The 71,071-nt window shown below is 43.1% G+C and overlaps 5 protein-coding genes across 6 annotated transcripts; 2 read left to right on the top strand and 3 right to left on the bottom strand.

Annotated features, from left to right (window-relative positions):
* Positions 1 to 40,143: 40,143 nt before the first annotated feature.
* Positions 40,144 to 41,427, bottom strand: LOC122030256 (nudix hydrolase 17, mitochondrial-like). The gene is made up of 3 exons (XM_042589437.1): positions 41,129 to 41,427; positions 40,410 to 40,707; positions 40,144 to 40,320 (listed from the first exon to the last, which is right to left on the bottom strand). The coding sequence occupies exons 1-3, from the start codon at positions 41,200 to 41,202 to the stop codon at positions 40,201 to 40,203; spliced, it is 492 nt and encodes a 163-aa protein (XP_042445371.1). The 5' UTR covers positions 41,203 to 41,427; the 3' UTR covers positions 40,144 to 40,200.
* Positions 41,428 to 43,289: 1,862 nt separating this feature from the next.
* LOC122029662 (uncharacterized protein At3g17950-like) lies at positions 43,290 to 44,409 on the top strand. Its single transcript, XM_042588746.1, has 2 exons — positions 43,290 to 43,559; positions 43,626 to 44,409. Exons 1-2 carry the CDS (start codon positions 43,485 to 43,487, stop codon positions 44,106 to 44,108), a joined length of 558 nt encoding a protein of 185 aa, XP_042444680.1. The 5' UTR covers positions 43,290 to 43,484; the 3' UTR covers positions 44,109 to 44,409.
* Positions 44,410 to 50,302: 5,893 nt separating this feature from the next.
* LOC122030404 (HMG-Y-related protein A-like) lies at positions 50,303 to 51,233 on the bottom strand. Its single transcript, XM_042589609.1, has 2 exons — positions 51,078 to 51,233; positions 50,303 to 50,993 (listed from the first exon to the last, which is right to left on the bottom strand). Exons 1-2 carry the CDS (start codon positions 51,120 to 51,122, stop codon positions 50,514 to 50,516), a joined length of 525 nt encoding a protein of 174 aa, XP_042445543.1. The 5' UTR covers positions 51,123 to 51,233; the 3' UTR covers positions 50,303 to 50,513.
* A 129-nt stretch (positions 51,234 to 51,362) lies between these two features.
* Positions 51,363 to 52,418, top strand: LOC122030405 (heavy metal-associated isoprenylated plant protein 25-like). Of its 2 annotated transcripts, none has more exons than XM_042589611.1 (3): positions 51,363 to 51,912; positions 51,996 to 52,077; positions 52,166 to 52,418. In XM_042589611.1, the coding sequence occupies exons 1-3, from the start codon at positions 51,901 to 51,903 to the stop codon at positions 52,360 to 52,362; spliced, it is 291 nt and encodes a 96-aa protein (XP_042445545.1). In that variant the 5' UTR covers positions 51,363 to 51,900; the 3' UTR covers positions 52,363 to 52,418. The 2 variants fall into 2 exon arrangements, with proteins under 2 accessions (XP_042445545.1, XP_042445544.1); XM_042589610.1 differs by having other exon boundaries at positions 51,363 to 51,916.
* Positions 52,419 to 52,447: 29 nt separating this feature from the next.
* LOC122030406 (gibberellin-regulated protein 5-like) lies at positions 52,448 to 53,141 on the bottom strand. Its single transcript, XM_042589612.1, has 3 exons — positions 53,016 to 53,141; positions 52,914 to 52,944; positions 52,448 to 52,809 (listed from the first exon to the last, which is right to left on the bottom strand). Exons 1-3 carry the CDS (start codon positions 53,097 to 53,099, stop codon positions 52,628 to 52,630), a joined length of 297 nt encoding a protein of 98 aa, XP_042445546.1. The 5' UTR covers positions 53,100 to 53,141; the 3' UTR covers positions 52,448 to 52,627.
* Between the last annotated feature and the right edge of the window lie 17,930 nt (positions 53,142 to 71,071).

The raw sequence follows: 71,071 nt of genomic DNA, 5'->3' as shown, positions 1-71,071 counted from the left end.
TTGGGATGGCTAGAGAGGGGGGGTGTGAATAGCCTCCACTAAAAGTCAACCAATTTCCTCACAAAACTTTGTTAGCACAGCGGATATAAACAAGAACAAAAACTGATGCAAGGAAAGAAAACCAACCAACACTAACAAAATGTTGTACGAGGTTCGGGGATAACTTGCCCCTACTCCTCGGTGTGTCCGTAAGGTGGACGATCCCTTGATCTTTCGGTAGATCACACCCCGGACAAATTCCGGCTAAGAATCTCTCCTTCTCGGTGGAGTAACCTCTCCACAAAGATCACAAAAGTAGATTTGAAAGTGAAGCACAATTACTTACAGAGTGTGGCTAAAGGATTGAACAGTTTAACTTACAGCCACGAAGCAGAAAAACAAAGACCGAAGGAATCAGCCAAGAGCTCAACAACACACACAGCCTCTTGCTTGATCGACAGAGAGAGTTTTTCCAGAACCTTAGCAAACCTCTCTTCTTCCTTCTTCTTATTCTTCTTGCTTACCGTAGAGAATCGCTGTCACCTGTATCGGATCACTAGAACCAAACCAGGCGTCGCCAATCACTCTTGCTCCTCACCTGGTTCTCTGAACTCATACCAATACCATCCATGGTCTCCTCTGGTGTCTCTAAGCTCGAACCAATGATCAAGAGTCCAACTGATCGCGGTCAGTGAACGTTGAAGCTCGAATTGCATCATTTGCAGCGAAATACAGCATAAAGGTCACTTGTTCTTATTCTTCTGATGGGGCTTCATTTGAAATTAACCAATGGCATGATACCTGCAACCTGTAACTTAAAGATCTCACAGCAGATAATTCGATCAGGTGAATCAGAAGTGAATCAGTAAAATCAGAGAAGCAGCAGACACAAACGACATGTTGTGGATCAGTCAACAGACCGATCCATAGATCTCTGGACTGATCAGGATTTCTCCTGATCGGTCTGGAAGGAGTCTGATCGATCTGTGGACCGATCAGACTATGGGTGGATCGGTGCACAAACCGATCCCCCCCTCGATTCTGAGCTCCGTCAATTGTTACTGATCGGTCAGTAGACCGATCAGATAGCCCACAGAAGCTTCTGTGTGGTAACTGATCGGTCCACAGACCGATCAGATAACCCACAGAAACTCTCTGTGTGGTTTCTGATCGGTCCATAGACCGATCAGAGACTTCAAGTATCACTGGATCGGTCTGTCGACCGATCCAGTCACACAGAGTATCACTGGATCAGTTTGTTGACCGATCCAAAGTCCCTGAGTTAGTTTTAGAGCTTCCCAGCCCTAAACTCTAACGTCTTCTTGGTCCAGAGAATGAGCTACCGAGCCCTCTCTGACCTAGTCCGGAGAACGAGCTGCCGAGCCCTCTCCGACTTCGTCCGGTCCAGAGAACGAGCTACCGAGCCCTCTCTGACCTAGTCCGGAGAACGAGCTGCCGAGCCCTCTCTGACTTCGTCCGGTCCAGAGAACGAGCTACCGAGCCCTCTCTGACCTAGTCCGGAGAACGAACTGTCGAGCCCTCTCCGACTTCGTCCGGTCCAGAGAACGAGCTACCAAGCCCTCTCTGACCTAGTCCGTAGAACGAACTACCGAGCCCTCTCCGACTTCGTCCGGTCCAGAGAACGAGCTACCGAGCCCTCTCTGACCTAGTCCGGAGAACGAACTGCCGAGCCCTCTCCGACTTCGCGTGCCAAGTATCCGTACTTGGACTTTTCCTCTCCTCATGATCAACCTTGATCAATAATCAGTCTGAGCTTAATTAATATCTGATACAAACTTAAATCAGTGTCAACATCAAAACAACAACCAGGTCAGACTGTATCAACACAAGCTAGCTTGGTCGGCCCCCTTTAGGTGGGTATAGAAGGTGGGTATAGGTGGGTATAGTACTCTATAATTAAGAGGCTACGATAGGGACCGAGAGGAGGAATTGGTTTTGGTCTCCTGATAAAATTAAGCATCCCATGTTCGCCCCGAACACACAACTTAATTTTATCAATAATAATTCATTCCACTAGAGAACTATTATTGAACTACCGCACCAATCCCAAATTACATTTTTTTGGACTCCTTCTTATTATGAGTGTGTTAGTCTCCCTGTGTTTAAGATATCGAATGTCCACTAATTAAGTGAGTTACTGACAACTCATTTAATTAATATCTTAGTCCAAGAGTAGTACCACTCAACCTTATCGTCATGTCGGACTAAGTCCACCTGCAGGGTTTAACATGACAATCCTTATGAGCTCCTCTTGGGGACATTATCAACCTAGTATCTCTAGGACACAGTTTCCTTGTATAATCAACAACACACACTATAAGTGATATCATTTCCCAACTTATCGGGCTTATTGATTCATCGAACTAAATCTCACCCATTGATAAATTAAAGAAATAAATATCAAATATATGTGCTTGTTATTATATTAGGATTAAGAGCACACACTTCCATAATAACTGAGGTCTTTGTTCCTTTATAAAGTCAGTATAAAAGAAACGACCTCAAATGGTCCTACTCAATACATTCTAAGTGTACTAGTGTAATTATACAGTCAAGATAAACTAATACCTAATTACACTACGACCTTCTAATGGCTTGTTCATTTCCATTTTTGTCGTGAGCTACTGTTTATAATTTATAAGGTACTGATAACATCATCTTCTGCATGTGACACCACATACTATGTTATCTACAATATAAATTAATTGAACAAATGTAGATAATTTGACCAAATGTGATTCTTTATTCAAAACAAATGTTTACAAAAGCTTAGGCTTTCAGTATACACTCCAACAATCTTCCACTTATATTAATGACTAAGCTGTCATATCTTCTACCATACATCTGATTCTCATTCCCTTCACATGCCGATCGAAAGCTTTCGCCGGAAGGGCCTTAGTGAAAGGATCTGCCAGGTTATCTGCTGATGCAATCTTGGCGATGACAACTTCTCCTCGCTTCACGATATCTCGTATCAGGTGGTACTTGCGCTCTATATGTTTACTTGCCTTATGAGCTTGTGGTTCCTTCAAATTTGCAACTGCACCACTATTATCACAATAAATTGTGATGATTTTGGGAAACCAGGAATCACATCCAATTCCATTAGAAAGTTTCTGAGTCATACTGCTTCTTTAGCTGCTTCAGAGGCTGCTACATACTCAGCTTCCATGGTCGAGTCCGAAACGCATTTCTGCTTAACACTCCTCCATGAAATGGCTCCACCTCCTAAAGTAAACACATAGCCTGATGTAGACCTACTGTTGTCCCTATCTGATTGGAAATCTGAATCCGTGTAACCCACAGGGATCAAATTATCTGCTTGGTAAACTAGCATATAATCTTTATTCCTTCTCAGGTACTTTAATAAATGCTTTACCGCAATCCAATGTCCTTGACCAGGGTTACTCTGATATCTGCTGACCATGCCCACAGCAAAACAAATATCAGGTCTCGTACATAGCATTGCATACATAAGGCTTCCTACAGCCGAAGCATAAGGAATTGCTTTCATGTCTTCTATCTCCTTTGATGTCTTTGGAGACATCTCTTTAGATAGAGCTATTTCATGCCTAAAAGGTAAGAAACCTTTCTTGGAATCCTGCATGCTAAAACGAGCAAGGATTGTATCTATATATGAAGCTTGGGACAGACACAACATTCTTTTCTTACGATCCCTTATTACTTTGATCCCAAGAATGTGTGCACACTCTCCTAAGTCCTTCATATCAAATTGTTTGGACAATCATACCCTTACGTCTGATAATACCTTGACATTGTTGCCAATTAACAAAATATCATCTACGTATAGTACAAGAAATACCACCACGTTTCTGTTACACTTCTTATATACACAAGACTCATCCGGACTTTGAATAAATCCATATGACTGGATTACTTCATTAAACCGGATGTTCCAAGATCTTGAAGCTTGCTTCAGTCCATAAATGGACGGATTGAGCTTGTACACTAGATACTCTTTGCCTTTTTCAATGAACCCTTCTGGTTGCTTCATATGAATGTTCTCTTCAAGACTTCCATTAAGAAAAGGTGTCTTGACATCCATTTGTCAAATCTCATAATCCATATGAACAGCAATGGATAAGAGTATCCGGATAGACTTAAGCATGACTACCGGTGAAAAGGTTTCTTCATAATCGATTCCCTCTTTCTGAGTGTACCCTTTCGCAACAAGCCTAGCTTTGAAGGTTTCTACCTTCCCGTCTGTCCCTCTTTTCCGTTTGTAGATCCACTTGCATCCAACGGCTTTTACACCATCAGGTGGTTCTACAAGCTCCCAGACCTTATTAGAGTACATAGACTCTATTTCAGAATTCATCGCCTTTTGCCAAGATACTGCATCTATATCTTGGAGTGTTTCGTCATATGTCCGGGGATCAGGTTCATGTTTACCCGGAATCAAGTCTGAAGACTCTCCCAAAAACATGAATCTCTCAGGCTGCCTTACAACCCTCCCACTACGACGAGGCACTGTCTTGTTGGTTGCTACTCGGAAAACCTAGAGGTTCCACTGTACAAAAATTTTGTACAAAGGTCTGAACCTTTTCCTAGCTACCATGTGTTCTTTTAAATTAAATTTTGGATCGCCTGCGGAACTTAACACGTTTGATCCAAAACTTAATCTATTCGTTCTTTTAGGTTTTGACTTGGGTCTCCTGCGGAACTTAACACGTTCGACCCAAATCGCCTTAAGTTATTAATTCCATTAAATATTAATTTCCATAATTGGTTCCCAGTACTGACGTGGCGAGGCACATGGCCTTCTTGGATATGGGAGCAACCACCACCGACTAGACAAAACCTTTTATAGAAAGCTAATATTTAATTCCCTAAAATAACTTTTGGTTAATCGAAAAGAACAATCAAATCACAAGGATAAATAAAACTAAAGAACACAACATCGAAAAATACATTCGAAATACTAGAATCGTAAGCCTCTTGTATTTGGTATTATTTCCATAAATAACTAGTATGATGCGGAAAAGGAAAAACTACTAGTTATACCTTCTAGAAAGACCTCTTGATCTTCTACCGTATTCTTCTTCTAACCTCGGACGTTGTGTGGGCAACGATCTTCCGAGATGAGAAACCACCAACCACCTTCTTCTCCTCCTAGCTAGGTTCGGTCACAAAAAGCTTAACCAAGGATGAAGAACAAAACACCAACCAAGCTCCAAGAGATGCTAGCTTTCTCTCCTTCTTCTTCTTCTTCTTCTCCAAGTAGTATCCGGTCGCCACAAGAGCTCCAAGCCTTTGAGAGTTTCGGCCACCACAAAGAGGGAGAGAGGAAGAGGATGGCCGGCCACTCCAAGGAATAAAAGAGGGAGAGAAATAATAGAGGTTGTGTCTCATGAAAGCACCCTCACCCCTTCTTTTATATTCCTTGGCCTAGGCAAATTAGGAAATTTAATTACAACAAAATTTCCTTAATTCCCTTGACATGATTTAATTGAGAAAAATAAAATAAAATTTCCCCAATTAATCTCTAATGGCCGGCCACATCAAAAGAGATAAATTAGACAAGTTTTAATCAACAATTAAAACTTCCTAATTTGTTTCCGGAAATTTTAAAATTAAAATTTCTCTTTAAAATTCTCTTCATGGTTGATAAAAATAAATTTCTATAATTTTAATTTTATCAACATGTGGATAATTTTAAAGAGAAAATAAAATATCTCACTAATCTACAAAAAAGGAAAGAGATCTAATCTCTTTCTTTAATCTTTTGTAGATCTTTTACAAGAGAGATATTTTAATTTTAATTCTATTTAATAAATTATTTCTTCCACATAATAAAAATTAAAATTAAAATTCTTTTTAATTTAATTTGGTCGGCCCCCACTAACTTGGGTTCAAGCCAGGGCCGGCCACCCTAATTTATACCTAGGCCGGCCCTAGCTTGATTCCCAAGCTAGCTTGGTCGACCCCCTATTGGTGGGTATAGAAGGTGGGTATAGGTGGGTATAGTACTCTATAAATAAGAGGCTACGATAGGGACCGAGAGGAGAAATTGGTTTTGGTCTCCCGATAAAATTAAGCATCCCGTGTTCGCCCCGAACACACAACTTAATTTTATCAATAATAATTTATTCCACTAGAGAACTATTATTGAACTACCGCACCAATCCCAAATTACATTTTTGGGCTCCTTCTTATTATGAGTGTGTTAGTCTCCCTGTGTTTAAGATATCGAATATCCACTAATTAAGTGAGTTACTGACAACTCATTTAATTAATATCTTAGTCCAAGAGTAGTACCACTCAACCTTATTATCATGTCGGACTAAGTCCACCTGCAGGGTTTAACATGACAAACCTTATGAGCTCCTCTTGAGGACATTATCAACCTAGTATCTCTAGGACACAGTTTTCTTCTATAATCAACAACACACACTATAAGTGATATCATTTCCCAACTTATCGGGCTTATTGATTCATCGAACTAAATCTCACCCATTGATAAATTAAAGAAATAAATATCAAATATATGTGCTTGTTATCATATTAGGATTAAGAGCACACACTTCCATAATAACCGAGATCTTTGTTTCTTTATAAAGTCAGTATAAAAGAAACGACCTCAAATGGTGCTACTCAATACACTCTAAGTGTACTAGTGTAATTATACAGTCAAGATAAACTGATACCTAATTACACTACGACCTTCTAATGGTTTGTTCCTTTCCATTTTGGTCGTGAACTACTGTTTATAATTTATAAGGTACTGATAACATCATCTTCTGCATGTAACACCACATACTATGTTATCTACAGTATAAATTAATTGAACAACTACAACTAAATGTAGACAATTTGACCAAATGTGATTCATTATTCATAATGAATGTTTACAAAGCTTAGGCTTTCAGTATACACTCCAACATGTCTGTGGCTGTGTATCATGTGTGGCACGTGTTGCAGTCTCTTGTGGTACTTCATCTTGTACTGTTGGTACTAAAGTAGACGTGTCCTCTCTTAGTTCTTCTAAAACAACTTTACTACTGGGCTTGTGATCCATTATATAGTCTTCTTCTAAAAACTGGGCATTGGTGCTAACAATGACCTTCTGGTCTTTAGGACTATAAAATAAACCTCCTTTTGTTCCTTTGGGATATCTCACAAACACGCGAACTTCTGTACGAGATTCTAACTTATTAGCATCTGGTTTCACCACATGTGCTAGACTACCCCAAATCCGAATATGTCTTAGACTGGGTTTTCGCCCATTCCACAATTCTGTGGAAGTAGAAGAAACTGATTTAGAAGGTACTAAGTTCAGAACGTATACTGCTGTTTCCAGAACATATCCCCAAAATGAATTTGGTAATTCTGAATAACTCATCATCGATCTAACCATCTACATAAGAGTCATATTCCTTCGTTCTGCCACACCATTCTGTTGGGGTGTTCTAGGTGTGTAGACAATTGGGATTGAATCCCGACCTCTGATAAGTAATTCCTAAACTCTCCTAAGAGGTATTCGCCACCACGATCAGACCGTAGTGTCTTGATACTTTTTTCTAGTCGTTTCTCCACATCAGCCTTGTATTCTTTGAACTTATCAAAGCACTCAGACTTGCGGCGCATTAGGTAAATGTATCCGTATCTTGAATAATCATCTATGAAAGAGACAAAATATTCAAAATCACCTCTTGCCTGGACACACATAGGACCACACAAATTAGAACAAACCAATTCTAACACTTCTTTGGCTCTATACCCCTTGGCCTTGAATGACCTCTTGGTTATTTTACCTTCCAAGCAAGATTCACAAGTTGAAAAATTTTCCAACTCTAATGAACCCAAAAGTCCATCAGCTATTAGCCTCTGAATCCTACTTAAGTTAATATGACCAAGCCTTAGATGCCAAAGATATGCTTGGTTCATTTCCGAAGGTTCTTTTCTCTTATTTGAGTTAGAAGATGAGTTATAAATTTCCATGTTTTGCTTTGTGGGAGAAATTGGATTTAAAATATATAAATTGCCAACTAATGTACCAGAACAGATAATCACTTTATTTCTCTTAATAACTACATCGTTACTAAAGGAAACTGAATATCCATCTAAAAATAGTTTAGAAACTGAAATTAAATTCTTTCTAAAACTGGGTACATAAAGACAATTTCTTAAAACCAAATTTCTATTTCTACTAAAAAATAAGTAAACGTCTCCCACTGCAACAGCTGCCACCTTAGTAGCAGCTCCCTCTTTCATAAAGACAGTTGTGAAGTCCTGGTGAGTGAAGCCAGACAGATGGGAAATCCTAGTGAGTGAAGCCAGGCAGTTGTGGAAGTTCTGGTGAGTGAAGTCAGGCAGTTGGGAAATCCTAGTGAGTGAAGCTAGGTGAAAATTCTGGTGAGTGATGCCAGATAGTTGTGAAAGTCCTGGTGAGTGAAGCCAGGCAGATGGGAAATCCTAGTGAGTGAAGCTAGGTGAAAGTCCTAGTGAGTGAAGCCAGGCAGGTGTGAAAGTCTTGGTGAGTGAAGTCAGACAGTTGGGAAATCCTGGTGAGTGAAGCTAGGTGAAAGTCCTGGTGAGTGAAGCAAGGCAGTTGGGAAATCCTAGTGAGTGAAGTTAGGTGAAAGTCCTGGTGAATGAAGTCAGGCAGATGGGAAGTCCTAGTGAGTGAAGCTAGGTAGAAAGGGAAGTCCTGGTGAGTGAAGCCAGGCATAGGAAAATCCAGGTGGATCAAGTTTGATCAGTCACCGGTATTGGTAAGTCCAAGTGGGTCAAGGTTAACCGGACACTTGGCATGAGAAGAAAGTCCAAATGGGTCAAAGGGATTGCCGAGCACTTGGTGAGGGAGTCCTAGCAGGTCAAGGGTGACCAGATGCTAGGCATGATATACCAACAGGTCATGGTTGACCGTATATTGGTTTAAGGGACGTTTGGACTTGATTTGGCAAGTCTCACATGGGCTGGATCGATCAACCGATCAATTGGCTCATGCTCAATCGATCGGTTGATCAATTGGGTGAGTCCCGCAGAAGGAAATCCTCCCAATCGATCAGTGGATCGATTGGGGGAAATCTCCGTTCGCACAGAACGTCTCCCAATCGATCGACCGATCGATTGGGAGCCTCCAATCGATCGGCTGATCGATTGGGAGCTGTGATTTTGCGCGATAAGCCCTGGATCGATCGATCAATCGATCCAGGTGATTTCCAAGAGCACAGAGGTGCTCTGGATCAATCGGTTGATCGATCCAAAGCCTCCCCAATCGATTGGGAGCAATCCAATCAATTGGGATTCGACCGTTGGCGCGAATAAAGTCATTGGCGAGCGATTCCTTCAGCACTTCTTCCTTGGCTTTCTTCCACAGGACCACAGCTTCTTCACAGAGCTCTCACCGCCAGATCTTGAAGATTCTTGGAGGCGTTTACAAGTCAAGAGGCGGATCTACAGCAAGAACAAGAAGATAGGGTTAGGGTTTTCATTCCATATCTTGTAAGATATTTCTTGTATTTGTCTTCCCTTGCTTTCTTCTTGTATTGAGAGTGTTGTAAGGCTTCTCCACCTTCGGTAGTTACCGTAGAGGAGTGATTTCATAGAGGAGGGTGCGTGAGTGTATGGATCCTTGGATTAGTCACCTCTTCTTGAGGTGGATACCAAGTAAATCCCTTGTGTTAGCATTGTAGTTGTTGTTTATTGTATTTTTCGCTGCACATCATCAAAGAAACAAAGAAACAAAGAGCACGACAAGCACGAAGAGCTATTCACCCCCTCTAGCTACATTCGGTCCCAACAAGATCATAATATTACATGGTGTTCCTTTGAGTATTATTTCGGATAGAGACCCTCGGTTCACGACTCGATTCTGGCAGAGTCTGCTGCAGGCCTTAGGCACTCAGCTCTGTTTCAGTATAGCTTTTCATTCGCAAACATATGGACAGTCAGAGCGGACCATTCAGACTCTAGAGGACTTGCTGAGGTCTTGTGTATTGGATTTCAGAGGCAGTTGGGAGGACCATTTGCCATTGGTAGAGTTCGCATACAACAACAACTTTCCTTCGGTTATCTAGATGACACCTTTTGAAACATTGTATGGTAAGCCTTGTCGGACACCCACCCTCTGGGATGAGGTTGGGGAGGCCCAGTTGCTAGGGCCTCATAGAGCTCAGCAGGAGGCAGAGTTGGTCCGTACTATCAGACGGAGGATGTCAGAGGCACAAGATTGCTAGAAGAGTTATGCTGATCGGAGACGGAGAGCCCTGGAGTTCTCTACAAGCGACCATGTATTTCTGCGAGTCTCACCCACGAAAGGGATGAAGAGATTTGGCCTCAGAGGTAAGCTAGCTCCGCGCTACATTGGACCTTTCCAAATCTTGTAGAGGATTGGAGCAGTAGCTTATCGTCTGGCACTACCACCGTCCCTGGTAGGCGTTCACAACGTATTTCACGTGTCTATACTGAGGAGATATACATCCAACCCGGCATATGTGTTATCTGATATACTAGTTCCCCTTCAGCCTGATGTTACCTACGAGGACGTTCCGGTATGGATTATGGACCGGAAAGAGCGTCAGTTGCGAAACAAGACTATCCGGCTGGTTAAAGTAGGATGACGGCATCATTCGGGCGAGGAGGCTACCTGGGAGCTCGAGGATACGATCTGAGCTCAATACCCCCACCTTTTCACTTGAGGTATGTGGGTTAATTTACCGTTCAACATTATATTCTTTATCTGTTGTTAATACTTGCTGATGGTAGATAACAAAAATTTGATGACCAAATTTTATTAGTGAGGGAGAATGTAAAATACCGAAAATGGACGAATCACCATAAGGGAATTTTTTTAGAATTTTTAGAAATTTTTTCAAAATTTTTCGGAGACCGTATGTCTTCGGTTACAGGGATAAAAATCGAGCCCCGAGAAAGCCTGTTTAAGGCTACCCCATTTAAGCGAGAAAAAGTTTATTTTTTTCTTTTTCTTTTATTCTTTCCTTTGTTTCTTCCCCCGCGTGCCCGAGCCCTCACCCGACGCCTCTTCGTGCCGAGCCTCCTCTCACACCCGATCCTTGCCCTAACCGCACGCGACGGTTTCTTGCTACCCAACGTACAAAACACTTCGGCAAGGGTCTCGTTCTTTCTTCTCGCCACTGCCCGGAGCTTCATCCTCTCCCTAGATTCTGATCGCGCTGTCTCCTCCTTGCGCCGATCGACATCCGCTCTGCGCTACCCCTCGCCGGAGCAGTGGTGTTGCCGGTCTTCTCTGAGCCCTAGCCATCTTCTCGACCACGCTTTATCCACCCGACAACGGCGCCACCCGCAGATGCCTCGGTCCCTCTTCTCTAGCACCGACAGATGGCCGCCTCCTCTATGCCCTACCTTGAATCTGTCATCGCCGCTGCAAGAACTACGTCGACCCTCGCTGGAGCGACTGAGTCCCATCCGCTGTGCCCTAGCACTGATGCGGACCACCAGGTCCGACCCAGCGCCGCCGTTGCCTGTGCCCTGGCTTCGAGATTCGTCTCCTCTTCTCAGTAGTGGTGTTCCGGGAAGGTGACAACACGGTGAGTTAGGTTGTTTATTTGATCTGTGATCTCCACTGCTTGATCTCTACTTGATCCAGTTGATTCCAATCTTGATCCTAACAGTATACTGGAATCCAACAGAGAGGTTACGTTTCTGTGGCGCTGGAATTGTGATCGTGAAGTAGGATTTGCTATAGGTGTTCTTGAATTGCAGCAGCAAACAACCCTTCATCCAACATCACCTTGTTTTCGCAGCGGCTGTGAATTGAGGTAAGGTGTAGGGGAATTTGATACAAATTAGTTAAGTGTGAATTAGGTTTATGCTTATGTGTTGATTAGGATTTTGCCCTAATTTAGGGTTAGAGATTTTATTTAGCTATTTATTAGAATTGTAGCTAAATAAAAATGTGTGTGTATATATATATATATATATATATGGTGACAGGGGACTTTAACGCGAGATGAGTATCTCGACGTTGGGTTTGGACTGGATTGAACCTTTCTATTAGAGGTAGGTACCTTGACTTATCTATTTTGATATGTCATTTGATATGCATAGTAATTTTTAACAAGTAGTAATAATTATGTTTCTTATCTGCATCGGTTTGTCACTACCGGATACCTGTTATATGCTTGTTTTTGCTTACTTGTTATGCATTCCATGTTAGTACTCACCTGATTTTATATGCTTATAGAGGTAGTGACATAACCCTATCATTTTATGTTCAGGACCTAGGTTTTTATACCTTATTTGACCTGTGTACCTAGACCATTGATTTGATTCATTTATCCTTTGGTACACATTATGTAGAGATGGATAGGATCAGGATATTTCCATACTTAGTGTCATGCATCATCTCGTATGATTGCATACTATGCAATTGTTGATTCCATTATTGTTGAGCACATCGCCAGTTACATGGATCTGCACACACAACCACTCATGGGTTAGTGGTTTCTATCAGGCAGGGTGTGTTACAATAGGTTACTTTGTCAAGGGCTCCGTTGGTCCACTCATGGGTAGTGTGATGCAGCGTTGTAGCAGGACAGAGATCCCTCATCTGGACTGGCTCAGGGAGATGAGAGCATTGAGCTCGCCCACTTATAATTTGGGGTAAGGAGGATGTGTACTCTGATAACATCCCTGTTAGGATCCTTTGTACGGCTAGAGAGGGGGGTGTGAATAGCCGACCCCAAACTTTCGCGTTTCTTCCTACGATTAGGTTAGTTGCAGCGGAAATACAAAGAAGAAACTAAGGATAAGAAAGCAAACCTCAAACGCAAGGATGTAACGAGGTTCGGAGATTAGGGCTCCTACTCCTCGGCGTGTCCGTAAGGTGGACGAGTCCAGTCAATCCGTCGGTGGATGAGTCCCCGGAGAACCGGCTAATACAATATACTCCTTGTGGGTGGAGAAACCTCGCCACAAACGTTTGCAACAGCAAACAAAGAGTACAAGAACAAAGAGTAAGCAAGAAATACAATAAGAATACACAAGCACTCTACCAATCTTGCTTTCTCGTCGACTGGAGTCCGGATGAAGCAGCAGCTTCAAAAACTCTAACAGCAGCAGCTGTTCCAGTCGGGGAAGCTCACGCGAAGCTTTGGACGAGCTCAACAAAACTCAAGCACAGCAGCACTTAGCAACAGGAAGGAGGAAGAAGAAGAAGTTCAACAGTAGCTTCTCAACCTCTTTTATAACCTGCGAAGAAGACAGAAGAAACTAGCCGTTGCGTCGCAATGGCTAGAACCCTGATCGGTCTATGGACCGATCAGGGAAGAAGCCTTAGCTTCTGTTCCGTCCCTGATCGGTCCACAGACAGATCAGGGAACTTCCTGATCGGTCTGGGGACCGATCAGGGAAGAAGCTTTGCTTCTGTTCCGTCCCTGATCGGTCCATGGACCGATCAGGGAACCTCCTGATCGGTCCATAGACCGATCAGGGAACTTCCTGATCGGTCTGGGGACCGATCAGGCTTTGTGCTGATCGGTCCCCTGACCGATCAGCCCCTCTCGCGCCTCGCTCCTGTTCGGCTTCTGATCGACTCCTGATCGGTCACCAGACCGATCAGTTATCACACAGTATGCTACTGATGTGTTACTGATCGGTCACCAGACCGATCAGAATATTCGCGGTATCACTGGATCGATCACCAGATCGATCCAGCTCATGGTTTTCGCCCAAACCAAGTTCAAACCAACATCCGGTCAATCTTGACCTGTTGGTACATCATGCTTAGCATCCGGTCAGTCCCTTGACCTGCTAAGACTCTCCACCAAGTGTCCGGTCAATCCCTTTGACCCACTTGGACTTTCCTCTTCGTGCCAAGTATCTGATCACTCCCTTGATCTACTTGGACTTCCCAACACCAGATGTCCGATCACCCTTGATCCATCTGGATTTTCCCTTGCCTGGCTTCACTCACCAGGACTTTCACCTAGCTTCACTCACTAGGGTTTTCACCTGGCTTCACTCACCAGGATTTCCCGACTGCCTGGCTTCACTCACCAGGACTTCCAAACTGCCTGGCTTCACTCACCAGGACTTTCCCGAATGCCTGGCTTCACTCACCAGGACTTCCACTTTCACCTAGCTTCACTCACTAGGATTTTCACCTGGCTTCACTCACCAGGATTTCCCGACTGCCTGGCTTCACTCACCAGGACTTCTCCGACTGCCTGGCTTCACTCACCAGGACTTTCCCGACTGCCTGGCTTCACTCACCAGGACTTCTCCGACTGCCTGGCTTCACTCACCAGGACTTTCCACACTGCCTAACATCCCAGTTAGGACTTTCCCACTGCCTGGCTTCACTCACCAGGACTTTCCCTCGTGCCAAGCTCCCTGCTTGGACTTCTCCGTGCCAAGTCTCCATACTTGGACTTTTCCAGTGCCAAGTCTCCATACTTGGACTTTTCCCGTGCCAAGTCTCCATACTTGGACTTTTCGCATGCCAAGCTCCCTGCTTGGACCTTTCCAGTGCCAAGTCTCCATACTTGGACTTTTCAGGTCAACCAGGTCAACCTTGACCTACGGTTACACCAATAATCTCCCAAACATCTATTCTTGTCCCATATCAAGAATAGAACTCCCTCACGAGTGTCAAACATCAACATGCAACTCAACTAGGTCAACCTTGACCTAAAGTTGCATCAACAATCTTCCCAAGTCAAACATCAAAATACAACTCGAGTCAAGTCAACTTGAGTCGGGTCAACCAGGTCAACCTTGACCTAAGGTTGCACCAACAATCTCCCCCTTTTTGATGTTTGACAAAATCATAATCAAGTTAGGTTAACCCGATAACCTAACTTAGGTTTTCCAACCATCTTCCAATGTCCAATGTTCTTTCCTTGAACATTCTCTGGACATTCTCCCCTTAGGTTAACCCGATAACCTAACTTGGATTCTCTAATAATTCTCCCCCTTTTTGACACACATCAAAAAGTATTCCAATGTTCTTCCTCGAACATTCCTTGACAATCTTCCCCTAGCTTAGGTTAACCCGATAACCTAACTTGGGTTCTCCAATAACTCTCCAATGAGCACTCTCCCCTTTTTGACACACATCAAAAAGAAAAAGGAGAGTATCAAGGTCAAGAGTTTCTTCCTAATGAAAGTCCCATACCTTTCATTGAAACTCTTAATTTCCCCCTTGATACTAAACTCAACAATCAACTTAGTGATAATCCCATATCACTAATCCTTAAAAATCTTAAGGAGTAAAAACTCCCCCTAAAAGCCAACTCCCCCTTGACCATTGCACCAACAATGTCTTTGGGAGTTCCAAACCTTTAGAAATCTACAAAAACCCAACTTCCAGCTGAAATTTCAGACCAACAGCTGAAATCAGAAACTGGCACGCTCTGATCGGTCCCCAGACCGATCAGAAACCCCATGGATCGGTCCCCAGACCGATCAGGCCTTCACCAGATCGCACCCGTGCTACTGGAACCTACTGGATCGGTCTGCAGACCGATCCATGCTTCACTGGATCGGTCCGCAGACCGATCAGGACTTACCTGGATCGGTCCCCAGACCGATCCAGACTCTGATAGGCAGATTTCTGAAATTTCCTTCCCGAAATTCAGAAACTCCTAGAAAATTCCAGAAAATTCGAAAAAATGTGAAATTCTGAGGATACATTCCTCATAACATATACTACCATGGAAAAATAGTTTTCTATGAAAGTAGTTTCCATTTTTCAATCTTGATACAAAGTTCAAAAACTTTGAAAAAGTTCAAGTTTAACTCAACTTTGTATCACAATGTTCAATGATGAATGCTATCACTAGGAAAGCTTCATCAAGGTTTTTCAAATCAATTTTAAAATGCTTTTAAAACCATTTGAATTTAGGACCATAATCTTAGGGCTATATGCACATAACTTGTACACAAGCTTTCCCTATGATCCTCCATATCTTGAATTAGGCTCATCTAGGTACAAGAACTATGCACCTTGATCCTAATTCATGATCCTAATATCTCACACACATCTAAAGTGTATCAAGCACATCCATGTCAATTTTGATGTGAGATATGGGTTTAGGTATCTTAGGCTAAGGTCTCATGCATTTTCTAAACACAAATTTGATCTCAATATCAAAATATGTTTTCATCCTTAAATCAATTCAATTGATTATTAATGCAAGAGATGATGACATGGCATAAAATGGTATCATAAATGAGAACATGTGCCAATGTCATGATGTCATGGCATAAAGTTTGAAACTAAACTAACACATGACATATAAACTAGCCTAAGTATTATCATGACATTTCAAATGATAATAAAATAAATATGATGTCATGGCATGGCATATGGCAACCAATCATGGCAAGTTAGCTCAAATAAAATACCTAAATCCGTATCTAAGTATCCTTAGCCTTAGCTAACTTAAAATCTAACCCTAGATTGCCCATATATCCCTAAGAGAAAACCAAAATCCCAATTATGGTATTTCTCTAGGTTTTCCTCAAATTGTGCCAATTAAAATCATTCTTTTCCATAATGGCACATTTTACTCTTTAAGGAGTAATTAATAATTCTTTTTCATTTCCAAAGGTTATCAAGACCTTGAAAATGCTCCTTGAGTGTCAATTTCCTCAAAGTTGGGTTAACTACCCTTCTAATTGGAGTTGACACTCTCTAACCCATCTATGGGGTAGAGAAGATGCTCCTAGGAACCCAATACCTATTAGAGCTCATTGGGTTCACTAAATATTCACTAGGGATGACTTCCCTAGCAACTCTCCTAATGACCCTCTTAGGCTTTAAAGCCTTGGTCATTTGGGACTCATCAAGATCAACTCTAGGGGTGACTCCTTGTGACCTTGGTGGTGGTCTTCCTAGCCCTAGGTTTTGTTCCATAATTGAATGGAACATTATGATAAGTGGGCTTGACCACTTGGGACTTAGGTTTGTGACCCAAACCCTTTTTGTCCTTGGACATTGGTTTTGACCCTTAAACCCTAGAGATGACTTCTCCAATTTCTTAAGAGCCTTTTCCAAAGTATCAAGTCTTGACCTCAAGACTTGATTCTCCTCCTCTAATACCTCAATTTTTGATTTGTCATTTTTCTTTGAGGCATTCCTAGGCATGTGTCTAGTTGATTTGGGATTCCTACCTAGGTTCTCCTTAACCTTAGATGAGGTAATTCTAGGGTTGGCTTTCCTAGGGTTATCCTTATCTAGGCTCACATGTTTGGCACCTAAGCATGTGTATTGATTTCTAATGTTATCATGCTTATCATTATTGACTAGTGCAATAAAATTTCTAGCATGTATCTTACTAGTATTGCACGAATGAGACTTAAATGATACCTTAGGGTTTGCCTTAGCTCCCCCTATAGAAGTGCTCGGTTTCTTGCCCTTGTGAGGTTGCCTCCCCCTCGGACAATGACTCCGATAATGTCCCCTTCGCTTGCATTGGAAGCACACCACGTGCTCCTTGCCCTTGCGTGTCGGGACTCCGGCTACCTTGACCTTTGGCGCCGGTGGAGTCTTCCTTACCCTCTTTGGACACTTACTCTTGTAGTGCCCAAATTCCCTACACTCAAAGCATATTATATGTAACTTATTTGAAATTGAAATGCTTGAGTTACCTAGGTTTGGGGATGGGTGTGAGCTCTCTTCCTCATCCCTTCCGGAGGTAGATGTCTCTTCTTCTTGCTCGAACTTGAACAAGAGGAACTCTCCTCCTCTTCTTCCTTGGATGTTGAGTAGCCCTCAACTCCCAATTCGCTCCCTCCATGATGTGAGCTACTTGGCTCACTAGGCTCCTCTTCATGGCTTGAAGTGGAGCTCTCCTCATGGTACTTGGCCAAGTTATCCCATAATTCCTTGGCATTGTTGTATTCACCTATCTTACGCAAAATATTAGTAGGTAATGAAAATTCAATTGTTTTAGTTACCTCATTGTTGATCGTGGATTGATGGACTTGTTCCTTTGTCCACTTGTTCTTCTCTAGAGGCTCTCCTTCTTTATCCATTGGAGGAGTAAAACCTTCTTGTACACAAAACCAATTCAACATATTAGTCCTAAGAAAATACATCATCCTTACCTTCCAATATGCGAAGTTGTCGTTGTAGAAGGGTGGAATGGTGATGTCTTCTCCGAATTGATCCATCTCTAGCTTTGCTCCCACGGGTGTTGATCCGTCGAAGAGCGGCCTCGCTCTGATACCACTTGTTAGGATCCTTTGTACGGCTAGAGAGGGGGGTGTGAATAGCCGACCCCAAACTTTCGCGTTTCTTCCTACGATTAGGTTAGTTGCAGCGGAAATACAAAGAAGAAACTAAGGATAAGAAAGCAAACCTCAAACGCAAGGATGTAACGAGGTTCGGAGATTAGGGCTCCTACTCCTCGGCGTGTCCGTAAGGTGGACGAGTCCAGTCAATCCGTCGGTGGATGAGTCCCCGGAGAACCGGCTAATACAATATACTCCTTGTGGGTGGAGAAACCTCGCCACAAACGTTTGCAACAGCAAACAAAGAGTACAAGAACAAAGAGTAAGCAAGAAATACAATAAGAATACACAAGCACTCTACCAATCTTGCTTTCTCGTCGACTGGAGTCCGGATGAAGCAGCAGCTTCAAAAACTCTAACAGCAGCAGCTGTTCCAGTCGGGGAAGCTCACGCGAAGCTTTGGACGAGCTCAACAAAACTCAAGCACAGCAGCACTTAGCAACAGGAAGGAGGAAGAAGAAGAAGTTCAACAGTAGCTTCTCAACCTCTTTTATAACCTGCGAAGAAGACAGAAGAAACTAGCCGTTGCGTCGCAACGGCTAGAACCCTGATCGGTCTGTGGACCGATCAGGGAAGAGGCCTTTGCTTCTGTTCCGTCCCTGATTGGTCCACAGACCGATCAGGGAACTTCCTGATCGGTCTGGGGACCGATCAGGGAAGAAGCTTTGCTTCTGTTCCGTCCCTGATCGGTCCATGGACCGATCAGGGAACCTCCTGATCGGTCCATAGACCGATCAGGGAACTTCCTGATCGGTCTGGGGACCGATCAGGCTTTGTGCTGATCGGTCCCCTGACCGATCAGCCCCTCTCGCGCCTCGCTCCTGTTCGGCTTCTGATCGACTCCTGATCGGTCACCAGACCTATCAGTTATCACACAATATGCTACTATTACTGATCGGTCACCAGACCGATCAGAATATTCGCGGTATCACTGGATCGATCACCAGATCGATCCAGCTCATGGTTTTCGCCCAAACCAAGTTCAAACCAACATCCGGTCAATCTTGACCTGTTGGTACATCATGCTTAGCATCCGGTCAGTCCCTTGACCTGCTAAGACTCTCCACCAAGTGTCCGGTCAATCCCTTTGACCCACTTGGACTTTCCTCTTCGTGCCAAGTATCTGATCACTCCCTTGATCTACTTGGACTTCCCAACACCAGATGTCCGATCACCCTTGATCCATCTGGATTTTCCCTTGCCTGGCTTCACTCACCAGGACTTTCACCTAGCTTCACTCACTAGGGTTTTCACCTGGCTTCACTCACCAGGACTTCCAAACTGCCTGGCTTCACTCACCAGGACTTTCCCGAATGCCTGGCTTCACTCACCAGGACTTCCACTTTCACCTAGCTTCACTCACTAGGATTTTCACCTGGCTTCACTCACCAGGATTTCCCGACTGCCTGGCTTCACTCACCAGGACTTCTCCGACTGCCTGGCTTCACTCACCAGGACTTTCCCTCGTGCCTCGCTCCCAGGACTTTCCCACTGCCTGGCTTCACTCACCAGGACTTTCCACACTGCCTAACATCCCAGTTAGGACTTTCCCACTGCCTGGCTTCACTCACCAGGACTTTCCCTCGTGCCAAGCTCCCTGCTTGGACTTCTCCGTGCCAAGTCTCCATACTTGGACTTTTCCAGTGCCAAGTCTCCATACTTGGACTTTTCCCGTGCCAAGTCTCCATACTTGGACTTTTCGCATGCCAAGCTCCCTGCTTGGACCTTTCCAGTGCCAAGTCTCCATACTTGGACTTTTCAGGTCAACCAGGTCAACCTTGACCTACGGTTACACCAATAATCTCCCAAACATCTATTCTTGTCCCATATCAAGAATAGAACTCCCTCACGAGTGTCAAACATCAACATGCAACTCAACTAGGTCAACCTTGACCTAAAGTTGCATCAACAATCTTCCCAAGTCAAACATCAAAATACAACTCGAGTCAAGTCAACTTGAGTCGGGTCAACCAGGTCAACCTTGACCTAAGGTTGCACCAACAATCCCGTCCACTCGGTCACTCATCAGGAGCAGTGATGTCAGAGTGCACGGTTGTCACAGGCCTACCCACTCGATCTCACCATCGTGTGTGAGACGGCTGACTGACAATAGGGGTGACCAGGACATGTCATTGACATCATACGCATTGATGCATTTATTGCTTGTGTTTGCTGCACTTATATGCTACATATTTGGTGGATGCATATGTTTGACATGCATACAAGATTTCTATATCTCTCGGTCTATTATCCATACACCAGGTCCTGGTTAGTACAGTTTTTCTCCTATATATTTCAGTTTGCATTTATCATTCCTATATCAGGAGACTGTACGCATAATTATTGCTATTGGTTATTTTCTTACTATGCATGTCAGTAGTTACCCGCTGAGAAGTTTGATGGATCGAAAGCGCTAGAGAGGGGGTGAATAGCGCTCGTGGCTATTTTAACGATTTTAAACATAGAATAGAAACGCAGCGGAAAGTAAACTCAAACACACAGAGACGCCGGTGTTTTACTTCGTTCGGAGCCTATGGCGACTCCTACTCGAAGGCCCGCGGTCCTTGACCGCTTTCGGTGGGCAACAACTATATGTCGGAAAGATTACAATTAGAATTACAATTAATGCAATAAGTAAACTAATACCGACAACAAAAGATTGAAGAGTCTGAGCTTCGGGTTGTCGACGTCGAGTAGTAGCACTTCAAGGTCGTCTCGTTGGCAGCACTTCACAAAAGAAAGCTTGGAATTCGTTGTTCTTTGAAGCTGCACCTCAACCCTCCTTTTATATGCGGTTCCGGGCGCCTGGATCCCTTCCGGGCGCCTGGAGTGTGACGTGGCCAACCAACTAGGATGCTCCACGTGGCGAAGTCGCGGCAGGGATAAAGTTTGGTCCCGGGCGCCCAGACCACCTTTTTCCAGCAGGTTTCTCACCTGCAAAACAAGGTTAGTCCGAGCAAAATCCCCTGCAAGACAGTGTTAGAATCTGATAAAACATAGTAAGGAATAACTGACAGTCTTCGGACTGTCCGAGTCTGACTTCGGATTTCCAACCGGAAACCCTAGGTCGACCCGACGCCTACTGTTCCCTCTACGGGGAACGCGTCCTCACCTACTCCCCTCAGGAGAGATTACCTGATGTCAGTCCGATCCTCCAGACCGACTGGACTTTCCGCCTAGGGTTACCACCCCCTAGGACCTAGGGTTACCTCCCCCTAGTGTTTTTCTTCACCTAGGGTTACCACCCCCTAGGACCTAATGTTGCCGCCCCTTAGGGTTTTCCTCCACCTAGGGTTACCGCCCCCTAGGACCTAAGGTTGCCGCCCCTTAGGGTTTTCCCTCACCTAGGGTTACCGCCCCCTAGGACCTAAGGTTACCACCCCTTAGGACTTTCCCTTTGCCTAACCGCAGCTAGGACTTTCCTGAAACACTTATTCAAACATGTTAGATCACACACTAACTTAACTTTGAATCCTTTGTCATTATCAAAACTAAGGTTCGATCGTCGGATGCTTCCCACACCAACAATCTCCCCCTTTTTGATAATGGCAACCGAAATTCAAAGTTAAGTACAAGAAATATGCTGTTAAGTATAATCACAAGACACAGGATAAGCATGACAGCAAGATAAACATAGCTCCCCCTTAATATAAGTTATTCTCTTTGAATTTTTTACTAATAGCCATAGCTCCCCCTTAATACAAGCTCCCTTTAAAATATTTTCTTTGAATTTTTCTTTGAATTTCTCTACTCTCCCCCTTTGCCATATATCAAAAATGAACTAGTTTTGAAAAACTTAACTTTTCAAGACAGAATTTAGTAGAAAACATTTTAACAAGACAGAAAGTTTCTTTGCTCTTTTTAACTTAGTGTATTTTGAGGAGTTTCCAAAAATTTTCACAGAGAAATTTTCAAGACACAATTTTCAACTTCAAAAATTTTCTGGAAAAATATTCAGGTTTAAAGAAAATTTCCAAGGAAAATTTTCAACTTAAAGAAGTTAATTGTAGCTTAACAAAAATTTTAACTTAATGAATTTTCGAAAAAGTTTCAGCTTAAATAATTTTCTAACAAAATTCCAAAAAGAATTTTCAAAATAGAGGACACTTGAAAGTTTTAAATTTGGAGAAGTTTTTTTTTAAAAAGTTGTTTAAGGCATGTTTTTGAAATGAATTTCAAGAATACTTAAGGCAAAGGAGAAGCGATAACCTTAATGTTTAATAGCTTGTCATTTTGTTTTAGTAAGGTATCAGAGCCCTAAAGACCAAGCATGAGTTAAGATTTATTTTGATCAGGTATCAGATCCCTTAAGTACAAGCATGCTTAATCTTAATATTTCCATTTCCTTTAGTTTGAGAGATACTTTTAGCTAAGATAAGGTTATTTTTGTCATTAACAAGTAACTAAGCAAATGTTTGTGATACCACAACACTTTAATTTCTTAGTTTTTTAGAGAGGGAGTTTAGCAAAAAAAATTTGATCAAGACTCAGTTTAGCTAAGAAAAATACTTTTATCAAAGACTCAGCTAAACTTATGAAGATAATAGTTTTGTTAAGTATTTAACCTTAAAAAGACTTAGTTTTAAAAGGACTTATGAAGATAATTGTTTTGATGAAATTTTGAGAATGCTTTGGAAAATACTTAGCATTTTCAGTAAAACTTAGCATGTGAAAATAATTGCTTTGAGAGACACTTAGCTAATTTTTTTTTAAAAAAAAAATACTTAGCTAAATTTGAAAATACTTAGCTATATATTCAGCTTAAAAATGATTGCCTTGAGAAAACTTCTTGCCAAATAGCTAAGTTTAGTGTATAGTCTAACTAAGCTTAGTTAAAGAAGACTTGATTAAGTACTTAACTTAAAGAGGTTTTACATATAGGCTGATCCTGTCCGAACCAGGGGTCAACGAACGCTGGGGATGCGGCGCTCCCTGCTGGATCCTCGAGTGCTCCGGCGAACCTACAACAAAATCGAGCCGGGGGGGGGGGTGTCCTGGCGACGGCCCTCCGACACTCAAGTCAGGTGAGGGAATAGATGAAGAAAGTGGCTGCAGGATGAAGATTAGCGTACCTCCGGTGAAGAAATGGAGACCTTATATAGACCTCTCGAAGGAGCCTGGGCACGTCAATCAAAGCAATCACCTGCTTTCGACCATGCCCAGGTATGGGTCTGTCAGAAGGGCATCCATAAGGCCATACTGCTACTGTATCGACCTCTCCATGATGTGACGGCAAGACCCTCTATCGTGAAATCTTGTGTACGATATAATCATCAGACATGCCTTTGCTGACATCCCATATCCCGAGCCAAACGAATAGGCCGCTCGGCTAACCTTTGTATCCTCGCCCTTATCCTGGCCGAACGGACCACCCGCTCGGCCCTTCGGTTCCAGCCGGGCAAACACCCGCTCGGCCATTCAGTCCTCCCGCCTTGGCGTCGGAAACCCAAGCCTATGGCTAGGTTATCTCTGGCTCCGCTCGGACCTACTCAACTGCTTGACGCGGCCATTACCCGCTTGGTCAGCCCTCCATCCGTCCTCAGGCTGGGACCCTTCAGGAAGTGGGTCCCCCATTCTTACCGCCGGATCACTTGCCTCCCCTTCAAGTCTAGTCGAAGGAGGCAGTGAGTCCGACTGACTGGACTATGTGTCCGAGCGGGCGATCGTCGCCTTACCGTCGCTTATAATATCCCTTGAGCCGTTCGGCCTTTATGCCAAATTAAGCCGCTCGGCTCTTCGTTTTGGATGTCTTGGCGCTCAACGTGGATGTTTGCTTGTCTAAATCTTCTCGAAAATCACGCAAATCCTTTTCATTAAGTCGAAGCATGCGCGGTATGGGCGCATTAATTGCGCCTGGTGACAGAGCGCCATGTGGCTCTTCTCACGTGGCGGTGATGATCCGTACGATGGGACGCCGATTGTTTTGAAATGGACGGTTAGATGATGACCTCGTCTCTCGTGACCTTCATCCGACGGACGAGGCCGACCAGCCTCGTTCGCATAAAGCCTTCGTCTTCGCCCTTACGCCGCATTCTCTGTTTAATTGCGCGTCCTCCGTCGAAGGTGCCCACGGCTGCATCATTCCGGCTGTCCTAGTTCTTGCCTCTTGGTAGTTTTCGGCTTTCTGGTGGTCCTCTCCGTTCATCTTCCCTCAGTAAGCTTCTCCCTTCCTTTCGTTCGGCCTTTCCCTTTCGCGGGGAACTCCTTTCGTCCCCTTGCTTGCGAACTTTATCTGTCCTCCGTTTCCGAGTTTCTTTCGGCTTCCTTCTTTCTTTTTCTTGGTACTTTAGTCATGGCGAGCACTTCCGTACCCGCTGTTGATGTTCATGGTCCCTGGTATATGACCATGGAGAGTAAATTTGACGAGGAGGGCGCTCGGCGTCTTGTTCGGACGTACGGGATCCCGGATGACCATGAAATAGTTGTAGCCGACCCGACCGACCGGCCCCATAACCCGCCGATCGGTACCATTTATTTTTTTCTGGACCAATTCCAGGGCGGCCTTAGATTTCCTACCCATCCATTTATTTTGGAAGTTTGTAATTATTTCCGCATCCCGCTCGTGCCGAATTCCTTTAGGCTACTGAGCGGGATGGTCGTCCTCTTTAGGCTGCACAGTATCCCCCTCGACCCCAAGATATTCCACTACTTCTTCTACCCCAAACAATCCGAGTTGGGCACTTTTATTTTCCAAAGTAGAATAGGCTTCAAAATTTTTGATAATATGCCGACCTCCAACAAGCACTGGAAGGAGTTCTTCTTCTACATACGACTTCCCGAGCGGCCAGCATTCCGAACCAAATGACAGACCGCTGTGCCGACCCAGCCGGAGCTCGGCAAATTTAGAAGCAATCCGGCCTACCTTCATGCGGCGAACTGGCTGTCCAGTCAGTGGTACAAAATCGACCAGTTGCTTCTCAAGGGAGTGTTGTACATTTTGGATTATCTCCCGTTCGGGCCAATCTCCCCTACCGCATGAGTAAGGACTTTTTACTCTCTTCGCCTTTTTTGTCTAACTGATTTTAATTTCTTTCATTGCAGCTGAAGTCATGTGGCGCTCCAAGGCTACCGATCATCTGAAATTGAAGGCCGTGGAAATTGAGGCGGCGACCAAAAAAGAACTCGCCGAGCGGGGTCTGATTCCCAGCCGCCCGACAGCTACAGGAGAGGGGGGGACGCAGTCCGCCCCTCAAACAGAAGTTACCCCAGCCGCTTCAACGGAGGTTGAGGCGGATCCTGACTCCAGCCTTCCGCCGACCCCAGAGGGCAAACCACAGGCGCCGATCGAGATCGCTTCGCCAGATCGCACGCCGTCGCAGATCAGGACCCCAGTGGCCTCGCCCACCGCACAGCCCTCTGGCTCTCCTCCACGGACTCGTCGTTGCTTACGACGGTTGGGCGAAACTTCAACCATAGGGGAGTCCTCGGGCCAGGCGACTGAGGCTGAGGCAGTGCCGGCCGGCCACCCCACCATCAAGACTACCCTTCGATTCCCATCGGAGGAATATTTATTGTCTGCCGATCGGCCATCAAGCCCCGTTCATGAAATAACCTTGACGGGTCCGATCGCCAAACTTTTCGAGGACGCCCAGATTCGGGTGGCCCTCATGACGCCCAAGCAGCTCGGCGATAACCACATGCAGCAGGCCACTCAGGTAGGTTCATTTTTCTTCCTGTGCCATGCTACTATTTGGTTCCTGATTTTATTATTTCCCTTACAGCATTGGGCCGAGCAAATCACCACTAGTCATCGGCTAGCCGAGCTGGAGGATCTCATGGAAAAACTCCAAGTCTCGGGGGGTCCATTGGCCGAGCGGGAGAAACAAGCCCGCGAGGCCGAACAGAAGAAGGCCGCCGATCTGGCTACAGAGGTGGCTCGACTTGAAGGATTGGTGAAGAAACGCGACGCAGACGTGAAGCGTGCCAGTAGCCGGAAGAAGCGGGCGATCGCTGATCTGGACAAGATGAAAGTTGAAGTCCGAGCCCTAGATCAGCAATCTAAGGATCTGGAAGCCCAATTAACTGCCGAACGGGATAGGCGCTCAGCTGAACGCACCAAAGCGGAGGTGGACCAAAAAGTTCTCCAAGATTCACTAATTGCCTCTCGAGCGGCGCTCAGAAAGTACAAGGAGGGAGAGCCGAGTCGCCTAGCAGCAGCGCGCCAAGAATACCTCCGCTCGGAGCGGTTCGGCGCAAAATTTGGTGGCAACGTCTCCTCAACTTTCGCCGAGGCGGTCAAGGTCACCACGGCGTACTGGAAGAAGGGAGGGCACCTTCCTGCTGACCTGAGCATTCCCTCTTCAGATCTGGCGGCTATGATTGACGATATCCCGGACGCCTTTTTTAATTTTGAGGACCCGGAGTGAGGCGAGTTCTTCCAAGTACTTTCTGTATTTCATCCGCTTTGCGGATGTAAAATTTTTGTACGCGCCGTTCGGCATAGTTATGTTCCTTTGCTTGTATTTTTGTTTGCCCTTCATTGCCCCTTTTTTTTTTTTTGTCTGTTTGGTGCTTATCCGTAGAGTCAGTTAAGCTCCACGTGTTCCCCACTAGGCGACCGATCGGGTTAATCAGTTGACTTGTTTTCCTCGAAATCGTTTAGCGCTTGGCTATGCTGTTTGCATTCAGTGAATGCGAAGTATTGGCAAACTGATGGCCGATCGGACTTAATCAATTTAGTACTTGCGAACGCTCGTTATTTGGCGTCCTTAGTTTCGTCCAGTAAGCTCACAGTCGCGGGTTCGACTCTCGATATTTAACGACGGAGCTCATCGGCGCGGATATTTATAGCCGGTCGACGCGGCTCTCGATCTTTAACGACGGAGTTCGTCGGTCTTCCGCTCGGGGATTTATAGACGCCAGCTCGTCTCTACGGTTTAACGTCTGGGCTAGACGGTCTTCCGCTTGGAGAGTTTATAGACGTCGGCTCGTCTCTACGGTTTAACGTCTGGGCTAGACGGTCTTCCGCTCGAAGAGTTTATAGACGCCGGCTCGTCTCTACGGTTTAACGTCTGGGCTAGACGGTCTTCTGCTCGGAGAGTTTATAGACGCCAGCTCGTCTCTACGGTTTAACGTCTAGGCTAGACGGTCCTCCGCTCGGAGAGTTTATAGACGCCTCGTCTCACGGTTTAACGTCTGGGCTGACGGTCTTCCGCTCGGAGAGTTTATAGACGCCTCGTCTCTCGATTTTACGGGCTAGACGGTCTTCCGCTCGGAGAGTTTATAGACGCTGGCGTTTAACATCCGGGCTAGACGGTCTTCCGCTCGGAGAGTTTATAGACGCCGGCTGCTCTACGGTTTAACGTCTGGCTAGACGGTCTTCCGCTCGGAGAGTTTAGACGCCAGCTCGTCTCTACGGTTTAACGTCTGGGCTAGACGGTCTTCCGCCGGAGAGTTTATAGACGCCGGCTCGTCTCTACGGTTTAACGTCTGGGCTAGACGGTCTTCCGCCGGAGAGTTTATAGACGCCGTCTCGGTTTAACGTCTGGGCTAGACGATCTTCCGCTCGGAGAGACGCCGGCTCGTCTCTACGGTTTAACGTCTGGCTAGACGGTCTTCCGCTCGGAGAGTTTATAGGCGCCGTCTCTACGGTTTAACGTCTGGGCTAGACGGTCTTCCGCTCGGAGAGTTTATAGACGCCGGCTCGTCTCTACGGTTTAACGTCTAGGCTAGACGATCTTCCGCTCGGAGAGTTTATAGACGCCGGCTCGTCTCTACGGTTTAACGTCTGGGCTAGACGGTCTTCCGCTCGGAGAGTTTATAGACGCTGGCTCGTCTCTACGGTTTAACGTCTGGGCTAGACGGTCTTCCGCTCGGAGAGTTTATAGACGTCGGCTCGTCTCTACGGTTTAACGCTGGGTTAGACGGTCTTCCGCTCGGAGAGTTTATAGACGCCGGCTCGTCTCTACGGTTTAACGTCTGGGCTAGACGGTCTTCCGCTCGGAGAGTTTATAGACGCCGGCTCGTCTCTACGGTTTAACGTCTGGGCTAGACGGTCTTCCGCTCGGAGAGTTTATAGACACCGGCTCGTCTCTACGGTTTAACGTCTGGGCTAGACGGCCTTCAAGGCTAGTTTTGACACTTCCGTTCGGTGAAGCTTTTTGTCATCCTTTTTATCACTTTTGCTTCCTGCACGTGGCCTTCGGTTTGTGTCGATGCTTGGGTATCGTACGCCCGGCCGAACGGCACGGGGTCTTCAGCATTGAGCATTTTAGCTCGGATAGTTTACCTCCGTCCGAACGGTACGGGGCCTTCGATCCTCGAGCGCTCGGCTCGACCAATTTACCTCCGGCCGAACGGCGCGGGGCCTTCGCTCCTCGAGCGCTCGGCTTGACCAATTTACCTCCGGCAGAACGGCGCGGGGCCTTCGCTCCTCGTTGACGATGCCTTGTATTTGTTCTCTTGATTTTTCATTTCTGCATTTCAAGTATTCAGTCGAAAAAAGTACACAAGATGATTTACATTGGCACACCTTTCACCCCGCCCGGTAAGGCTGGAGGTGATTCGCGCTCCACGGCCTATCTAGCTGTCGACCGTCCTCATCCTCCAAATAATACGCGCCCGAGCGGAGCTTTTCGATGATTTTGAAGGGGCCTGCCCACGGAGCTTCAAGCTTGCCGACGTCGCCGACCGGCTTGACTTTCTTCCAGACAAGATCGCCGACCTGGAATGATCTGGGAATGACGCGCTGGTTGTAGTTTTGCTTCATCCGTTGACGGTACGCCATCAGCCGAACGGATGCCTTGGCCCGCTCCTCGTCAACCAAATCCAGCTCCATGTTCCTCCGCTCGGCGTTGCCTTCATCGTAACATTGGACCCGGACGGACTCGACGCCGACTTCAACCGGAATGACCGCTTCACCTCCGTACACCAGATGAAAAGGTGTGACGCCCGTTCCTTCCTTAGGAGTCGTTCGGATGGCCCATAAAACGCCTGGCACTTCATCCGGCCAACTTCCTCCCAGGTGGTCGAGCCGAGAGCGCAGAATACGGAGAATTTCCCGATTGGCTACTTCGGCTTGACCGTTGCTTTGGGGGTAAGCCACGGACGTGAAGTGTTGCTCGATGTCGTAGCTTTTACACCAATTGCTCGATGTCGTAGCTTTTACACCAATCTTCTAGCACCTTCCCCGTGAATTGCCGCCCATTGTCGGAGACCAATCGGCGAGGGATGCCGAACCGACAGATGATGTGTTGCCAGATGAATTTTTTGACCATCTGCTCGGTGATCCTCGCCGGCGGTTCAGCTTCCACCCACTTGGAAAAATAGTCGACGGCCACTAGCAAAAATTTCCTCTGCCCGGTCGCCATCGGAAATGGACCGACGATATCCATTCCCCATTGATCGAACGGGCATGAAACGGTGGACGCCTTCATTTCTTCGACCGGTCGGTGGGAGACGTTGTGATATTTCTGGCATGAAAGGCATGTAGATACTGTCCGAGCGACGTCTGCTTGCAAAGTTGGCCAAAAATACCCGGCCAGGAGGATCTTCTTGGCTAACGAGCGTCCGCCCGGATGCCCCCCGCATGATCCTTGATGTACTTCTTGGAGAATGTAAGCTGAGTCTTCTGAGCTCACGCATTTCAACAGCGGGCGGGAGAAAGCCTTTTTGTAAAGTTGATTGCCGATGAGTGTGAACCGACCGGCTCTTCTTCTCAGCAACTGGGCTTCATTCCGGTCGGCTGATGTAGCTCCTGAGCGGAGGAACTCTATGATGGGTGCCCTCCAGTCGCTTGGAAATGTGAGGCTTTTCATCCGGTCGACGTGCGCCACCAGCAGTACTTTTTCAATTGGTTGCTGAATGGCGAGCGGCGTTATAGAACTTGCTAGTTTGGCCAACTCATCGGCTGCCTGGTTCTCCGTTCGGGGAATCTTCTGAATAAGAACCTCTCGGAAAGTAGCTTTAAGTTTTTCAAAGGCCTCAACGTAGAGTTTAAGCCGAACGCTGTTGATCTCAAAGGTGCCAGAAAGTTGCTGAGCGGCCAATTGTGAATCCGAATAGAGAGTCACCCGACCGCTCCCACATGCCGTGCCGCCTGCAATCCCGCTATGAGGGCCTCATACTTTGCTTCATTGTTGGTGGCTTTGTAGTCCAGCCGGACGGATAGGTGCATCTTTTCTTCTTGGGGTGAGAGCAGCAATATTCCAATTCCACTTCCGAGCCGAGTGGAAGACCCATCCACATATATTTTCCACATAGCTTCCGGCTCTGGCCTTTACACTTCGGTCACAAAATCAGCCAAGGATTGCACTTTGATCGCCGAGCGGGGCTGGTATTGGATGTCAAATTCACTTAGTTCTGTCGTCCACTTGATGAGCCGTTCGGACGCTTCTGGATTCAACAGTACTCTTCCTAGTGGACTGTTCGTCCGGACAATGATGGTGTGAGCCAAGAAATATGGTCGAAGGCGCCGAGCGGCTAGAACCAGAGCAAAGGCCAACTTCTCGAGCCCAGTGTAACGAGATTCGGCATCTTTTAAAATGTGGCTCAGAAAATACACCGGCTGTTCTTCGCCTCTGGACCTTACAAGTGCCGAGCCCACAGCATGCTCGGTTGAAGACAGATAAATATAAAGTGACTCACCCCCGATCGGCTTGGCTAGTATAGGCAGAGAATTAAGATATGTCTTCAATTCTTCGAATGCTCGGTCGCATTCCTCGTCCCAGTGAAATTTAGTGGCCTTGCGCAAAATTTTGAAGAAAGGGAGGCTCCGGTCGGCAGTTTTGGAGATGAATCGGGACAATGCGGTTATCCGACCGGTCAAACGCTGCACTTCCCTTGCATTTCTTGGAGGCGGCATGTCTTGTAGAGCTTTCACCTTGCTGGGATTAGCTTCAATTCCCCGCTCGGTCACTATATACCCCAAGAAACGCCCTCCTTTTGCTCCGAACAGGCACTTCTGGGGATTTAACTTGACTCCATATTTGCGTAGCATTCGGAAGGTTTCTTCCATGTCCTTGAAGAGATCGGCCGCTCGGGCGGATTTGATAAGAATGTCGTCCACATAAACTTTCAGATTCCGCCCGATCTGCTCCCTGAACACTTTGTTCATCAAGCGTTGATAGGTGGCCCCGGCATTCTTCAATCCGAACGGCATCACATTATAGCAATATGTGCCGTCGGCCGTTATGAAGCTTACTTTTTCTTGATCTTCCCAGGCGAGCGGCACTTGATGATAGCCTTGGTAGGCGTCGAGCATACAAATTAATTCGCAGCCGGCCGTAGAGTCCACCAGCTGATCTATCCGGGGCAGAGGATAAAAGTCCTTGGGGCATGCTTTGTTCAAGTCCCGAAAATCAATGCAGACTCTCCACTTGCCGCCCGGCTTGGAGACTAATACTACGTTAGCCAACCAACTCGGGAACTATACTTCTCGTATATGGCCGGCCTCCAGAAGCTTCTCGACTTCCACCCGGATGATGGAGTTCTGCTCGGCACTGAAATCTCTTTTTCTCTGCTTTATCGGCCGAGCGTCCGGTCGGACGTGCAACTCATGCTGCGCTATGCTTGGCAAAATTTCGGGCAACTCATGTGTCGACCAGACGAATACATCATGATTTCGTCGGAGGCATTGGATCAGCTCCTCCTTCGGCTTCTCCTCCAGATCAGAGGCAACAAAAGTCGTGGCCTCCGATCGGGTCGGGTGAATCTGCACTTCCTCTTTTTCTTCGTAAATTAAAGAGGGTGGCTTTTCAGTGATGGCATTTACCTCGATTCGAGGCGCCTTCCGAGCGGAGTTGGATTCTGCTCGGACCATCTCGATGTAGCATCGCCGAGCTGCTAACTGATCTCCCCGTACTTCTCCCACCTTGCCTTCGACGGGGAACTTCATCTTCTGGTGGAAGGTTGAGACGACCGCTCGGAATTCGCTGAGCGCCGGTCGTCCCAAAATGACGTTGTAGGACGAGGGAGAGTCGACCACCACGAAATTTATTGTCCTGGTCCTCCTGAGCGGCTCCTCTCCCAGCGAGGTAGCCAACTGGATCTGTCCGACCGGCTGAACTTCGTTACCCATAAACCCGTAGAGCGGGGTTGTCATGGGAAGCAGCTCGGCTCGATCAATTTGCAGCTAGTCAAACGCCTTCTTGAATATGATGTTGACCGAACTCCCTGTGTCAATAAATATGCAGTGAATAGTATAATTTGCTACTACCGCTTTAATGAGCAGCGCGTCGTAGTGGGGCACTTCAACTCCTTCTAAGTCCCCGGGCCCGAAAGTGATTTCCGGTCCACTTGCCCGCTCTTGGCTGCAACCGACTGCGTAGATCTGGAGCTGCTGGACGCCCGCCTTTCTGGCTCGGTTGGAGTCTCCTCCGGTCGGCCCACCAGCAATAACGTTAATCTCGCCCCGGGAAGTATTGCTCCTGTTTTCCTCTTCCCGAGTGGACGGTCGGGACCGTTCTCTGGACGCCCGGCGATTCTCCTGTCTTGGAGATCGGTGCCGATCGGGCGTCTGGTGATGTCGCCTCTAGGTGCGGGTCCAGTCGGCTTCATGGGTCCTTTGTCTCCTGTCGATGGGAGGAGACCGTCGTTCGGCATTCCTGGGAACGGGATTAGCCACGAAGGGAAGATTTCGACAATCCCTTGTGTTGTGCTTATCCGTCCGGTGGAAGGAGCAGAACATAGGGGTCCATCTCTTCTTTGGCTTGGGCCGAGCGGCAGCCACCTCTTGTACGTGTGATCTGGCGTGGGGGGATCGGATTGCTTCGGCCCTCGGTCCTCTGGGCGGCTGATGAGCGGCGTGCTGTTTCCGTTCGGCATGAATAGGTGCCCGCTCGGTTGGAGTTTCCTTTTTCCGGGCGGCTTGTGCTTCTTCCACGTTTATGTATTTGTTGGCCCGATGTAGCATGTGATCATAATCTCGGGGCGGCTTTCGGATGAGCGACCGGAAGAAGTCCCCATCCACTAGGCCTTGTGTGAAGGCATTCATCATGGTCTCCGATGTGGCCGTTGGAATATCCATCGCCACTTGGTTGAATCGCTGGATATAAGCTCGGAGCGATTCACGGGCTTCTTGCTTGATAGCGAACAGACTAAGGCTAGTTTTTTGATATCGCCGACTGCTTGCAAAGTGGTGGAGGAAAGCCGTTCGGAAATCTTTGAAGCTGGTGATAGATCTGTCCGGCAGCCTCCGAAACCACCATTGAGCCGATCCCGAGAGAGTGGTAAGAAAAATTCTGCATTTTACTCCATCTGTGTATTGATAGAGCGTAGCTGTGTTATCAAACTTACCCAGATGATCATCCGGGTCTGTTGTTCCATTGTACTTGCCGACCGTCGGAGGCACGTAATGCTTGGGCAGAGGGTCTCGTAGAATAGCCTCCGAAAATTGGCGATTGATCCGCTCGGGAGATGAGTCCGCTCGGGGGGCTTTCCCCTTTCTGTCATCTCGCCTAGGCATCTCGTCTGAAGAAGATCCTCTATCTCTTCGAGCTAGTACGGCTTCAGGGGTGCGAAATAAGGCTCGATGGAATGCGACGGTGGCTGGAGGTGCTTCTGCTCGGCCACCCGACGCAGACATTGCTTGTTGTTCCGGCCGCTCAGCTGCTGCTTTCTGTTTTTGCTCCACAAGTTTGGCGGCCCTTATCTCGACCAGAGCGTCGAGTTCTTCCGTGGAAAGCGTCACCGTGTGTTGTCGTCCAGCCTCGTCCATTGTTCCCGTTCGGATGCAGGAGCGTTCCCACAGACGGCGCCAAATTGATCCTGTCCGAACCAGGGGTCAATGAACGCTGGGGATGCGGCGCTCCCTACTGGATCCTCGAGTGCTCCGGCGAACCTGCAACAAAACCGAGCCAGGGGGGTGTCCCGGCGACGGCCCTTCGACGCTCAAGTCAGGCGAGGGAATAGATGAAGAAAGTGGCTGCAGGATGAAGATTAGCGTACCTCCGGTGAAGAAATGGAGACCTTATATAGACCTCTCGAAGGAGTCTGGGCACGCCAATCAAAGCAATCACCTGCTTTCGACCATGCCCAGGTATGGGTCTGTCAGAAGGGCATCCATAAGGCCATACTGCTACTGTATCGACCTCTCCATGATGTGATGGCAAGACCCTCTATCGTGAAATCTTGTGTACGGTATAATCATCAGGCATGCCTTTGCTGACATCCCATATCCCGAGCCAAACGAATAGGCCGCTCGGCTAACCTTTGTATCCTCGCCCTTATCCTAGCCGAACGGACCACCCGCTCGGCCCTTCGGTTCCAGCCGGGCAGACACCCGCTCGGCCATTCAGTCCTCCCGCCTTGGCGTCGGAAACCCAAGCCTATGGCTAGGTTATCTCTGGCTCCGCTCGGACCTGCTCAACTGCTTGACGCGGCCATTACCCGCTTGGTCAGCCCTCCATCCGTCCTCAGGCTGGGACCCTTCAGGAAGTGGGTCCCCCATTCTTACCGCCGGATCATAGGCTTAGCTTTGAAAACATTCTAGAAGAGTTATAATTTAAGAGTCAGGTCATAAATAAGTTCAATTTTAAAGTTAAGTTAAGAATAACCTGAATTTTGAAGATAAGTAAAAAATAGTTTTTAATTTTGAGGTCAAGTTAAAATTTTATTTTAACGAAAAACTAATTTTAAAACTAATTTAAAATCACTTCTCCTTAATAAATGTCTTAATAAATTTTTGAGTTCAGGAGTCTAAGCATAAGAGGTAAAAAAAAATAATTTTCCTATCTTTCCATCTTACTTATTCTAGATAAACAAGCATGTTTAGCATATGAGTGAGCGTGAGATGGAGTTAACATTTGCAATCATAATTTTGTAATATGATTTGAGAATTAAAGATTTTTAAACCCTTTTAAATTAATTGAATAACATTATGAAATTAATTGAATAATATTTTGAAATGATTTAAAAAATGATTATGAAATGCATTTTCAAAAGATTTTTGAAATGAATTTTCAAAATATTTTTCAAATAATTTTAAATGATTTTTAAAAGAGTTTTTTTTTTAAAAAAATAATTTTTAAAGGATTTTTAAAATTTGGTTTTAAAAGATTTTTAAATGATTTAAAAAGATTTTTCAAGTAATTTTTAAATTAATTTTTAAAAGATTTTTAAATAATTTTGAAAAGATTTTTAATGGAATTTTTTAAATGATTTTCAAAATAATTTTTAAAGGACTTTTAAATGAATTTTTAAAATGATTTTTAAAATAATTTTTAAAAGATTTTTTAAATGAATTTTAAAATGATTTTCAAAATAATTTTTAAAATATTTTTAAAATGAATTTTAAAATTAAGTTTTGAAGTAATTTTGAAATTAATTTGAATTTCAATCAGTTTGTTTTTAATTACTTAGTCATCTCACCCGATCTGAATTTTCAATCAAGGAATCCTATAATTTTTGTGAGATGAATTGAGGTTCAATTTAAGGGTTTGGTTTAACTTTGTGTTAGAATCAGGTTTAGCTTTGGATTCAACAAGTAAGCATTCTTTGGATAAACTTCTGGGCTATGGTGAGTCACAAGGAACTCATTAAAGTAACCATGCCTTCGAGGTTTTTCAAATAGTCCTACCCATTGAACTTAATGCTAAACCTTGGTCTAACTAGTTAGGATCCATTTAAGGGTAGCTTCGGTCAGTTCCACTTGGCCAAATGTACCAGGTCGAAGCCATATCTTCCTAGACATGCGATGCCCAAGCTTCCCTAACTTACTATCATCCAAAAACTTCACCAGTACTGTGTTTCAAGTTAAATCTAACCCTTTTAATCTATCCTTACTTACCCTGTCGGGTAATCTACTCTTGTTTACCCATTTCGGGTAGATTAAGTTCGGTTACCCAGTCGGGTAAATAGATTTCGGAGTTGCCAGCTATTCTGGACCCTCCTTGAATTTTTGAATTAATTTCGAATTTTGAATTTGAATAATAATTGATTTCGGATTTGAATTTTAATAATTAATTTTGAATTTAGAGTTTTGAATTTTAATTTCGAATTTTGAGTTTTGAATTTTAATAATTAATTTTGAATTTAGAGTTTTGAATTTTAATAATTAATTTCAAATTTTGAATTTTGAATTTTAATAATTAATTTCGATTTTGAATTTTAATAATTAATTTTGAATTTGAATTTTGAATTTTAATAGTTAATTTCGAATTTGAATTTGAGTTTTAGATTAAGTTCGAATTTTTAAATTTGAGTTTTAGATTAATTTCAAATTTTTAAATTTGAGTTTTAGATTAATTTCGAATTTTTTAAATTTGAGTTTTAGATTAATTTCGAATTTTTATTGTTTTGGCTCCCCCTGGATCATAGCCTCGATAAGGTCTATTGAGGTAATGTATTTGATCCTTCGGGATCCAATATTGACCAAGTCCAACTTGATTAATCAATTTGGACTTGGGGACCCATGCTTGAATTATGTTTCTATTATTTCTATTAACTAGAGACAGATATGATTTATATTTTGTTTTGGTCTTAAATCCCAGTCCGGATTTGTTGTAAATAGCTCGTTGTTTTCCAAGAATTAGATCCAAATTCTTGGAACCCAAGGTGAACCGTTCCAACGTGTCTTTGAGTTCTTTAATTTGAATTTTCAAATTAGAATTTTCTTCCTCAAGTTGTTGGACTTGAGTCGAATTTCCAATTTGAACTGGCTCAGTTAAAGCACTCAAGCCAGTCACTTCCTTAAGGGTTGTTACCTCCTTTTGGAGCGACTTAACCCGGACATTGGATTTAGCCAACTTCTTTAATAAGTAAGGAATTAAATTTTCTGAATCATCTAAGCTAATACTTGAAATTAGAGCACTTACAGTGGTTTTGGGTCCTTCAGAAACGGATACGGATCCGTGGCTTCCCTCGGACTCGGTGTCTGATTCGCTCTCGGTTTCTGAATCGGGCTCGAACTCGGACTCGGTTTCAGCAACATGTGCTAGTACTGGTAGAGCGAAAAGGCTCGCTTGCTCTTCTTCGTCCGATTCGGATTCATCTGATGACTCGGACCATGTTGCCTTCAGTGCTTTCTTCGTCTTGCTTGTTCCTGCAAATAACGCAACACCTTCCTCGGCCGGACTAGCATTAGTCTGCTCAAATAATTTATTTATTAAAACATGGTTACCTATTTTTGTATCAGGAATACCTTCGTGTAACTCAGTCAGATTCTCCCATAGCTCCTTAGCACTTGAGAATGGGCTGGCGCGATTCAGTTCCTTATTCGTTAAGCCACACTGAAGTGTATACGTTGCTTTTGCGTTTGCTTCTACCTTTTTGATAAGGTTCGCGTCCCAGTTCTCGTACGGTAGTGGCTTGCCGGTGCCGTTAGTTGGCAGTTGAAGCCCGGTTTTGACGATCATCCAGACTTCAAAGTGAGTCTGGAGATACGCCTCCATCCGACCCTTCCAATCTCCAAAATTATCTCCGGAGAAAAGCGGTGGGCGAGCAGTGTTGTAGCCTTCTTGATAGGTCATCTTAGAAAGACAATCTCGCAAAATAAATACAATAAAACTTGTTCCAAGACTTAGCCTTGGATTAGTAGTGCGGGAGAGAAATAAAAATAGTAATTCAGGAATTTTGAGAAAAAATAATAAAATATTATTAAAATAATATTAAACAAATATTACCACAAATTTTTTAAAACGCAATATTTTGTTAATTCCAACCAATGATGAAAAGATGAAAATTAATTTTTCAAAAATAGTTTTGGAGGAAAAAAACGAAAGGCGTAAGGTTTTATTTTTAACCTATACAAACGACAAAGCCACGAAAAATGCTTGAATGGTGGTTGTACCAATTCAAAGCGACCCCGCTCTGATACCAATTGATGGATCGAAAGCGCTAGAGGGGGGTGAATAGCGCTCGTGGCTATTTTAACGATTTTAAACACAGAATAGAAACGCAGCGGAAAGTAAACTCAAACACACAGAGACGCAGGTGTTTCACTTCGTTCGGAGCCTATGGCGACTCCTACTCGAAGGCCCGCGGTCCTTGACCGCTTTCGATGGGCAACAACTATATGTCGGAAAGATTACAATTAGAATTACAATTAATGCAATAAGTAAACTAATACCGACAACAAAAGATTGAAGAGTCTGAGCTTCGGGTTGTCGACGTCGAGTAGTAGCACTTCAAGGTCGTCTCGTTGGCAGCACTTCACAAAAGAAAGCTTGGAATTCGTTGTTCTTTGAAGCTGCACCTCAACTCTCCTTTTATATGCGGTTTCGGGCGCCTGGATCCCTTCCGGGCGCCTGGAGTGTGACGTGGCCAACCAACTAGGATGCTCCACGTGGCGAAGTCGCGGCAGGAATAAAGTTTGGTCCCGGGCGCCCGGACCATCTTTTTCCAGCAGGTTCCTCACCTGCAAAACAAGGTTAGTCCGAGCAAAATCCCCTGCAAGACAGTGTTAGAATCTGATAAAACATAGTAAGGAATAACTGACAGTCTTCGGACTGTCCGAGTCTGACTTCGGATTTCCAACCGGAAACCCTAGGTCGACCCGACGCGTACTGTTCCCTCTACGGGGAACGCGTCCTCACCTACTCCCCTCAAGAGAGATTACCTGATGTCAGTCCGATCCTCCAGACCGACTCGACTTTCCGCCTAGGGTTACCACTCCCTAGGACCTAGGGTTACCTCCCCCTAGGGTTTTTCTTCACCTAGGGTTACCACCCCCTAGGACCTAAGGTTGCCGCCCCTTAGGGTTTTCCTCCACCTAGGGTTACCGCCCCCTAGGACCTAAGGTTGCCGCCCCTTAGGGTTTTCCCTCACCTAGGGTTACCGCCTCCTAGGACCTAAGGTTACCACCCCTTAGGATTTTCCCTTTGTCTAACCGCAACTAGGACTTTCCTGAAACACTTATTCAAACATGTTAGATCACACACTAACTTAACTTTGAATCCTTTGCCATTATCAAAACTAAGGTTCGATCGTCGGATGCTTCCCGCACCAACAAAGTTGACTCACCCCATTGTTATTACTATTTCCAGGTTGAGGCTGCCCGGAGAGTTCCAATCGTTAGTCCCCTTGCAGATCGCGAGGATATTTATTTGGTCTTTTATTTTTTTTTCTTATTATACTATCTAATTAAACTGTGTTTTAGACTTGTTCTGGATTTTGACACTTGGATCTTGTAGGGTCCCTAATTACCATTGGGTTTTATTTGGATATGTTCTGCTACATGCCTGCCTAGACGGCAGAAGAGGTGAGTTGATTTTATTTGTGTCGTTGTGATTTGTGTTTTATAGGTGTAGTTGAATAGGATATAAGTTTTGAAATTTATGGGTGTAGATGAGTAGGATTTTTTAGATGATTTTTTTTATCGTTATATTAGTTTAGTTTGACTATTAAACTGCGTGGATGTTTACTTATTTTTATTGTTATTATTCTGGCCGTGTTGATCAAGGTATCTGAATAGTTGTAGGAAATTTCAGATTATCATCTGTACAAAAAAATACTATCGAAATTTCTTCTGACAGAAATTACCTGGAACATGACAATCATATCAATTGACTTTTTTTTATGTCCACCTCGACTTCAGGCATCCCACCTTGTTCGCTATATCAATGTATTTTAAAAAAAAAATATTGTTTAAAAACATGCGAAAATTGGCCTTTGGACAAGCATCTTTCCATCTATTTTATCTCATTTTTTAACGGGAATTGCCAAATGCTTGTCGCTTCCAAGTTACTTTAATATCAATCAAGCATTTCATTGTGGATGAGTGGTCGTATTTCCTCTTAAATGAAGAAGTATTTCAAATTTCAATTAGAACCTTTTTTCAAAAAGAAAAATGAATGTTATGGTAAGATTTGACATCAAGTTGTCTTATAAACTAGCGTGTTAGTTGATTTATAAATCAAAGATTTTATCGATTATGAATTTCTTCAACACAGATGTTTAGTTAAAATAAATCAATGAAATTAACCAACGAATAACAATTTACACCCCTTCCTTTCTGTCTTCGGCCCAATACATGCTCTGCTACTTTGTACAAAAGATCAACTATCCCAAGCTTATCAATCAGCACGAGAAGACCAGCTCCTCCATCAAATCTGAGCTCGAGAGACGCTCCATCAATCTATCCAATGCCTCCTTCATCCACGACTGCTTGCACTCCGCCATTACTTCTGCTACGTTCACCTGTTCATGTCCATTTTAATTATCAACACCCAGGCAAGCAATAAAGAGATATTTGAACTTCAACTGCAACTTAGAATTCTTCGACTTACCCATTTCCGAGTCCTCAGAGCCTTCTCCGGCCAATAATACAATTCCTCCGTGACATTCAAAGGGAACATGACGGCCTCGTGGATCTTGTCATGGCTTTTGCTCTTGTATCTCCATTCCCCGAGCTTATCCTCGACCTTTCCTTGCACGCCGGCTTCTTCGAACGCCTCGCGACACGCAGCCTGGATCATCGTCTCGTCCAGCTCCCAACCGCCCTTTGGGAACATGATGTCTTCTCTCTTTTGGGAGGTGACGACCAGCACCTCGACCCCATTTTGCTTGAGCTTGTAGGGAATACACCTGAAGGAATAACAAGCAAGATGTGTCAGGGGAAAAGTTGCAGTTTTGTTTTATTTTGTTTTGTTTGTTTGTTGTTGTTCAGAATGTTAATCAGGAAAGGCTTGGGTTAGATGCTAATGTTGTGCTAACCGTGAAAGAGATGTGCCACCAATGAAACGAGTGGGCCATCAATTATTGAGATAAGGATTATCTCGCGAGGAAGGTTATGAATAAGAACAAAGGCACTGATGGATTTGGGGACGGGGGGGTTAGTCGGAGAGATCGATCAAGATGCCATTTTTCAGTGTAGGTTCTAAAGCGAATTAAATTCGTCTCAGATACTGAAACCAGAATTGCTGATTGCATTCAGAGAATTAAGGTAATTTCGGATCAAAATTCTTGTCGAGAGGAAGATGGGAAGGAGATAAGAACGTAAACGCACCCAACGATGAGGCGGCTCCCGCAATTGTTGTAGCGCTGCAGTTGCCTTCCTTGTCGAGAAACCAAAGCTACCATCTTCCTCTTCTTTCTGGCTGATTAATCTAGCAGATGAATCAATTAAGCAATTCTCCCGTACGTGGTTTGAAATTTTGCCCGGGACCCTGGAATGCTAATTAAAGCCCAGAAAAGTTGCACGGGAACTGTCTCGCTCGTCTGGTTGCCGTAGCTGCACCTAAAATAGGAAAGGATAGGAGAGGAGAGGAGATGAATGCTGTGAGGTGGGATTGGGGGCGAAGTATGGATAATTGGCGTATTATATAAAGGAAGATGTGGTGGAGGCCAGCGCGGAATCAAAGAGGACGATGACGCTGATGGAGGAATTTGGATGGCAGGAAGAGGAGAAGGACGCGTTAAGGGCGCCAGACAAAGTGGTTTTGCCGCGGGGCTTGCGATGCTGAGGCAAGTGTGGTGAAGGAGAGCGACACCGCGGGGAGAGCGAAGTGGAGGAACGGCGGCGCGGTGGGGCCGCCGTGCGTGCCCCGCGTGCCTCTCCAAATCCAAATCGACTGCGCACCCACCAACCACTGTCTCAAGCCCCATCATTATACAAATTTTAGGCGCACCGAAATCAAATTTCAAATATATAATAATCGATATCGATTGCAAAATTTTCTTTTTTTGAACGTTTTATTAGAAGTTTTTCACTTCCGTACTTTGTCATTTTTGAAAATTTGTATGCAGCCCCCGTTCAGGTTGAAACCAGCGTTGTTTACAATAGAGAAACCATTCGCATCCGCTATAATTTCTTCGTTATGTAAATTACTTGCAGAAATTGGATGATTACGAAGAACACGCTGCCTGGGCTAACGAAGCGCGTGCGCGTTGACAAAAGACGAGATTGCCAAACTCTGACATTTGGTTGACCAGCTTGGAAAGGATAAATTTTGTTGCTCGACTTCGCTTCGCCCGGTGGCGGCTAAGCGCCGTCAAAGCCACGCAGTCGACGTCGAAGCATAACCACGTGATTAATAAGAGAGGGGAGATGTACGGTCGAGGTCAGCGAAATGCCCAAAGTGAAGCCCAGTCGTCGCGTCGAGCCCGGCTCTTATTTGGGCCGGCCTGTGAAGCTGTGGGTATATTCCGTCGCACTGACCGCACAAGACAAGGGAACATCTCTATTCTCTACCCGCACGCGCTGGTCCACGCCGTCGTATGCCGCCAAAAGGCAGCCAGCTGGGCCTGTTGGGGATCAAGTGCGTACCGTGCTTTGATGCCGCACTTCACTCCTCGTCTCTCCTCTTCTATCAAGCAACTCGGACTGGTACTCTGACACATCATTGCGACCTGCTATCTCGAGAATCAATACTCGCTCCTCCTTTCCTTGGAAGAATTGCTTTAAGTTCACGCGACATCGAGTCGAGCATGTACGATGGTAGCGGAGTCGTCACGGCAGTGACTGACGCAAATCGGTAATTATTAGATAAAAGGCTTGAGAGCAACAACGCAGCACACTGCTCATTTGTAAAGTTTTCCTTTTAATTTTTTTTAATTAACATATTCATTTGATTCAAAATAATATTTCTTGCAACCTATAAGGAATTTTTATATTTCTCAAATTTATTTATGATAAGACATGGTTATAATTTGAATGCTAGACACCTAGGATCCTTTAGAAATTTGTAGGGACTACCTCCCCCTACTTCAAATGATATATAGTTCACGTGCTGTGCTGTGCTACTTCAAATTTCCCGCGTGCGGTCATCGAACTTCAGTCTCGTCGTCTGATCAACTAATTTACCACTGAATTTCATCTGTTCTTTATAACGCTAAAAGGAATTACAGGAACGAACAGCTAGTTATCTAGAGATCGTGGAATCCAGACAAAAAATAATTTCATTTTCTATCGATATTAATGAACTAGACTATTCATGCTGCCCTCCGGAGCCGGTAAGGACGACGACGACTCAATTAAAAGCCAGGCCTCCTATCATGGCTATCGTTGGATTCCACCATGATCGATGTCGTCTCGAGGACCACGGAATTTGTCCTGTCACACAAAAAAACAAGTCCATATTTTTGGCTTGTGCATTTGTGCAAGAGAATATCCCAACTGTGGACTCTTAAAAATTACAGGTAAATTTTCTGTAGAATTTCTTCGTATGGCTTTTGAAAATTGAACACGCATCGGAGATGACGAAGCTAACAACACACTTTCCTTGTGATTATGGGATGAATATTTTGGAGGGTAATTATGTCATTTAGCTTCGACTCTATTCTTCCTTCTCACTTCCGCAACGTAATAAAAGTCCGAGGTTTTCTCCGATCTCCGTGGTCTGTCTATTGGAGTAGGAGGCTATATGGATCGGGACACCGACTTCATCCCTTCCTCTCCTTCTTTCTCGTCCCTTTCCTCCTCCGATCTCGACACCGAGGTAATATTAAGCTTCCTCTTTTTCTATTTCCGGTGATAACCTCTTTGCGGGTGGCAATTTACGCAGTCGACCAGCTCCTTCTTTCCCGACCGGAGCACCACCCTCGGCACGCTGATGGGCGTCTCGTTCGCAGCCACCGTCTCCGCCTCCCGCTCCGCCCGTCTACCGTCTCGCCGCGAGCACGCCAGCGGGGGCGCCGCCGCGCGGCGTCCGAAGCCGAGGGCGGCGGAGCGGCGGCGGCGACGCGGGAGGAAGGGGAGCTGGTGGCGGCTCTGCCGCGACGAGATGTCCGGGCCGACCTCGCTGGGGGAGTTCCTGCAAGTGGAGCGGCGGATGGCGGGCGGAGACGTGGAGGACGGGCACTACGTCTTCGGCGGCGGCGGGGCCTCCGCCGCCGCGGAGCACGTGGCGGTGGGCGGAGGGCCGCTGTTCGCCGACGGCGTGGTGCTGCCTCCGGCTCCTCCGGCCGTGCGGCAGAGGCGGACGGAGTCGATGGGACGGCTGCCGGCGCTGCTCATCCCTGGAATCTGCAGCGGCGGCGAGGGATAAACTTGCGATTTCGCGGCGCGTGGACAAGTTGCAGAACAACAAAAAAAATCTTTTTTTCTAAAAAAGAAATATTTTTAATTATTTCCTTCATTTTTTAACTCTTATTTCGGCCTTTGCTTTACTTGTTTTTCTTCTTTTCTTTAACTGTTTTTTTTTCATGGTGTGGCGTGAGAGACAAGAAAAGAAGCGTTGGGACACGAAGTATGATGTCGGTGGATTGGATCTAGCATTGGCACTGATTTGAAATTATTGTATAAAATAGGAGACAATTGGAATTTTATATGCATTGTTTGCTAGTAAATCACTGTTCCACTATAACAAAATTAGTGCTACATTAACTTTTAAATATTTTAGTAAAACGTTTTATCATTATAAAGTAATCTCTACTGTTTACCCGTGAAAAACTAACGAGGTGTCACAGATACGCATGGCGGATGGGCACTTTCATCCCAAGTTTGAAATGGAACTCTAGTAAAATGTTTGGCTCAATACATGCAACTCGATTACAAACAAATTGAAATTTCTATTTTCAGATCAATAAATGTGGATTGCTCGACTTGAATCAATCACAATAAATTGGGAGAGTGAACTGATGGGCCAAAAGTACCCACTTGGCTTTAGAGCATTTATTTGAGATGAGTTCGACTCAGCTGCTACTCTGCTCTACAGTGACAAAGCAAGTTACATAGCAACCTTCTAGTCTTTTTACTTGCAGAACCATTGGGCATCCGTCAAGTTCCCACCAACCTATGCTGCGTAATGCACACAATCTCATGATCCGGCAAGGCCACAAAAGACCTCGACATGGCACCACTCATGTTATTATAACGTCATCCCAAGAAACACTAGCTCCAGTGTCAAATCAGATTCAACATGGCAGTTCTTTTGCTTACTCTCATCGTTTCTCTCCCGTTCTCAGCTTTCTTTACCACCACCACTGCAACTATAAAAAAACCTGTTGTCTAGGTGTTGGGAGACTCGCTATCGGATGTGGCCTGTGGGCATCGACAACTACCTCACTTTCTCCCTGGCGAAGTCGAACTACCCCTGGTATGGAATCGACTACGATATTGGCATTCCGACAGGGAGATTCACCAATGGAAGAACCATAGGAGACATCATTGGTATGTCTAAACCACTTCTAAATTAATTAAAAATATATATGAAATTAAACTAGTCTTAATTATCTGAATTCCTGTTCATTACTGAATTCAGCTGCCAACCTGGGGATTCCATCTCTTCTGCCATATCTTTCTCTGTCTGAGTATGATGATGACGCGACGAAGGATGTTAACTATGCTTCTGGTGGAGCAGGAATTCTCAATGAAACCGAGCTCTGAACGTGGCATAAATGAGAACCTCCCTCACATAGTGGGAGGGAGGTTTTTCATTTAGAGCATTCATAATAATTAGGGCATCCACAATGATGTTAATACTTTAGGCATTAAGACTGACGTGGACATTTTTTAGGATACTATAGTATTAATGCGTTCAAATCTTTGAACGCATTAATGGTACAAATTCATTAAAAAAAAAATAAAAATATGCATTAACGCTTTCACGTGTTCACAACGTTCCTGATGCTCTTAGGGATATTTCTCTCAAGTATTTGTGAACCCCACTTCCACATCATCTTTCAAATATCTTACTATTCAAATATCTCAACTTTCATAATGAAATATCCCACCAATCAAATATTTATGAGTCCTACCCATCAAATATTCACTCTCAAATATCCTCAATTCCACAATTAAATATCTCATCAACCAAATATTTATAGGGTCCATGACCATATAATTAACTTACATTTAATTTTAAGAAAAATATAATAGAAGATATATAATTTAAGTTCATACAAATACAAATATTTTATAAATTTAAAATTGAAATACAGAGATACAAACCATATTTAATTAAAAAAATACATAACGATAAACTACAATTAATAAAATAAACATGAAGCAGATAAAATAAATCATTGAAATTAGAGAGAGTTGAACAAATCTCTAAAATAATTACCAGAATTTTTATCCATCTCTCTAAATTTTTGGTAGGCAATGATAATGAAAATGATGAAAATAGATGAAAGAAATGATGTATATATAGAGAGAAATTAAACGTTACTCAACGTTTAATTTTTCAAACGTTTTCAAATGTTTATTTTTTCGAACGTTTGATTCCTCGAACATTTAATTTTTCCAATGTACCATTATTTTTAATTTTGTAATGTTCTGAATTTAATTAAATTTAAAAAAAAAAAAAAAACTTGAAGTCACGGCAACCCACATTTTAGGTGGGACCCACCACATTTAGTTTTAAAAAAAACTCAACATAATGGCAAACCACTTTTTAATGGGCCCACAAGAGGAAATCATCTGGCAGAGATATGTGCCCGATGATTTCCATTCAATCCTCAAATATCCCCCACAATGGAAGATATTTGAAAAAATGTGGAACCGCCACATCAGCGGCCCCCCTAGAGCCGGTCCCACGGATATGGAGGGAGGTAAATGCAGGTACACAGGTGGAAAGTGCATAGCGGAGACGTTAACCCCAGGCAGTGACACCCCGGGGATCGACCCCTGGACCTGGTCGGGTGCCCGGCAGGAGTTCGGGGAAACAGACAAGGGACATCTTCTGACAGCTGGCATGCTTTGTGATATGGTTATACTCCAAATCACACGACAGGGGGTTCCGTTGTCCCATCAAGGACATGCTGGGACTGTAGCAGTATGGGTCAGGTAAGCTCACTGACAAGCCCTTACTGGGGTATTGGCTACAGACACGTGTACACCTCGGTGTGTGTGCACTCGCTTCTCCGCTGCCCTATATAAAGGCCCTCATCTTTCGCTGGAGGTACGTATTCTGATATTTCGAGAGCCACTTACCACTGCTTGCTTGCCTGACTTGAGCGTCGGAGGGTCGCCGCCGGGAACCCCTTCCCGGCCCGACTTCTGTGCAGGTTCACCGGAGCTTCGTGCAATCAGTCGAAGATCCACACCAGCAACCGAGGAGCGCCACGTGCCCAGCGTCCGTTGGTTCAGCATTCGGACAGGATCACTCATATTTTCTCTCACCCACAATATCCTCCAAATCTTCAAAATATTTCATATATTCCACAATATTCTCCAAATTTTCCAAATTCCCAAAGTTCTCAAAATTTTTTGCAGACGTGGAATCCAAGTAACGCGCCCCCAACTCCATTTGATATGTATCCATCCCAAGATTGGTCAACAATGGGTAGCTAACTTGGGATCCCTTATCCCAAGAAGGGTAACTATTGATCCATCTATCAGCGGCAAAAAATCTCTAACACCATCATCTATTCCTGCAACTCAGTTGTCACCACACTCATCACAAGAGGAGCGTGAAGTTAAGCTGGAGGAAAATGAATCGAAATGAAGATTTTGGTCTCTCGATGAAGATGCGGTCCTTGCGAAGTCATGGGCAACTATAAGCACTGATGCAATCATTGGTAATGACCATAAGGATCAAGCTTTTTGGAAACATATAGCTGATTACTACAACAAACATCGCCCCACTAGATCTATGACGAGAAGTTATCATTGGTTGAAATCACATTATTATAGGTTTGCACCGATGGTAAATGAATTTTCTACAACTTATAATAATTTTTATATTCATCGGCAAAGCGGTTGAAGTGACGAGAATGTGTTGGAGAATGCATTTAATATATGGAAAGCCAATAACAAAGGCAAGGATTTTAAGTATATTCATGTGTGGAGGGTTCTTAAAGAATATGAGAAATATACTCCACAATCAGTTGCTTATTGCTCTAACAAGAAGGCAAGGACATTCGAATCAGGGGGAAACATTTCAACATCAAATCCAGATACAAGTGTTAATTTAGATGACTCTGAAGTCCGCATTCGTCCTATAGGGCAAAAAGCAGCGAAGAGAAAGGGCAAATATAAAGCCAAAGAGGACGACACAATGGAACATAGCATCGACAAAGAATGACAAGATATTAAAGAATATCAAATCCAAAAAATGGCTTTGCGGGAAGCCGATGTTGGATTGAAAAGAATTTAGATATCTCCACAATAGCATGATATTTTCCACTTTGGACCAAAGCCCTCATGGTTTTGCTCTTGGGCTCTACCCAAAAGGTCTCATTGCCAATGGAGATATCTTTCTCTTATAAACCAATGATCTTTCCCATGTGTTTTCAATGTGGGACTATGTTTGCAACCTTGCAACCCCAACAGCCGAGATATTTCATAAGGATTATGAAATTCATATGAAGGATATCAGTGAGATGACACCAAGACAATTTTATTTACATGAAAAAATAGTGGAAAAAAATTCAACAAAGACATGACTTGGTACAGATGAGTTTATGTTTATTTTTATATATTATTATAATTTATGTCTTTTTATTTAATTCACTGTAATATTTATGTATTTTCCAATTATTAATGTTGTTTCATGTTATCAATTTATAAATTTAAATTTTATAAAAAAATTAATGGTGTATAATGTAAAATATGAAAGAGAAATGTGAATTATATATAATCAAAAGTGTGGGACCCATGAAGAAGTTGTTGAGAGGTTTTTTTATTATGGAAAGAGGTATGAGGTTTTAAACTTTTGATGTGACCCAAACGTGGCAACGAAGGAGCTCACAATGGGTTCTAACCACTGTGGATGCCCTAAACTTTACTGAGATGCAGGTTCACAGGTTGAGAAGCTCCCTGTTGCGAGAGGACAAAGGAAGCAATCACTCTCAAACTTGGAAGGATGGTGATAAGTGTATAATGAAGGGTCCGGTATGATAGAGTCAATATTCAAGGTGACATGACTATTAAAAATCTAAGATATATCAAGACTGAGAAGTTCTCTTGGACTTGACTCTCCCATTTTATAAGCACGACTCTCGATCTATTCCCGATCGATTTCTTAACTGGTTGGGCCCAAGGCTAGGGCATGTCTCCTGGGCACCATCCCATTTACTTTTGGCTGGCTTCTTAGCTAGCGTCGATTAGACTATTGTCAAGAGACCATTGATAGTAAATTACAACAAATTATTAGAAAATAACAATTGTTTATCAGGGAATATCTTGATACTTTACCACATGTATAACGTGAGATCTTTTTACTCAATGGAAATCTACTGTACTTCATCCATCATTCGACATGCGCTGACACCTATTATTTTCTGATACCTTATCATTGCGAAGGTTATGAGAAACAGTATACCCATACACATACGCATCTACTACGGTACTACTATTTATCTTCTTTTTACACTTTTCATTTTGTGCTACTCTTGACTTGAGTGTCGCAAAGCTTGCACCAAAGATTTCTTCCCTGATTCTCATTCTAACACTCCCATATAATTTCTCTGCATGTGCATAAATTCGTGAGTACCATCGGTGACCTTTCCTTCACCCCCATCCCTTTCGTTGTAAGATAAAAAAGCTTACAACGCTCTTGTAGACCCTAGATCTAAGTCTTCTTTTCGTCAATGTCTTTACTCTCATCACCGACTCTCCTATCCAGTTCAGCTTTCGGACATAATCAAGTGGCTTATGAGAAACTAAGCAATGAGGTCATCTTTTTAGTTGGCTTTGGTAAACCACAAAACCAAATTCTTCATAAATGCTATTTCATCAAGATAGATACATAATTATGCATATATATTTTTTTTTTTCAGGAAGCAATGACTATATCAACAACTTTCTTCAACCATTTATTGCCGACGGACACATTTACACTCTCCAGGAATTCGAGGATCTCTCGACAAATACTCTGGAACGCCCGTTAGCGGTAAAGTTGACTCAACTCCAAGACATTGATTGATCACCTTTTGATGTCGTAGTTATGGTCTAAAACTGAAATGAATGTGTTCGATGTTTCAAGAAATTGTATTTTGCTGGGGCAAGGTGAGATCTTCCACGGACTGTCGCCCATGGGCAGCATTCCCTCTCATCCTGCTATTGGACAAAATGCTCCTCGTCCCTGATCGTCCATGTTCGACAAAGTTTGCCTTCCGAAATTTTTGGTTCAAATTCGAGTCGTAGCTTGCAGTTAAGCTCAAGGATGTCTCAGAAGCTACTTCGAGCATTAGTAATAGCATATTTAGAAGCCAATGGAAGCTAGTTTGAATAGTAGAGAAGGTATAAAGAAGTTAAATCTCATGCCAACACGGCCAATCATACAGGAACAAGTTGTAATCATAATTGGAGAGCAGTAATTAGCTTTTAGTGGGTCGTTATCAAAATATCACAATCAACCAAACCCTCTACACGCAGAGATTTCAAACTTAAACAAACCTTATGGCTACATCAGACGACGACTGAAAGTACAACTAACACAAGCAAGCAGTCTACGAGCGGTTGACTTCAAATCCTGTCGAAGTGTCCCGGTTCGCTCCTGCTCCACTCAGACCGCTTCGGCCACGAGCGCGGGCTTCACCTTCGGAGGCCGCCCGCGCCCCCGCTTGACGCCGACCACAGCGGCGCTCGTCCCCGAATCCGCGGCACGGTCGGCCTTCGGAGGCCGGCCACGCGGGCGGGGAAACCCGGAAGCCACCTTGGCGACGGCGTCGGCCAGCGGATCCTTCGGCTTCGGCGGCCGTCCACGAGGACGGGGCGAGGGCACCTCTGCGCCGGCGGCGAGCTCCGGCTTGGGCTTGGGCGGCCGGCCGCGGCCTCGCTTCGCGAGCGTGCTGGAAGCCGGCTTCGTGTAGTTTCCGTCGACGAGCAGGAGCTCCCCGTTCTCCTTCATGCGGTCGAGGTGCGTCGCGAGAAGCGACGAGTGGTCCGGCGGCAGGTCCTTTTGCTTGGACTCGATGTAGTTCGAAATGGCCGCCTTGTCGGCGCCGCCCCCTTCGCCCAGCTCTGCGATCGCTTCCATGATCATCTGCGACAAAACGAGCCATCGATTAAGATTTCGCAGCGATCCATAAACAACCACCATGGAACTGTATATCATTAAGCTACTCACCTCCGGGTATGCCCCGTTACCTTCTTCAGCTGCAGCAGTAGCCATGGCGCCGATTCAATTGAGAGGAGGAGGAGGAGGAGGAGAGACGGATCCGGAAGGGCAATAAAAAAGCAATCGAGATTGAATTGGTAAAGAACAAAAAATAAAATAAAAAATTAGAAGAAAAATAAAGGGCAGTGCACGTGAAGACGCTCGCTGAAGCAACGGCTGCGATGCGAGGACGCGACGCCCATCGAAGCGTCGGTCGTAGCTTAGGCGGTGGGCGCTGCGGATCGATGAGGTGGCCGGTTCCGGCGTTATATCTGGTTTTCGTAGGGATATGCCTTAATTAAGAAAGGCGTCTTTTTCTTCATAATATTAATTTGCACAATATATATTTATTAAAATTTTTAAAAAAAATAATTTATATCCAAAATTTGGATTAGATTTAGCAATGTATCTCGTTAACGCATATTAGATGATCATTTTCTTAATATTATTTGCGCACGTGAAATCCCCTTCGTTTCGACTACAAATGGCCAGAAGAAGAGGAGAAACTGCCGATTGGAGTTGCCCTCCTCTCTTTGGTGGCTTGGCTGATGGTGCAAGGGAATTGAACCGGAAGAAAAGGCAAGGAACAATCATAGCTTCAACTAGAATCAGATTCCGCCACACCAAACTGGAACTTCATAAAGGATGACCCTAAAGAGAGGCTCAGGCAAAAGGGAATTCTTTCCTTAATTATTCCCTCAACTTTAATAAATCATTGTCCCGTCTTTATGGGTTATGGCGACCCTTTCCATAGTTCATCCCAACTCCATACTGTGCGAAACACCCCTCTGCGATGTCACAGAAGGCAGGTTAATTAATTGCTGAATTACTCGATCATCATGGATATTTCTCAGCTCTTGTCATCCTTTTCTCTCCCTAATTTGTCAGTTCTATTGCATGACGATGAGAATGAACATCGACTGCGATGGCTGCTATCGTAAGATCCGTAGAGCTCTTCTTCAAATACAAGGTTAAATATATATCTTAACTTAATATATGATCCCAAATTTAATTTGTTCGTCCTATTCTTGACGGTGATCAACGTAGCTCTGATGCAGATTTGGAGAGCCATTTAATCGAGAAGAAGCAGAGCAGGGTGAGCGTGCGCGGGGTGTTCATCCCGCAGGAAATTGCGATAAGGATAAGACAGAAGACTAATCGGCGAGTCGAGATATTGGAGATCAAGGAAATGGATGTTAGCCATGAGATCAGCAGTAGTACTACTGTAGCCCAGAGGCCCCCTCAAGTTAATTAGCCATTCTCGGTGTATTAATTATTTATAATTAAGAAGATTGTCTATCTTCTGAACTATAGATTTGATGTTATAGAAATACGAATAGTGCATGGAAGTTTGTTTAAATTAATTCAGCAGGGTAACACGGAAGGGATTCACCATTTTAATTAAACAAAAGTTCCAAGTTTATCATGAATACTTAGCCAAATGGTAAATTAAGTAATTGGATCTTAATGGTGATCTTAATTCTCCATCTTCAACTCCAATGCTTTTGGTTATAACTTGTTCAAGGACACTTGGGGCGGCCTTCCTGCGTCTTCCAGTTGTTGTAGCAGGCGCAGGTCTCCTTGTTGCCGTAGGTGCCCGGCGGCACGCACAGGCACTTGGCGCAGCACTTCAGGCAGAAGAACATGCACGGCTTCTTGTGCGACGTCGCCGAGCATCGATAAGCGCATTTCCCCTGACACTCTGCAATCCATGATCAACTAACCAATTTTAATTACCCTCGGCGTCCAATCCTCCTCCACACACCATTCCTGCATTCTAATTTCAGAAACAAACATAATAATTACCTCGTGGTTGAAGCTGACCGCCACTGACGCTCTGTTCGAAGAAACAATTAAAGAACATCAAGTATACCGCGAATGGAACTAAGTCGATCGACCGTGACTCACCTCCGTGAGAGAGGACGCGAGGAGCAGCGCCAGGAGCAAGGAGCAGGAGAGAAATATCGAAGAAGAACGCGCAGCTGCCGCCATTGCTTAGTTGACTAGTAGCTAATGCTGATGATTGTGATAAAGGCTTGCCGTTTAAATAAAGGCGATCGGGCATTATGCACCTTTCTGGTACCAGAAACGACAAGGATCCGTTGACTAGATTGCGCAAGTGGTTCGGCGGTGAATCCGGCGAACAAACATGGTACGTACGTCGTCGGTGTTGCGGTGGGTGCGTGGTTATGGCCATGCATGTGAGGTGAGGTTGTTTCCGGCATTCGCTCGAGCACATGGTGTACTTTTTTACGTGGATTGCGGGACGACTTAATTGGCTATATATCGGCCTGTGCACATGCGGTCGTTCGTGTTCTTTCTTGTTATAGTTGATCGTATAGCGTATTAGATAGATGATTCTCATCTTGATTGGGTGAACACTCTTAATTAAAAAAAAAATTGACTCCATATGATTTTGTGTGTCAAAAGGAATATTAGTAATCGGGTTAGGAAGACATTCAAGTCAATGATCGAACTCAAGGCAATAAATAATAGAACAAACAATGGTTATTGATGTGTTAAATTGTATAGTCTCGCATATATGTGTTTGTAGATAGGAATCCTCTTTTATAATGTTATTGTTTATTTATACACGAATCTCAAAGATTTCTACAAAAGGACAGACCATAAAAATACTTTGGCACATGTTCCAAAATGGATTAGCAATTTCTCCGTTTGTCAAGGTTGAAGCTTCTAGTGTACAACTTACATATGGAATATTTTTTCATCCGTAGCACAAAATGTCAAAAATGAATGTGAGGTCGTTGGGTTGGGGGCCTTTAATATATTTAGTTGGTAAACTGATCGAGTCCCTCCTGTAGTTCGATCGGCTGTCGCTTGCAAGAGCAACCAGGTCAAATTTGAGAAATGTTATTGGGGTCTCGTCCTTCGCTCGATCGACCTCTCTGTTTGACCATAGAGTTCGATTAGACCAAGTGCCCAGTTTATCCAGTCGAATCATAGGTCTGATCGGCTAGATTACTCGGCCGAAATAGTTAACTGTGCTATCCACGAGAGATGAAGAACACCTTTATCGTGGTAGATTCTCCATTCTCTCACAACGTTATTTTAGGGAGGTCCACCCTACATGAATTCGGAGCGATAGTCTCCACATTTCATCAAAAGATAAAATTCTCAGTGGGTGATCAGGTCAGGGAAGTTAGAGAGGTTAACAATTGGTCTTTCGCAGGTGTTATGTGGACATGGTGAAGGTCGAGGCTAGGGGTGTAAACGAACCGAATCAAGCCGAATATGCTGAAAATTTTAAGGCTCGAATTCGGCTAGAAATAGGTATATTCGAGTTCGAGCTCGATTCAAAGCTCAAAAATTTTAAAATTTTGTGTTCGAGTTCGGTTCGAATTAGGACTCGAGTTCGAGTTCAGCTCGAAAGATTCGAACATGTTCGTGAACTATTCGAATTATTGCTCGAAAATATGTACTCGAAAGACTCGAAATTTATTTATTTAATATATATTTAACTTATATTAATAATTAGGGCTTGTGAACTATCGAACAATATAATTTGGGCTTGAGTTCTGCTCGAAAAAAGTTCAAATATGTTCGAGTTCGGCTAGAATTCGATAAATTCGAATACGAATTTGCTCGCTAGCCGGCTTGGTTCGTTTGTAGCCCTAGTCGAGGCCCGCAAAGCTCAGAAGACCCAAGATGGGGTAATCCACATTATTCAAGAAGAGTTGTTACCTATAGCGGAAGAATTCATTCCCTGGGAGGAGGTCCAGCTTTATCCTGATGGCCCTGAAAGCATCACTCACATATCAAGTGATCTACCGGCTGAAATCAAGTCGGATCTGGTCAAATGTCTAGTGCGCAACAAGGACGTCTTCACTTGGTCCCCCCAAGAGCTACCGGGAGTCAAGCCCGAGGTAGCTGAGTACAAACTTCATCACTTGCTTGAGTTCCAGCCGATCAAGCAGAAGAAGAGGAACTTTTCGGCCGAGCAAAATAGGATCATTCGAGCTGAAATTGATTAGCTCTTAAAAGCAGGACACGTTAGAGAGGTACACTAAGAGATCACTGTTTGAGAGGTATCCCTGGAAAATACTTGATTAATCAAATAGTAAGGACTTTGTATTGGACTTCAAAATCATGCTTAGTTTAAATTATGCATATTTCTAATTTCAATTTGATTTTATATTTGTGTTTTAATTGCCCAATGTGTTAAAATAAATTTTTTTGTATAATTTTTGTTCAAAATTAATTAATTATTCATTTTTCCAAAAAAAAAGATTTTATTTCCTATCTCTAAAAAAAAAATTTAAATTTTTATGTGACAATTGTATTGTTTTTTTTTTAAATTATGTTTTTCAACTTAAAAATATTTTCAAGAGTTATTTTTAAAAACTTTATTTTTCAATAAAAACTTATTATGTTCTGTCCAACAAAATATTTTTAAAATTTTTTTATTAATATTTAATTTTCTATAAATTATTCATCTAAATACTAATATTTAATATTAAAAATTCTCGAACATTTAATTTTAAAAACTTTAATGTTTTTATAAAATTACTCTATTACATTCTCAGAAAATTTCTCAAGATTTTTTAAACCTCAAATATATTTTTAAGTATTTTTAAGAAAAATTCATCCTTCTATAGTAAATAATTTATTAATATTTAAATTAATTTTATTTTCTCATGAAAATTTTATTTGATATGTGTACTTAACATTTATAAAAATTCTCGGATTTTTTCAAAAAATAAAATAAATTTTTAAAATAATTTTTGTTAAAAATTACTTTTTAAATAAAAAATTAGAATTTCGATAATAAATTTCAAAATTTTTTCCGAGTCTTAATCACTTTTTTTTTTACATTACTTAGACTTTAATTTTAATTTAATTTAGCAAAACTTATATTTTTAATGCGATTAAAGTGGGAGAGTTTGAAGTTAAGTTTAAGGGGAAGTATATTTTTGTTAAATATTGCATATCTAATGTTTTAAACTTGAATATTCATTTAATATCATTTTTTTACCATAACTTAACTTGAGTTGATCCACATCAAAAAGGGAGAGATTGTAAGTACCATGTGGTGGTTTTGATGTGATCAACCAAGTCAAGTTAGCTCCTATTGTCTTTTGATGTCTTGTGTCTAAGTGTGTAGGTACTCAGGAGCACAAGAAGTTAAGCAAAAGATACAGGTAGCAAGAAGGACGACACAGAAGAGAGTCGACAGGCTCGGTGCATCCGAGGGCCGAAGCACTGCGAAAGAGTATGCTGGTGGACGAGAAGGAAGGGTGTGACGGTTCTAAGGGACGAGAAGTCGGAGCGAAAGGTTACACGAGAAGGTAGGAAATTGGGTTCGGGTGAAACCTATTCTGGATGGCCGAAATCACCGAAATAAGTGGAGACAGAGCAGAAGCCCGGATGAAAAGTCAACTTGCTGTTGACTTTAGTTCGGGCACCCGAACCACTTTGGGTGCCAAGGGCGCCCGAACCACTTTGGGTGCTGAGAGCACCCTCGGCTGTGGATGAAATTTGACCGAGTCCGGGCGCCCGAAGTGGGTCCAAGCGCTTGGACCACAAAACTTATCTCTCGCCATGTTGTCACGATCCGTTGCATCGTGGATAAAATTTTATCTACCCCAGGCGCCTGGAACCCTTCTAGGTGTCTAAATCAGCACTATAAATATAACCTGAATTTCAGTAGTTGAAACACAACACTTGTAAACAATTTCTCTTTCTGGTCTACTACTGTGTGAGCTATCCACGTTGTAAGAGGCTGCTTCGCCCAAAGGAAACTTTCATAGTGAGCTTTATTTGTCTTGAATTAACAATCTCCTGATTACAAACCAAGTAAATCTTTTCTTGCCTCTTTCTTTTAATTAATTAACTTCTTAATTTTTTATATAAGTGTTTATTTTAATCAATGTATAAGATCAAGAAAGGTTTGAGTTTGCATTTTTCAGAGCTATTCATCCCCTCTAGCTGGTGGCCAGAGGACCAACAGACTACTACAGTACCAATTGACTATTACAAAGCCAGTAGATTGGTTTTCGCAGCTGTCGGACACAGAAACATTCTATGCCCTGCCCAGTCGACTAGTCCAATTGCTGTCATGCCGCAGGTAGTCCCTATCAGAAGAAATTTCGACAGTATCTCTCCTGTATGGGTGACAATATGAAACCATACTACGTGCCCTCAGAGCCACATATACCTCGGCTAACACGGCCAGAACAATAACAATAAAAGTAAACAAGCAAACCACACAATTTATATATTTCAGCCTCTAGCTGACACAACCACGCAGTTTATATTAACTAAAACCTACTCCACTACAACGATGGAAAACTTAAAACCACAACAGAGAAACCAATGCAACGGAAAAATAAGTGTAGTAGACCAAAACTCGATAAAAATCCTCGAGTAGAATCACACATTATAATTATATAGAAAAATACATAACAAGTGAATCAACACAAAAACAAGGAACCAAGTCCGTAAGCAGAAAATCGTCGCGACACGAAGTGGGGACTAGCAACTGGAATCTCCTAATGGCCTCAACCTGAAATAGATATGATCAATGGGGTGAGTCCAACACTCAACGAATATCAAGCTGACATGCATAATAAACTATAACTAATAGTAATAATCATGGAGTACAGTTTCTAAGACAAAAGTTGAAAATGTAAAACTAAAAAAAAGGCTGAAGAAAACTATACTCACCAAGGCCTCCTATCCTGACATAAAGGTCGTCATACCAGATATCTCATGTCTCCTGTATGCATGTCAATCATATGCATCCACCAAATATGCAGCAAACAAATTACAACAAACACATACAATAAATGCAATCATGCATATGATGCAAATGACATGTCCTGGTCACCTCTGACGCTAGTCAGCCATGTCACACACGACGGTGAGACCAAGTGGGTAGGGCTATGACAACTGTGCACTCTGACAACACTGCTCCTGATGAGTGACCGAGTGGACAGGATGCTGTCGGAGTACACCTATCCTCCTACCCCAAATCATAAGTGGGGGAGCTCAATACTCTCATCTCCCTGAGATAATCCAGAGGAGGGATCCTTGTCGGCTACCACACTGTGTAATCACTACCCATGAGCGGACCAGCCGAGCCTAACAGAGCAACCTGCTGCAACACACCCTGCCTGAATAAAAACCACTAACTCATTAGTGGTTGTGTGTGCAGATCCATGTAACTAGTGATGTGCTCAACAATAATGGAGTCGACAATCACTCAGCATGCAATCATGCGAGATGGTGCATGAGACTAAGCATAAAAATCCTGACCATATCTACCTCCATAAAATATGTACAAAAAATAAATAGATCAAATAAACAGATCTAGGTACACGGGTCAGATATGGTAAATGTCTAGTCCGGTGTATCATAAGGCATGACATGTCACTACCTCTACGAGTATAAATAATCATGGCAATAAACAAGAGGGTATAAAACATAAATGTAGAATAGATAAAAGCATGCAACATGTATCATGTAGTGACATACCAAAGAAAAGATAAACATAATTATTACTAGAGGCTATAACCTACTATGCATATCAACATGACATTATCAAAAGAGATAAGTCAAGGTACCCGCCTCAAAATGGAGATCATATCCGAAATAGATCCCACGTCGAGACGCCGTCTCAAATCAAAGTCCTGTAATATCAAACATATACGGATTTAGCTAATTTCCTTATGCATTAATTAGCTAACCATTAATCCAAATCCAATTAGGCTTAACTTAACCCATTTCACAACTACATTATATTAGGTATCCCCAACAATCTACAATCAAATTTGATTAGATTAATATATGAACCAACCCAAAACTCACTCAAATTCTAAGACACCTCTATTGACTCACACTCGGAGATTCTTATTGTCAGACAATTGTGGTCAGAGCAAGGTGAAAACGAAATCCTGTCTACAGATCATATGGCCGAATCAGTACTGAATAAATACTAAAGCACCCACATCTGAGAATAAATCTCAAATTCTTAGTCCACAACCCTTAAACTAACAACTTACCCATAGTCGATCATCGAATCTGGCCGAAACCATGTTATTGGCCAGAAACAATGCTAGATGGGGAATACAGACGGAAGCTCCACATCTGACCAGGGGGTTGCTCAGCAAAACCTGGTTATCAGCAACCGGTGTTGGCAAGATCGGGTTGTGGAAGAGAAGAGGAGGTGGTATCGGGTAGAAGATGGATGGCTAGGGCATGAGGCTAGTCGTCGTTTGACGCCGATGACATGTTGGGTGGCACCAATCAGCGGCGACACAGGAAGAAGTGGTGGCGGACTGCGGAGAAGCTAGGGCAGAGGGTGCGGCGGTGTCGGCATCAACAATCGGTTGGCGAAGATGGTAGCACTAATCAGAGTGGCACCTGACAGTCAGTGGCGTCGGAGATCGGAGCGACATCGGCTGTGGCGACCGAGAGCGATGCGAGAGGCGATCGGTGACTTTGGGCAGAGGCAAGAGGAAGAGGGAAGGGGGAGGAGATCTGCCCGGTTTCCTCCTTTCCCGAGGCTTTGTTCGCGTGGGAGAGGAAGCACGAAGCGGCGCCGGTTGGGGAAGATGAAGAGGAGGAGAAGACGGGGCGAGAGAAGGGAAGAAGAGGAAGAGGAAGGGGATCGGCTCGGGGAGGAAGAAGGAGAAGAGAAGAGAGGAGGAGTCAAACACGGGTTCGGCGACGGGAGAAGAAAAAGAAAAACAAAAATCAAACTTTTTCTCGCTTAAATCGGGTAGCCTAAACAGATTTTCCCCTAGCCCCAATATTTATCCCCGTAACTTACACCATACGACCTCCGAAAAATTTCTAGAAAATTTCTAAAAATTTCGTTAAGGTATTTCATCTATTTTTGATATTTTACATTCTAACACACTAATAAAAATTTGATTCCCAAATTTCGTTATCTACCATCAGCAAATACTAGTAATAAATAGATAATATAAATGCTGAACGGAAATTAACCCACATACCTCAAGTGAAAAGATGGGGGTATCGAGCTCGGATCGTATCCTCGAGCTCCCAAGTATCCTCCTCGTCAGAATGATGCTGTCATCCGACTTTAACCAATCGAATAGTCTTATTTCGCAGCTGACACTCTTTTTGGTCTAGAATCCGTATCGGAACCTTCTCGTAGATAACGTCAGGCTGAACGGAAACTAGTATATCTGATAGTATATGTGCTGGGTCAGCTACGTTTCTCCTCAACACAGACACATGGAACACATCATGAATGCCTGCCAGAGCCGGTGGTAGCGCTAGACGATAAGCTACTGCTCCAATCCTCTCCAAGATCTGGAAAGGCCCAATATATCATGGAGCTAGCTTATCTCGGAGGTCAAATCTCTTTAACCCCTTTGTGGGTGAGACTCTAAGAAAAACATGGTCACCAATGGAGAACTCTAGGGGTCAACGTCTCCAATCAACATAACTCTTCTGGCGGTCTTGCGCATCTGACATCCTCCGTCTAATAGTGCGGACCAACTCTGCCTCATGCTGAGCTCTCTGAGGTCCTAACAGTTGGGCCTCCCCAACCTCCTCCCAGAGGGTGGGTGTCTGACAAGGTCTACCATACAACGCTTCAAACGATACCATATGGATAGCCGAATGATAGCTGTTGTTGTAGGCGAACTCTACTAATGGCAAGTGGTCCTCCCAACTGCCTCCAAAATTCATAACACAAGACCTCAGCAAGTCCTCTAGAGTCTGAATGGTCCACTCTGGCTGTCCATCTGTCTGTGGATGGAAAGCTGTACTGAAACAGAGCTGAGTGCCCAAGGCCTGCTGCAAACTCTGCCAGAACCGGGACGTGAATCGTGGGTCTCTATCTGATATAATACTCAATGGAACACCATGCAATCTGATGATCTCCCAACAATACAATTATGCCAATCGATCCAGAGAATCGGTCTTCCGGATCACTAAGAAGTGTGCGGATTTAGTTAATCGATCAACGATTACTCAAATCGCGTCATGGCCTCGTCATATCCTAGGTAATCTTACCACAAAATCCATGGTAATGTGCTCTCATTTTCACTCAGGAATAGGAATCCTCTGTAATAATTCGACAGGTCTCTGGTACTCAGCCTTCACCTGCTGACAAAATAGACATCTAGCTATGAATTCTGCGATGTCTTTCTTCATGTCATTCCACCAATAGGAACGTCTCAAATCTCGGTACATGCGGGTTCCACTTGGGTGGACAGCAAATCGAGAGCGATGAGCCTCCTGAAGTAGCTCCTGCAAGACCGGGTGAGATCAAGGTACGCATAACCGGCCTCGGAAATATATAATACTCGCGTCATCTTGGGTGAACTCTGTCTGCTGCCTGGAAGCTATCTGGCTGCCAATGGACTGTAAGTGCAGATCACCGGCCTGGGCCTCTAGAATCCTCGTCCTGATCGACGACTGAGCAACCATGGTAACCAGAATACCCTACTCTGTCCTAGGGATGACAATTTCACCCGAAGCCGATGGAGGATCTGATATCCGACCCGAATGGAGGAGGGTATGGAGGGACTATCAATACCCAATACCCGACCCGAATACCCGATTAAATAATATATATACATATATTAAAGAATTTTTTTTCCAAAATCAATTTACTATTTTTATTGATATTAAAAGGAGAGTATATAGATGTTTAATTTATTTTTAAAATTATATATATATTTTTAATAGGATGTTAATTTTAATATATTTTTATTGAATGATAATAGTTGGATAGAAAGAAAACAATTATAACTATAGAAGATATCTAATCCTTTAATGGGTATGTGTATACCCATTGGAGATCCTATACTTGATGGGTATGGGTACGGAGGATATAGAATCCGACCCGAATCCGACCCATTGCCATCCCTACTCTGTCCGTCCCTGCTCCTCAAGGCCCAACTCGGAGAAACCCTGAATCAAGTCCGTGACCACAACTCGATGGCAAGCGAAAATCCCTCTGGACTTCCGGTTAAGTACATCGACAACCACATTAGCTTTCCCTGGGTGGTAGCTAATAGTATAGTCGTTATCCTTCAGGAACTCTATCCATCTTCTTTGTCGGAGATTAATTTCCTTCTGAGTGAAAAGGTATTTGAGACTCTTATGATCAGTGAGAATCTCAAATGTAATACCATACAAATGATGTCACCAAATCTTCAAAGCAAAGATAATAGTGGCCAGCTCCAAATCATGTACTGGGTAGTTTTTCTCATGCTCCTTTAACTGACGATAAGCATAGGAGACTACCCTGCCGTGCTGCATCAAAACAACGCCCAAACCTTGTAGAGAAGCGTCGGTGTAGAGTACGAATCCGTCCTCTCCAGAAGGTAAAACCAAAACTGGTGTCGACACTAATCTCCACTTCAGCTCCTGGAAGCTAGTCTCGTAGGCTTCTGACCAAGTGAACTTCACGCCTTAACTAGTCAGGTGCGTCAGCGGCATAACAATATGCGAGAAACCCTCGACGAAACGTCTGTAATATCCGGTCAATCCCAAGAAACTACGGATCTCCTGAACTGATTCTGACTACTCCCAACTGGTGACAGCCTCGATCTTTTGAGGGTCTACTGAAATACCTCGGCTAGAAACCACGTGTCCCAGAAAATCAATTGAGGATAGCCAAAAAGCACACTTGCTGAACTTCGCGTATAGACGATGTCGTCGAAGAATCTGCAAGACTATGTGAAGATGTTGTGCGTGTTCCTCCCCAGAACGAGAGTAGATCAAAATGTCGTTGATGAAAATGACAACGAACTGATCTAGATACTCCATAAAAATGTGGTTCATCAAATCCATAAACACCGCTAGAGCATTGGTAAGCCCAAATGACATTACCAAAAATTCATAATGTCAGTATCTAGTACGGAATGATGTCTTCTGAATATCAGATTCTTTAACTCTCAACTGATGATATCTAGACCGTAGATCAATCTTAGAATATACTGATGTACCTCTGAGCTGATCAAACAAACCCTCGATCCATGGTAAGGGGTACTTATTCTTGATGATCACTGCATTCAACTGTTTGTAATCGATGCACAACCTCATAGTATCATCCTTTTTCTTGACAAATAATAATATTGGAGAACCCCATAGAGAAACATTAGGGCGAATAAATCCCATGTCTAATAACTCCTAGAGTTGGACTTTTAGCTCATCCAACTCTTTCGGTGTCATACGGTAAGGAGCTTTCGATGTTAGCACGGTCCCCGAAATCAGCTTAATAGCAAACTCCACTTGCCTTCTGGGAGGCAAGCCTAGTAACTCATCTAGAAATACATCCAGATACTCTCGAACCACTGGAACGTCTGAGAGCTGGGAACTACTGCTGTCGTTAGTGTTAATTAAATATAAAAGAAATCCCTGACAGCCATGTGATAACAGCTTTTGAGCCTGAATCACAGAAATGATTGATATGTCGTCATCCTTGATGCCAGTGAAATCCCAAAAGGGTTGGTTCGGAGGTCGGAAGGTGACCACCCTCGTCTGACAATCAACTATGACATGATATGCAAACAGATAATCCATGCCAAGGATAATGTTTAACTCGACCATTTCCAACACTAATAAATCAACCATGAGTATCATGCTACCAAAGTCTAACGGGCAACCTTTGACCTCCTGAGTGACGTCCAATATATCACCGAACGGTAGGAAAACGGTCAGTCACTGCGGTCTAAGAGTAGGTAGTATACCTATGTCCCTCATGAATGCATGGGAAATAAAGGAATGCGAGCTATCAGTATCTATCATCATATCAACGGATAATGCATAAAGTAAAATCATACTGTAGAAAACGGATTCGTCGGCCCGCTGTGTATCTTTCTAGTAACTGCATGAATTCGTCCAATCTCTGGCCTACTATGCTCAGTGATTTAAATATCGGTGTCGAAACTTAACTTGGTAAGGATCTGGTACAATGCATTTCATTTGCTCATAACCAAGATAGATTTTCAATCCACTGTCAGAATGAGACATTTCAAGTGTCTGAGGTGCTAGTATTGGTCCCTAGCACAACTCTAAGTGGAGGAAGCCACTGAATTTTTAGTGGTTGTACTAATCACCAACCCTAGACGTAGGAGGAGGAGGACTAGGCAAAGGAAGAGGAATCACATAACTCATGTAAGTGTGTTGTAGAGGAGGTAAGAAAGGGTAGGGAAAGCAAAGGAATGAATGATGGAATCAAATACAAGAAGAAAAAGATATTTTAGGAAGTACAACCGGTTATCCTTATGGAATAGTATAGGTACAAACCCGTACCAAACAGACCCAAATGAATGCATGGTCCATTATTCTAGATTTATATCATACCGTAGGACTGGGTACGGTCGAGGTAGGTACTATAACACCCATAGGATCTCTAATAATTCATGTAGATTTATGCATGATTAAAATGGGCCTTAATAATTCAAATAGATTTATACATGATATAGTATGGGTCTTATGTGAATTTTCAAAAATATAAAAGAAAAAGAACCAAAAAGAGGCATGAACAAGGATTGAACCTGTACCTCTTGGTAAGTGGTTCCATGTCATAACCAGTAGCCCCAGTAAGGGTGTGCTAATATGAAAAGAGGGAAATTATTGTTAAAGATAAGGAAAGTGAAGGCTCACTTCACTAAGGAGGAGAAATTCAAGCTTCCTTCTCTTCTTACAATGAAAAGAGAGTTTTTACTTCCTCCCTTCATTTAGGATGAGTAAAAGAAGAGGGAAGGAAAAGATCATTTTTCCTTTTTCCTCTTAATTGGAATAAAAGGAGAAAAAGAATGAAAATCTTCATTTTTGCTCTCTCTTTCTCCTTCCTCCTTCTCTCCACCGAAACCACTCTCTTCTTCCTCACCATTGTCGAACCAAGCAAGAAGGTTTGCTCTCTAGGAAAAGCTTCACAACCAAGGATTTCTTCTATTAGAGAATTAAGCAAGAGAAGTAAGTATCCTCTCACCTGCAGTACAATAGTTATCGTACGCTTTACATTTTGTTTAAAAAAAAAAGACTTAGGGATCTCCTTGCAAGTTTCGGTCAAGATAAGAAGTTTTGGTTGCTACTCGGAAAACCTATAGGTTCCACTGTACAAAAATTTTGTACAAAGGTCTGAACCTTTTCCTAGCTACCATGTGTTCTTTTAAATTAAATTTTGGATCGCCTGCGGAACTTAACACGTTTGATCCAAAACTTAATCTATTTGTTCTTTTAGGTTTTGACTTGGATCTCCTGCGGAACTTTACACGTTCGACCCAAGTCTCCTTAAGTTATTAATTCCATTAAATATTAATTTCCATAATTGGTTCCTAGTACTGACGTGGCGAGGCACATTGCCTTCTTGGATATGGGAGCAACCACCACCGACTAGACAAAACCTTTTATAGAAAGCTAATATTTAATTTCCTAAAATAACTTTAGGTTAACCAAAGAGAACAATCAAATCACAAGGAAAAGAAAAAACAAAAGAACACAACATCGAAAAAACATATTCAAAATTCTAGAACGTAAGCCTCTTGTATTTGGTATTATTTCCATAAATAACTAGCATGATGCGGAAATAAAAATTACTAGTTATACCTTGTAGAAAAACCTCTTGATCTTCTACCGTATTCCTCTTCTAACCTCGGACGTTGTGTGGGCAACGATCTACCGAGATGAGAAACCACCAACCACCTTCTTCTCCTCCAAGCAAGGTTCGGCCACAAAGGAAGAACTTCACCAAAGAAGAAAACCAAAATACTAACCAAGCTCCAAGAGATGCTAGCTTTCTCTCCTTCTTCTTCTTCTTCTCCAAGTAGTATCCGGCCACCACAAGAGCTCCAAGGGAGAGAGAGAGGTTCGGCCACCACAAGAGGAAGAGAGGGAGAGGATGGCCGGCCACACCAAGGAACAAAAGAGGGAGAGAAAATAATAGAGGTTGTGTCTCATGAAGGCACCCTCACCCCTTCTTTTATATTCCTTGGCCTAGGCAAATTAGGAAATTTAATTACAATAAAATTTCCTCAATTTCCTTGACATGATTTTATTGAGAAAAATAAAATAAAATTTCCCAAATTAAAACCAATGGCCGGCCACATCAATGAAGGAAAAAATTAGACAAGTTTTAATCAACAATTAAAACTTCCTAATTTATTTCCGGAAATTTTAAAAAATAAAATTTCTCTTTAAAATCTCTTCATGGTTGATAAAAGGAAATTTCTATAATTTTAATTTTATCAACATGTGAATAATTTTAAAGAGAAAATAAAATATCTCTCAATCTACAAAAAAAGAAAAAGAACTAATCTCTTTCTTTAATCATTTGTAGAAAATTTACAAAAGAGATATATTAAATTTAAATCACTTTAAATTATATCTTCCACAAAATAATAAAAATAAAAATTATTTTTTTTTTTAATTTAATTTGGCCGGCCCTACTAGCTTGGGTTCAAGCTAGGGCCGCCACCCAATACCTAGGTCGGCCCTAGCTTGTTCCCAAGCTAGCTTGGCCGGCCCCTATTGGGTATAGAAGGTGGGTATAGGTGGGTATAGAACTCTATAAATAAGAGGCTACGATAGGGACCGAGAGGAGGAATTGGTTTTGGTCTCCCGATAAAATTAAGCATCCGTGTTCGCCCGAACACACAACTTAATTTTATCAATAATAATTCATTCCACTAGAGAACTATTATTGAACTACACGCACCAATCCCAAATTACATTTTGGGCTCCTTCTTATTATGAGTGTGTTAGTCCCTATGTTTAAGATATCGAATGTCCACTAATTAAGTGAGTTACTGACAACTCATTTAATTAATATCTTAGTCCAAGAGTAGTACCACTCAACCTTATCGTCATGTCGGACTAAGTCCACCTGCAGGGTTTAACATGACAATCCTTATGAGTTCCTCTTGAGGACATTATCAACCTAGTATCTCTAGGACACAGTTTCCTTCTATAATCAACAACACACACTATAAGTGATATCATTTCCCAATTTATCGGGCTTATTGATTTATCGAACTAAATCTCACCCATTGATAAATTAAAGAAATAAATATCAAATATATGTGCTTGTTATTATATTAGGATTAAGAGCACACACTTCCATAATAACCGAGGTCTTTGTTTCTTTATAAAGTCAGTATAAAAGAAATGACCTCAAATGGTCCTACTCAATACACTCTGAGTGTACTAGTGTAATTATACAGTCAAGATAAACTGATACCTAATTACACTACGACCTTCTAATGGTTTGTTCCTTTCCATTTTGGTCGTGAGCTACTGTTTATCATTTATAAGGTACTGATAATATCATCTTCTGTATGTGACACCACATACTATATTATCTACAATATAAATTAATTGAACAACTATAACTAAATGTAGAAAATTTGACCAAATGTGATTCTTTATTCATAATGAATGTTTACAAAGTTTAGGCTTTCAGTATACACTCCAACAGTGGTCACTTATGGTTGTCAAGTTACAAATTATGCTACATGTTGTATAAATAAAACCTAGGGCCCTACCTTAGGTTTCGGCCAAGAGAAAATATAAGGTGTAGAGTAAGATTTTGAAATCTAAACATGCTTATTTATGCTCCTTCATGATACATGATCTATTATATGTTGTTAGATAAGTTTTCATGCTACATGATGTATAAACAAAACCTAGTACCTTTCCTTAGGTTTCGGCCAAAGATGAACACAAGGTCTAGGGCAAGATTTTGAGACCTAACTATACTTGCTTTATACTTCCTCATGATGTATGCTTTCCGATGCTATGTTAGGTTAAATATCTATGGCTTATGTTGCATGAAAACCTAGAAATACCACCTTGAAGTTTCGGCCAAGATGGAATATAGGGTTTAGATCAAAATGTTGAAACCTAAACATGATTGTTTATGCTCCTTCATGACACATGATTTATTACATGTTGTTAGTTGAGTGTTTATGCTACATGTTGTATAAATAAAACCTAGGACCCTACCTTAGGTTTCGGCCAAGAGAAAATATAAGGTGTAGAGTAAGATTTTGAAATCTAAACATGCTTATTTATACTCCTTCATGATACATGATCTATTATATGTTGTTAGATAAGCTTTCATGCTACATGATGTATAAACAAAACCTAGAACCTTTCTTTAGGTTTCGGCCAAAGATGAACACAAGGTCTAGGGCAAGATTTTGAGACCCAACTTTACTTGTTTTATGCTTCCTCATGATATATGCTTTCTTATGCTATGTTAGGTTAAATATTCATGGCTTATGTTGCATGAAAACCTAGAAATACCACCTTGAAGTTTCGGCCAAGGTTGAATTAAAGGCTTAGAGAAAGTTGTTGACCTAACTATACTTGTTTTATGCTTCCTCATGATGTATGCTTTCCTATGCTATGTTAGGTTAAATATCCATGGCTTATGTTGCATGAAAAACCTAGAAATACAATCTTGAAGTTTTGGCTAAGTTAAAAGACAAGGTCTAGGGCAAAGTTTTGGAAATGAAAACATGCTTGTTTATGCTCCTTCACAATACATGATCTCTTATATGTTGTTAGTTAAGAGTTTTATGCTCCATGTGGTATTAAAGGTTGAGAAACCCTACCTTGATGTTTCGGCCAAGTTGGGATACAAGGTCTAGGGCAAGGTTTTGAAATCTAGTCATGCTTGTATATGCTTCCTTATGATGTATGATCTTTAATATATGGTTAGTTTAAGTTTCATGCTTCATGTTGTACTTAAAAGTTTGAATACCTCACATTTAGGTTTCGGCCAAGGTTGAAATTGAAACTTAGGGCAAAGTTTGAAACCTAACCATGCTTATTTATGCTTCCTTATGATATATGATTTCTTACATGTTTTTAGTTTCATGCTACATGTTGTAAAAAAAAAAAATTTGGAACCTCGCCTTAAGGTTCGGCCAAGGATGATTTAGGGTTTGCAGGAAGATCAAAACCCCAACCATGCATGATAATGACTCTTTATGATATGCTTTAGGTTATGTGCACTTATGACCTCATGTTATGATTCCTTATGATATGCTTTATGTATGTGCACTTATGACATCATGTTATGATTCCTTATGATATGCTTTATGTTATGTGCACCTCATGCTATTATGATATGTTTATGAAAGGCTTATGTAAGATGAAAAGCCTAAGAGATGCTTCCCTTGAGATGGGATCAAGAGCACTCTTATGACATGACAAAGAGATGCATCCATTAAGTTGGGATCAAGAGCTCTCTTCATGATATGACAAGAACATAAAATGTTATGATATGACAAGAACATGATATGTTATGATATGACATGATATGTTATGATATGACATGATATGATATGCTATTTTACTTTGTATGGCTTGTACCAAGGGTGGACTCCATAAGCGCCCCTAGGTCGATGGTCTATGAAACGGGCCTAGTAAAAGGGATGGGCTCCTAAGTTGCCCCCTAGATCGATAGTCTATGAAACGGGCCTAATTCCTAGTAGGTTCAAGATTAGCTACATTGGATCTATTTAGGATGCGCACATTCATGTATGTATGTGGTACAAGCCGGACCCTCATGTTGAGATTATGTTTAAGTATGTATATGATATATGTTTTCAAAAGGACATCTTGCATATACTCATCTCATGTCACATGTTTTCAAAAGAACATCTTGCATCTACAAGTTCATGTTATATGTTTTCTTTTATGCTTACTTAAGATGCTCTTGAAAATATGTCAATGATCCTTATATGATCATGTTATTACTTTATGTTTATGCTCTCATATGTTATGATATGATCTTATGTTCTCACATGATATAATATGATTTGATGTTTATGATTTCACATGATATGATATGACTTTATGTTTATGTTCTCACATGATATGATATGACTTTATATTATGCTCTCACATGTTACGTTATGATTTGCCAAATGAACATGTTATCACCTTATGTTTATGTATGATTCATGGTTTTTGTGAGTAGGAAAGGAACTTACTAAGCCTATGGGCTTATAGTCTTTTTATGTTTCCTTGTACTGCAAAAAAAGGAAAGGAATGGCTAAATTAAGAGGAGCAGCAGGAAGGGCAAGTGTGTGTGTGGCAGTGGCATGGTGGAAGAAAAAAAAACTGCTTTATGTTTATATGTTTTAAGTTTGCATATGAACCATGTGTTGTCATTATGCTTTGATGGTACTTGCACTAGTATGGATAGTATGCACTTATGTTCTCCTTATTTCATGTTAGTATGCTTATAATATCATGAATCATGTTTCAAGTAGTTGATACTAATTAAGTTATATGCATGAACATTAGCATGTCTACATGTTCAATATGATAAGCATGATGTTTAGTGTAGTTAGTGTAGAAAAAAATTTATAACTGTTTCCGCTGCCATGATTTTATATGTATGCACGTATGTAAGTAACTCCGTCCCTCCTTGAACAGTGGGAGGGCGGGCGTTACAGGTACCTCTGAAACCATCGGAATCTGAGAGCCCAATGTGCCTGCAGTACCATGTGGAGTCTGTTCCTGACCGACAGGCTCGACCCTAGTAGACATCTTTGGCGACTCCGTCGCCAGGGATTCCAATGTCCTCTTACATGGGCGTCCTGCACCACGTCTTGGAGCGGGAACACGTGTAGATCTCGTCATATCTGTTAAATTATATCCCAGATATTACTACAAGCATCAAAATTATAAAAATTAACTTTTTACCTTTTTACCGTCTGGAGATGTTACATCGCTGTCCAATCCCCACTTATGACCTCGGAACTCCGAAATAAGGAAATCGACGAAAATCCGTACAAATTTGAAAATACCCAGATTACTCGAATAACCTGGGCTCGTATACTAAATAATAAATTAGTACCAGATTAACTCAAAAATCCAAAACACAAAAACAGGTATCGTAAACCTGCTCTGATACCAAAAATATTGGTATCAGATTATCTTGAAAATCCAGAACAGGACAAACAGGCATCGTAAACCTGCACTAATACCAAAAATAT

This window comes from Zingiber officinale, chromosome 10B (assembly GCF_018446385.1).
Source record: "Zingiber officinale cultivar Zhangliang chromosome 10B, Zo_v1.1, whole genome shotgun sequence".
NCBI classification, from domain to species: domain Eukaryota; kingdom Viridiplantae; phylum Streptophyta; class Magnoliopsida; order Zingiberales; family Zingiberaceae; genus Zingiber; species Zingiber officinale.
This window is presented reverse-complemented; position numbering and strand designations above follow the sequence as displayed.

Bases quoted from the DNA above. Each gene is read 5' to 3' on its own strand.
- LOC122030256 (XM_042589437.1), bottom strand. From the start codon at position 41,202: ATGGTAGCTTTGGTTTCTCGACAAGGAAGGCAACTGCAGCGCTACAAC. The intron at 40,708-41,128 runs GTGCGTTTACGT...TTATTCCTTCAG, and splicing joins GGGAGCCGCCTCATCGTTGG to GTGTATTCCCTACAAGCTCA. The intron at 40,321-40,409 runs GTAAGTCGAAGA...GGACATGAACAG, and splicing joins CTCTGAGGACTCGGAAATGG to GTGAACGTAGCAGAAGTAAT.
- LOC122029662 (XM_042588746.1), top strand. From the start codon at position 43,485: ATGGATCGGGACACCGACTTCATCCCTTCCTCTCCTTCTTTCTCGTCC. The intron at 43,560-43,625 runs GTAATATTAAGC...CAATTTACGCAG, and splicing joins CCTCCGATCTCGACACCGAG to TCGACCAGCTCCTTCTTTCC.
- LOC122030404 (XM_042589609.1), bottom strand. From the start codon at position 51,122: ATGGCTACTGCTGCAGCTGAAGAAGGTAACGGGGCATACCCGGAG. The intron at 50,994-51,077 runs GTGAGTAGCTTA...GTTTTGTCGCAG, and splicing joins GTAACGGGGCATACCCGGAG to ATGATCATGGAAGCGATCGC.
- LOC122030405 (XM_042589610.1), top strand. From the start codon at position 51,836: ATGGGTTATGGCGACCCTTTCCATAGTTCATCCCAACTCCATACTGTG. The intron at 51,917-51,995 runs GTTAATTAATTG...CTAATTTGTCAG, and splicing joins TGCGATGTCACAGAAGGCAG to TTCTATTGCATGACGATGAG. The intron at 52,078-52,165 runs GTTAAATATATA...GCTCTGATGCAG, and splicing joins AGCTCTTCTTCAAATACAAG to ATTTGGAGAGCCATTTAATC.
- LOC122030406 (XM_042589612.1), bottom strand. From the start codon at position 53,099: ATGGCGGCAGCTGCGCGTTCTTCTTCGATATTTCTCTCCTGCTCCTTG. The intron at 52,945-53,015 runs GTGAGTCACGGT...TTCTTCGAACAG, and splicing joins TCGCGTCCTCTCTCACGGAG to AGCGTCAGTGGCGGTCAGCT. The intron at 52,810-52,913 runs GTAATTATTATG...CATGGATTGCAG, and splicing joins CGGTCAGCTTCAACCACGAG to AGTGTCAGGGGAAATGCGCT.